The sequence below is a fragment of the Medicago sativa genome, chromosome 5, assembly GCF_051527215.1.
Source record: "Medicago sativa cultivar Bolivia chromosome 5, Bolivia_mono, whole genome shotgun sequence".
Classification (NCBI taxonomy): domain Eukaryota; kingdom Viridiplantae; phylum Streptophyta; class Magnoliopsida; order Fabales; family Fabaceae; genus Medicago; species Medicago sativa.
The window spans coordinates 55,491,194-55,563,282 of NC_140753.1; the positions used below are offsets into that span (position 1 = coordinate 55,491,194).

Sequence of the window (72,089 nt, forward strand, 5' to 3'; positions counted from 1 at the left end):
TACAGCCCTGGTTCCTTGTTGAGGAAGCTGAAGGTAATTTCATTCAGTTATTCATATTTGTCAACTTAGATGCGCATGACCTACAGATTAATAAGGTTATCTTTATTTGTTATAAACAAAATTGTTTCAGTTTGGTAGTCTAAGCAAAAATAAAGACATGGTAGTGATGAATGGTTTAGATTTTGTGGAGTTGGAGGTAACTTCATTCAGTTAATCATCTTTTCCACCTTAGATGTGCATAGTCGACATATTAATAAGTTTATGTTGTCGTAATAGTTGTTGAAGAAAACATGCTCCATATATGAAATATATAGTATGATGCTTACAGAGATAGAGAAAGATTGATTGAATAAGTGTTAGAAATTCTTCAATAAGAATAAAGACATAATTAAATTGAATAAAAACAAGTCTAAAATGTATCCCTTTAATTATGTTATATATATAACAACCAAATCACAATTACTAGTATGATACGTGTATAAGATAGAATATTAAATATGAATTTATATGTATTATTTATATATATATATATATATATATATATATATCAATATTATGTCAATATTATATTATAGTAGTAGTCGTTTTATGCATGTTATTGTAATGTTAAACAATCTTTATGTTTTTCTTCTCTTTTTAAGGTTTAATGTTTTCTACTTTAAACATCTGTTTTTTTTTATAAGCAAGGAATATCCTATGTTTTTTCTATTGGGTTGCAGTTTAGGTTACTCTAGAACTTCAATGATTGTAAATAAAGCTCCTAACAATCTTCGTGGAGAATACAACCTCACTTTCTTTTATAGGAAAGTAAAGTAATTTCATTCAGTTATTTATCTTTGTCAACTTAGATGCGCATGACCTACAGATTAATAAGGTTATGTTGTCTTCATTTGTTGTAAACAAAAATGTTTCAGTTTGGTAGTCTAAGCAAAAATTAAGACATTGTAGTCATGAATGGTTTAGATTTTGTGGAGTTGGAGGTAACTTCATTCAGTTAATCATCTTTTCCACCTTAGATGTGCATAGTCGACATATTAATAAGTTTATGTTGTCGTAATAGTTGTTGAATAAAACATGCTCCATATATGAAATATATAGTATGATGCTTACAGAGATAGAGAAAGATTGATTGAATAAGTGTTAGAAATTCTTCAATAAGAATAAAGACATAATTAAATTGAATAAAAACAAGTCTAAAATGTATCCCTTTAATTATGTTATATATATAACAATCAAATCACAATTACTAGTATGATACGTGTATAAGATAGAATATTAAATATGAATTTATATGTATTATTTATATATATATATATATATATATATATATATATATATATATATATATATATATATTATGTCAATATTATATTATAGTAGTAGTCGTTTTATGCATGTTTATTGTAATGTTAAACAATCTTTATGTTTTTCTTCTCTTTTTAAGGTTTAATGTTTTCTACTTTAAACATCTGTTTTTTTTATAGGCAAGGAATATCCTATGTTTTTTCTATTGGGTTGCAGTTTAGGTTACTCTAGAACTTCAATGATTGTAAATAAAGCTCCAAACAATCTTCGTGGAGAATACAACCTCACTTTCTTTTTTAGGAAAGTAAAGTAATTTCATTCAGTTATTTATCTTTGTCAACTTAGATGCGCATGACCTACAGATTAATAAGGTTATGTTGTCTTCATTTGTTGTAAACAAAAATGTTTCAGTTTGGTAGTCTAAGCAAAAATTAAGACATTGTAGTCATGAATGGTTTAGATTTTGTGGAGTTGGAGGTAACTTCATTCAATTAATCATCTTTTCCACCTTAGATGTGCATGGTCGACATATTAATTAGATTATGTTGTCGTTATAGTTGTTGTAGAAAACATGCTCCAGCTATGAGATACATAGTATGATGCTTTCATAGATAGAGAAAGAGTGTTTGAATAAGTGTTTGTAATTCTTCAATAAGAATAAAGACATAATTATTTTGTTTTTAATCAAGCATTATATGATTTTATATATCGATTGTATTATTGGGGTTTGTTAACCATCATGGAGAACTTTGGTTTAAAAAAAAAATATATCAGTCAATCATCAAAATGTCTAACCTTAACTAAGCCGACTTAGTCACATATTAACAAAAAAAAACGCTTGAAAAAGACTTGCCCACTATTCAGTCAACAAATGTATAACAAGGTGTTGAAACTATTCAGTCAACCAGTCAAAAGTAATGGTTAAAGAAGGCTCTTCATTCTTACTCATCTCCTAGGTTAATGTCTGATCGAGGAGAGTGCATATCGTACTTCAAGTCAAACTTTCCTCTTGGATAGCTTCGCACATCCAAGATCTCATGTTCTTCAATACCTCTACGAATGACTAAAGGATCTTATATAGGCTCCCACGATGTATTTTCCACACCAATTGACTTTATCACCTCATATACAAAGCTAACCTGGCTTAATTAGATTGAATGAAAACAAGTCTAAAAGGTATCCCCTTTAATTATGTTATATATATATATAAGAATTATGTTATATATATAACAATCAAATCATAATTACTAGTATGATACGTGTATAAGATAGAATATTAAACATGAATTTATATGTATTAAATATATATATATATATATATATATATATATATTAATATTATGTCAATATTATATTATAGTAGTAGTAGTTTTATGCATGTTTATTGTTAAACAATCTTTATGCTTTTTCTTCCTATGTTTTTTCAGTCTATGAATTCATTTAAGTTATTTTTCAGTTGATTACTATGCCGGAGGCTAGCGTGAGCGACCAAAACATGTCTCTCACGATGCAAATTGAGTTTTCACCATTAGATATATTAATTATTTATTGTGCGGTTAAGATGATTCACCTGTAACTTGTTTGAACAATAAGTATCTCTTTTTGGTGAATGCTATGGTGAGGCAGGGGTCATGTACTTCACATGTGAGAAATAAAATATAATCGCAAGATATGATCAATGGTTAGCATCTGATGAAATTAATAGTGAGAACACATAATCTTTTCAAACACAATATATCCAAAATTGATTTTCAAATTAAAATAATTTGTTTTCTCTCTTTCTTTCTTCTTTTCATTCAAACATAACACATGAGAGTTTTCTTCTCTTCTCCCATGCCCACCATTGTAGCACCAACTTCCAGCGGTCGTTGCTCCTCCGCCCGACCTCCTTTGTCAACCCTGCCACCACCATTAAAACCTTCTCATTTTCCTCTTCCAAAACCTCTCTTTTCTTTCTAAATTGGTGAGGTTTCAAAAACCCCACCTACCACATTCTCTCTTACTTTCCGGCCACTGTGAGCCACCGTTTGGAAAACTAATCCCACCATCTCCTTCCTTGTGATATCTACAATAAAACCCCTATGTTTGTTTCATAATCGGAGCAACATTGTCGGCGACCACCTTGCCGGAATTCACCTTCTCCGTGCCGGATAAATCTTTCACGCCTAGTTCGAGGGTTTAAAGAAATGTTATTTGGTTCATGATTCTATGTTTGAATTGAGTTTTCAGTGTTAAAATGGTTTAAAGTTATGGTTTTTCACTTCTGGATCACGTGGGTTTTCAACCTGGTCGTTTTGACTCGTCTGGAGGTTGAAGAAGCAGTTTAAAAAAAATTAAAAAAAAAAAAACATTGGCCAAACACAAGTATCGAACCGACGACCAGATAAAAAAAATCCAATTTACACCAACAATACCAAAATTTCTTACTCAAAATAAGCGCATTTAAAGGATATATAATTCTAAAACGAGATGTAAATGGTGAAGAATTAATGCATAATTAACACTCACTATAGTTCCCTAAATAAATTAAGGAAAAGTCTCCTATGTCATAAACATAAATAACTAATAGTGTTTCAACACATACACATTAAAAGATTTTTTTTAGTGATAAAAAATAAAATGATAATAAATTTAATGAATATTTTGAGAAAAAACTTTTTTATGTACTCCCTCCGGTCACTATTATAAGCAAAACTCAACTTTTTAGATACATTGAATAATTAATGTATCTAGTCTTTATTATAGACTGAATACATTAAATTATTCAAATTATCTAAAAAGTGAAGTTTTGCTTATAATAGTGACCAGTGGGAGTATATATGACTAAATACTATTCATTATGTTTGTGTCCATACAAGAATGCCCCATGAATTCAGTATTATACTTTTCTTTTTTACAAAAGAATTCGATAGTATACTTAAGCAATAAAAGTTCAATAGATTAATGTCATTATCATTAAATGCTTGCAATTATACATGTGATATCAAAAATTTATATCAATTTCGATCATGTTGACTAGATTTCTAAAAGCATAGTGTGTCGAATTGACTTATACCAAAAATTCCGATCGTCTGAATTCTAATTCCTACTTTGGTCTTAGTTCAATTAGGTTATATCCAACGGTTGAAATTATTTTTATTTGATACCGTTTGTCGGTTATATCCGTTTTGGTCGTCATAGGAATGTCCTTTCATGTTGACTAGGTTTTTGGATGGACAGTTTGACGGATTGACTTATACCAAAGATTCTGATTGCCGAAATACCAGTTTCTTACTTCGTTCTTAGTTCAATCATGTCACATCTAACGATCAGAATTGTTTTATTTGATACCGTTAGTCAGTTGAATTCGTTTTGGTAGTCGGAAGAATGTCCTTCCATGTTAACTAGATTTCCAAAGAGATAATTTGTCAAATAGACCTGTACCGAAGATTTTGATTGCCGAAATTGCAGTTCATACTTCGTTCTTAGTTCAATTATGTCATATCCAACGGTCAGAATTGTTTTATTCGACACAGTTAGTCAGTTTGGTCGTTGTGGTAGTCGGAAGAATGTTTTTCCATGTTGACTAGGTTTTCGAAGGGATAATTTGTCGAATATACTTGTATTAAATATTCTGATCGCCGAAATTCTAGTTTTTACTTCGTTCATAGTTCAATTAGGTCATATCCAACGGTCAAAATTGTTTTATTTGATACCATTAGTTGGTTAGGTCATGTTTTGGTAGTCTGAAGAATGTCCTTTCATGTTGACTAGGTTTATGAATGGATAGTTTGTCCGATTGACTTATATGAAAGAGTCTGATCGTCGAAATTTCAGTTCCTAATTCGTTCTTTGTTCAATTAGGTCATATCTAACGGTCAGAATATTTTTATTTGATATTGTTAGTCGGTTAGGTCTGTTTTTGTCGTTGGAGGAATGTCCTTCCATGTTGACTAGGTTTATGAAGAGATAGTTTATCCGATTGACTTATACCAAAGATTCCGATCGCCGAAATTCCAGTTCCAATTTTGTTCTTAGTTCAATCATGTCACATCCAACTGTCGGAATTGTTTTATTTGACACTGATAGTCGGTTGGGTCATGTTTTGTTCGTCAGAGAAATGTTCTTCCATGACCCAACCGATTAACGATGTCAAAATAAACAATTTCAACCGTTGAACATGACCTAATTGAACTAAGAATTAAGTAGGAATTGGAATTTTGGCGATCAAAATCTTTCATATAAGTTAATCTGACAACTTTTGCGACAATGTTCTCTCTAATACTCACATAATATTTTTACTTTCTCTCTATTGCTTTCGTTTTTATGTTACTATCTATTTTTCTTTGTAAATTAAGTTCTCACAAATGGTCGTTCAAATAACTAATTATATTTATTGACATGAAATTTTAATCAAAACAGTTAATAGCTGAATGTTTCTTAACTCTTAGATTCATCATCATCGCTATCCAGTCACCTAACAACAACAACTAGCACCATTTTCATCATCAATAATTAATAGAAATTATAAGTTGGAATTTAAGATTTGTTTTTTTTTTTTGACAAAAATGAAATTGAGGAAATTATTTACGTAAAATTAAAAACAATCAAAAGTCACGATTCACAAAAAAAAAAAAAAATCAAACCATGAAGATTCGCAATCGCTTGAACCCAGATTCACATTCACTTGCCCATAATTGTTTTGAACGATTCACATTTCCAGATTCGTAAACTCAGATTTCAAATGAATTCCAAAACTTTGATTCCCAATTCATTGAATCCGACGAAAAAACCAAAGACGGAGTTTTGAATCTGCAATCAATCTTCGAACCATTAACGTACTAAAAAGCTTTTTAAAGGCAGAATCAAATGATGCAATAACTCTTAATTTTTTTTATAGAATAAATAAAATAGTTTGTAATGAACGTTAATATTTTTTTGTTTTGGAAAAGCTACTGGGTAGTTTTGGTGTATGAGAAAGAAAAGATTTCTCATCAAAATTAACGTCGATAGTGGTTTTGATTTTGGAGACGGTTGTGCTACAATTTTTTTTAACAAATAAATTTTTAAGGAAAGTTTCAAATAAAAAATCTGTTTGAATAGTTTATCATAAAATATAATTCTAAGTATTTCATCATTTTATTATAATTTTTTTTTTGGATATTAAAATTTTAAAAAAAATCTCTAAAAAAAAAACTATTCCAAATAGCTTTTCATAAAAATCATTTTTAAAAAGATGTCACTTTGAAAAAATATGTGATTTTTACTAGTGAATATGTAAGATAGTGAATGCCAAAATCTCATTTTTAACTTATGTTAAATAATAACTTCTACTATTTTTGAGTAAATTTCTAAAAAATCTATTTTTAGAAATACAAAGAAAAATCCATTTTTTAATTTGAGTGTAGAGATGTTAATGTTCCTTATGTTTAAGTTGAACTCATATAGACCATAGATCCAATCCAAGGTTAATATTTATTACCTTAACAGTGAAAGTACCTTACCATTACCTTATGTTAGCGGCCACCATAATTGCAGGTAACTTATTGTAAACAAAAAAAAATCAGCTTTAACTTGCAAATGCAGGTAAAATAACCCAAACCTCCGTGAGAGATATATTATGGCCTCTCACGGTAGCACCCGCCGATTACTATAACCTTTGCAAGATAACTTACATCAAAAGGACTCGCACTATATATGTAACCAGCTTAACCACATTCTTTCGATAACTTATACAATAAATGTTTATATCATGTATGATAATTGTTGAGAGTCCACCATTAGATGAAATATGACTTGAAAAAATGTTTATAAATAGAAGACATCCCTCACCTTATTAACCAGTTTGTAACGATGAGTTAGTTTCATCCTAAATTTTAAGATGGTATCAAAATCTATCAAATATCTATTGGGTCGCTTGCTATAATAAGGCCACTCAAGTCACGCTATAGTTGTTCAGTTATAGGTGTTATAGGTGTGAGAGGGTGTGTTGAAAGTCCCATATCATATCAAAAATAGCCTGAAAACATGTTTATAAGTGGGAGGCAAGCATCCCTCGCCTTAGTCGATTTTGTAAGATTGACTTAGATTCAATCCAAATTATTAAGAATAATCAATTATTCAATAAGCATTTAATTAGCCTGAAAATATTTTTGCAATAAGTTTTTGGATCCTTTTACTTATGTGTGTGGATCAATTTGGTTTAAGTTTTTTCACAACTACTTGTAAAAAACAAAAAGTTGAATCCATCTTGCAATAATAATGAGTATTCTAATTAATAGTTTTTAGTATAGATTAAGTTGAAATAATTAATCTCTGCAAGTTGTTTTTCATGATTTAAAAGCTAGATACTTACTTTATTTGAAAAATTCTTAGTTAAAAAGATGCATCCAATCTGCAACCTTATATTTCACATCATTTTTTATCCTTTCCACTAAACATGAATGCTTCTTTTCCACTTAACTTTACCAGCACATCACATTGAATATTCCTTACTTTAAGTAGATAATTATATGATTCTACTTTCATCTAATTCTAAGGGACAAATTAAAGTCTTTTGATATATATGACTTGAAATCAGTTACCAGAGTTATTCCTCATTGAACTGTAACATCAAAAAGAGTACCAACACACAAACTCAAGCAATCTCTTTCTTCTTTACATAGATAATATAGTTAACAAAAACAAATTACTTTCAGCTTTTTATTTACCTTCCTTAGGAACATGGTTATAGTATAAATTCTCGCTTGAGTTCCAAGCTATTGGGAAAAACACAAGTTCCACATTGAAAAGAGATAATGTCTAAAATAGTTTATAAAGAATGACACCATCTAACAACGCGGTTTTGTAAGAATGAGTTAAGCATAATATAAAAATCCAATATTTATATCAGAGTTTATCCATTCGGTTCATCCGCCAAAATATCAACTCACTAACCCAATAGTGTTTGTTTTGTGACACAATATAAAACCAATATAAAGACATAATACAAGCCACTCCTGATAATCTTAAAACACAACAATTTTTATTCTCTCCTAGTGTTGTCTCCCCCTCAAGAGACATCATTAATCAAACACAACAATGGCAACAAAATTTGGTTTTAGTAAAACCTCTAGGAACAAATCGATTAAACAACACTTCCAAGTCTGTTTTTGTTTCAATAGAATGTTTAAGCTCAAGGTGGCTGAACCACCAGAAGAAATCAACAATATTTTTAATAGGTATGCAAAAAATGGTACCATGACCATGGATGAATTGTACTACTTTTTAGTTGATTTTCAAGGAGAAAAGGGTGGTGAAGCTACCCAAAAACATGCTCAAGATGTTTTCCACAGTTTAAAACATCTCAATATATTTCAAAGAAGAGGTCTTCATTTTGATGCCTTCTTTCGTTATCTCTTTGGTGACCTAAATGGCCCCATAGGTGATCAGGTAAATTTTCTGCCAGTTTATCCTTATTATCTATGAAGCACGGATACGAACACATACACGACATGGACAATGACACGACGACACCGCTAATAATTTGAGAAAATCACATAATTCAGTGTAATTATAGGTGACGGTGTCGAGTCGGTGTCGGACACGACACATGTCCGACACCAGGACACACCACACCTAATACGAGGAGTGTCCGTGCTTCATAACTTATTATCATTTTTTTTATATCATTTTATATCTATCTGTTAGTTCAACTGCTAACTTTATCAAATACTACAAATTTATTCGGCTAGTTTATCTACTATAACTAACATGACAGTTGTAAACTCATGTGCTATCAACTAATTTATCAAAATTATACTCCCTCCGGTCCTATTTATAAGCAAAAGTTAGGTCAACAAAACTCGATGTATCTTGACTGAATTTTTAACCAGATACATCAATTTTTGTTGACTCAAGTTTCTCTTATAAATAGGACCGGAGGGAGTATATGACTTTTTACCAAATAGAGCCAAAAACATACATATATCTTTTGGTTCCACTAAATCCTTAACAATTACAATTATATATTTGATTTTTTTATTTCAGGTGCATCAAGATATGAATGCTCCATTGGCTCATTATTTTTTGTACACAGGGCACAACTCCTACTTAACTGGAAATCAATTGAGCAGTGAAAGCAGTACTATCCCAATAATAAAAGCTCTGAAAAAAGGAGTTAGAGTAATTGAGTTGGATTTGTGGCCAAATTCTAGAGAAGATGATGTGGAAGTTCGTCATGGAGGGTATAAGTTTAGTTTTCAACTATGAAGCACAAATACTTTTCGGATAAGGCGTGTCCCCGTGTTAGACACGTGTCGTATCCGACACCGCCGACACGACACCAACACATATAATTACACCAAATTATGCAGTTTTTAAAAAAATTTAGCCGTGTCGACGTGTCAGTGTCCGTTTCGTGTCCGGTATCCGTGCTTCATAGGTTTTCAATAGCATATTAGTTTAAGTCCAATATTGTAGCACATTGTTGATTTCTTGTGCATTCCAACTTTCAGCTTTATATATAAATTAAACTAATTGACTTATTTTTGAGCTGTAGGACTCTGACTTCTTCAGTGAAACTTAGAGATTGTTTGAATGCCATTAGGGACAATGCATTTGATGCCTCAAAGTATCCTGTTATAATAACTTTTGAAGACCATATAACTCCACCTCTTCAACGCAAAGTCGCCAAAGTTTGTAAATTTTTTGCATTAATTATGCCACTATATATCATAGTCTAAAATTAAAGTAACAAATTAATATTTATAATGCAGATGGTGGATGATATATTTAGAGGTATGTTGTTTCGTCCAAATTATTCACATCAAATGAAGAAATTCCCTTCACCAGAATCGTTGAAGGGGAAAATTCTGATTTCAACAAAACCACCGGAGTCTCCTGAAAGTCAAAGCCAAAAGATACAAGAGGAAGAAGTTGAGTTGCTTGAGGACAAAGATGATGGATCTAGAGTCAATGATGAGGTTAAAATAATTTAATTTCACTTTGCTTATGGGCTTGTTTGTTAAGGATTTTTAAAAAAGTGAATTTGATAAATAATTTAGGGATTAATTTTTAGAGATTTTGAAGCAATTTTTAGATTCTCATTTTCCTATAAATATGTACTTCAAAATGTGCTTTTTAATTTAAAAAACAAAGGATTTTTTTTTTTTTTAAAAAGTGTAACAAATGGTCCTATATATATCTTGAATCAGCTGGGGTTTTTGAATAGCTTAATTAATATTTTTTGCAATTAATTAGGATGAATTGGGTGATGAAAGTGAGGAGGAGGATGAGACTCTTGGATATAGAAATTTGATTTCTATACATGCTGGGAAGCCAAAAGGCAGTGTAGAACATTGGTTGATGGAACATGATCAAGTTAGGCGTCTTAGCTTGAGCGAACAAGTTCTTGAAGAAATCGCCAAAACTCATGGGAATGATATTGTCAGGTGATTTTGAATGTGTTTTTTTTTTTTTTTTATCTAGATTCAAAATCTTATTGAACCTCAATTATTTTTAATGTAGTTAATCAACTCATAAGAGTGCAAAACTCTCTTAACAACTACTTTTTTCACTCATAAGACTCTAACCCAAAATACCAATTAAGGTTTCATCATACTTCAAGCTTGTATTGGGTTTCATCATTCCATCCTTGTATAAGTACACTACATCAAAATTTGCTTACCATATATGCAAGAATTGTTTGGCTACTTTTACTATGACTACACATGTTGCTCTATTTTCTGTACCCTATTGTTAATTAATTGTTACAACACGAATATTATTCCATTCCATGCTTTAGATTCACCCAAAGGAATTTGCTTAGAATATATCCAAAGGGTTCACGTGTGGATTCCTCCAATTATGATCCTATGAATGGATGGATGCATGGAGCTCAAATGGTAGCATTTAATATGCAGGTTAGATTTCACTTTCCATTTATTTGACAATTGAGAGAAGAGAAGGGAAAGTATTAATACACTTGAAGAGCATGCTATGCTACTCTTATGAATATATTTCATTTTGTTTTATAATAACTTCCAAAAGGTCAACTTATAATTAAATATAAGAAGTAAATTAGGACAAAAACTAAATAATTACCTAAAACTAAGAATGTAACATGATCAAAAACAACATTAAAACATCCTATTATAACAACTTGCATCCTAAGAAAACTATTTTCATAATCACATATGGCGGAATTTCACACTCATGCATCATCCTAAGACCTTTTCATCCATGCAATTGTTCGTATGTTATGCACTTTGATGTCTGCTTTCCTATTTATTTATAAATTTGGGAATAGAAATAAATAAAGTTTGAGGATTTTTTTGCAGGTCATGTTAACTAGTGTCACTAGGACATTACTTCGCATTTTCCATTTCTTATTTATTAATTGGCAATATTAATTATTATAATTTTGTTTTACTTAAAGGGACATGGGCATTATCTTCAATTTATGGAAGGAATGTTCAAAGCCAATGGTGGATGTGGGTATGTTAAGAAACCTGACATCTTATTGAACAATAATAAGATGTATGATCCTAGAGTATACCGACCAAAGAAAACTCTTCAGGTAAAGGGAATGTGGTTACTTATAATTCAAATTTAGAATTGATACTACAAAAATTATTTTCCATCTTACTTTATATACTGAAGCCAAGTATATCTAATATAAAAAAAAAAAAAAAAATAAAACAGGTTCACGTATACATGGGTGAAGGGTGGCAATCTGAATTTGGCCAAACACACTTTGATTTTTATTCTCCGCCTGATTTTCGTGTACAGGTAATTATACTTTTGATTGTGATTGGAATGATTTAAGGATATGTTTAGATTGATTTATTTAAGATTATTCACTGATTTAAGTACTTATGAGACTATATGATGGAACTTATGAAAATATCTTTTCTTTTTTTTTTTGAAGGAATTATGAAAATATCTTGTTATGATGGAACTTATGAAAATATCTTGTAATATGTTTATAACATATTTTTAGCCTATTTTCGTAAACTCCTCAAGATTGCCTATGAAAATATCTTAGAGCTTATATAGAAAACAATTTAACTTTATTAATTGTTTTTTGTTATAAAAATAACTTATACATTAACGCTTATCATGATAGATTATACTGATTATCCAAACACCACAAATTATTTCAAATATTTATGCAATTGCTGATATTATAACATAATTGTGAAGTCATTGATATAGTTGTGCTAAAATATGTACCGTAAATATATTTGAAATAAATGACACATTGATATAATTAGGGTTGGGAATAGGCCAGGTCGGCCTACAGGGGCCTACGACCTGGCCTGTTTTGGCCTGGCCTGACCTGGCCTAGCATGTTTAGTGGATAGGCCTAGGCTTAGACTTTTTAGAAAGTACACCCTCCGGTCACAAATATAAGCAAAAATTCACTTTTTAGGTTCATTCAATAAATGATGTATGTGGTCTATTTAATAGTCCACATGCATCATTTATTGAATGAACCTAAAAAATGAATTTTTGCTTATATTTGTGACCGGAGGGTGTATGTTTAGTTAAATAGGTCAGACTTAGGCTTTCAGAAAAGTCTGTTAAGCCTAATAGGCCGGCCTATTAATACCTATTTATTAAAAAATGTTTTTTATATTAAAATAATTGCATACATTAAAAATATAAACACATTTTTCTCTATCTATTAGTCCTTTAACATGTTTTGTTGTTATAGGCTTTTAAGTAGGCTTTACTCTAGTTAAAATTTACTTGTAGTGAAATAGGCTTTTAAGTAGGCTTTAAGGCCTGTTTAGCCTATTTAGTAGGTCAAATGAACTATTTGATGACCTTAATATAAAGTATGCCTGAAAGTAGGCTTTCAGGCCAGTCCAGACTTTTAAATAGGTCAGGTCAGACCAAGAAAAACGGCCTATGATAGGTCTAGGCCAGGCTCGAGCTTATAAAAAATTTCATATGTGAGGCTCATGTTTATCAAAGTCTGGCCTGACCTTCCCACCCCTGTATAATTGTGAAGTCATTATTTTGACGTGCCCTACACTTGTTTCTTTCAAGTACAACAAATAAAATAAAAATTTACATTTACTCTACAAAAATTATAGGCTTAATTAATGATTTGGTCCCTTAAGTTATTTGTTGGTTACATTTTGGTCCCATAAGTTATTAACGTTACAATTAAGTTATTACGTTACAATTTGGTCCCTTAACTTATTTTTTGGTTTCGTTTTGGTCCCTTAACTTATTTGTTGGTTTCGTTTTGGTCCCAAACTACTCCCTTAACTCTAATAACTTATGGGACCAAAACGAAACCAACAAATAAGTTAAGGGACCAAAACGAAACCAAAAAATAAGTTAAGGGACCAAATTGTAACGTTAATAACTTATGGGACCAAAATGTAACCAACAAATAACTTAAGGGACCAAATTGTAACGTTAATAACTTATGGGACCAAAATGTAACCAACAAATAACTTAAGGGACCAAATCATTAATTAAGCCAAAATTATACTATGAGTAAACCCCACAAACATGAAAATTGAAGGGAAATGTTATCAACAATTTTGTTGTCTAAAACCGTATTTACTTATGGTAGATATGATTTTGTTTTTTTTTATTAAAATCTAAATCAAATCAATAGCTATCAATAACTACAAATAGTACATTTTAGTTCGGTATTAAATATGTTATCAACTTTTGGATGCTAAGATTCTCTCAAAAAAAAAAAAAAAAAAAAAAAACTTTTGGATGCTAAGATAAAATTCCTCAATTATAACGTGTCAATATTGTGCAGGTTGGTATCCATGGTGTTCCAGTTGATACGGACACCAAAGTAACTAGGACCAAGGAAGATGAGTGGGTCCCAGTTTGGAATGAGGAGCTAAACTTTCCATTAACTTATCCAGAATTGGCCCTATTACACATTAAAGTTATTGAACGTGACTTTTCTGGACAACATGATTTTGCTGGACAAACATGTTTACCTGTATCAGAGCTAAGAGAAGGCATTCGTTGTGTTCGTTTATGTAACCGCAAAGGTGAACTTTATAAGCATGTTAGGCTTTTAATCCAATTTCGATTTTCTAATCACTAGTAGTGCATTTGTTTGTGTTTGTATTATGAAGGATATAAAACACATGTAAATATAAATAATGAGTACAATTTGTCAATGTTTGTTGTACATTCATGAATATGAACTATCTTTAATGACTGAGGTACATAGAAAGAGGTACGTAGAGATGAAGAGACTATGAATAAAAAGTGACAGAGTTTAGATGGTAGAAATTTTTAGCTTTGAGATTTCAAATAAAAATCCTTATAAGTCATTTAAGTATTTTAGTATATATTTTCTTATTAAAAAAATTTATTTTAATATTTAAGCTTCTTTCTTAGAAGTAAATTAAGTTCATTCAAATGTTAAAATAAGGATAGTAAAATCAAATTGATGATGAATTAAAACATTCTACATTCATATTTTGAGATCAGCACTGGGACCAAATACATGTTAAAGATACACATGCAATTTTCATAAGGCAAAAAGACATTAAAAAAATCAAAATCTTAATTCTTTGAAACTAATTTCTTCCATATATGACCAGTGACCAAGAATAATGAAAGAGCAAATTTTTTTAATCTCACCCATTTGCAGGGGGGAAATTGATCGTGTTTGCTCATATCCATGATACATAGGTACAAGTACGATATTGGGTACTAATACGGAATATATCGAATATATCATCCATATATAGAATTAAGTAAAGAATGATTTCTCATCCCTCTTCATTATGTAAACAAAATTGTCATACATGTTTCTCACAAAACTGGTCTTCGAACAAAACTGATCACCAAACCAACGATACCATTACTTTGAACTTTGTTTCAACTGATACAAATATTTCTTCAAAAGACCCACCGTAGCTTCAAGTAAATTGTCTCTTCAAGGTCTCCATCATGTAAGAAAAATGTTTTCATATCCATTTATTCCAACTCAAAATTGTATTGATTGATAATTGATATAAATACCTTTATGGAACAATGATATACCACAAATAAGATAATCTCTTTGTAATCAATCCCCTCAACTTGAGTAAACCATTTGCCACAAGCCTTGTTTGGTTCTTCGATCCTTGAAACACTTTTATTCTTTAAACAATGAGTTTGAACTTTTTCTTCATGAATCGTAGCAAGTCTTTCTTTTTTTTATCATATCCATTTATTAAATACAAATGTTAATCCTTGCGTTAGTATTTTCTCAATTACTAAGATTCAAACCATTGAACCTTTAATTAACTCTTTAACCAAACCTCCTTAATTTTCTTAGCTCAATCAAATTACACATCCCCCTGTAATATCCATGTTTTTGAGTATTACGTCTTATAATTATTAATCATATATATTATATTTTTTAAGAAAATTAAAGTTGACTGAAATGGCATTTTAGTGAAGAAATAATAGCAAAAGACAAAAGGGTGAGTTTCGGGTAAAAATAGGAAGCCCAAAAGGCTCAGGCTAGGGTGGGAGAGCATGATAGGTCTCCCACCGCGAGTGAGTGAATTAAAAAGATTCTAGCCATTGGATTGTGAAACTATATGATTATTAAAGTGCACCAACAACACTGAATACTATTTTATTTCATTCACAAATTTTCTCATTCTCTCTCATCTCTAACCCCATCCTTCTTTCTTTCTAACAGATGTCCAGCGGCCATAAAAACCATCCACCTCTGCCATCTTCAATTCTTCATCCCCATTGCATTCATTTACAGTTTTTTGGTTCCCCCATGTTTTCTTTCTATTCCTTTCCTTTCCTTTTATCTTTGAATTTAAAATTTATGATGACTAAAATTCAGAATATGATATCTTCAATTTCAATTTGAATTAAAAAAAACCTTAAATTTCAAATTTCAACATATTGATGGTGCGGTGCCATGTATAATTCATTCTCGTAGTTTTTTATTTAGATATTTTCTCTTGTTTCATGTTTTTTTTCAATTCCTTCTCCCCCTGTCATTCTTATTTTCTCGAGTACTCTCGTAAATATGATAGTATGAAATGAATGAATGAATGAAACCAGGGTACCAACATATGCTTCAACTCAAATTATAAAAAAACTAGTGATAGACTCGGGTCACTTAATATTGTGGCAATCATATAAAAAATAATTACATGTTAATATAGTTTTTTTTTGAAGGATACATGTTAATATCGTTAAATGTTTAAAAATATTAAACGAAAACTATCAACATTAATATAATGTTTATATTGAATATTTTTTTCCTTATATATAGAAAAATATGTTAAATATTTGAATCGCGTATTTTGTGCATTTTATTTTCATATGTACGTGAAAATAAATTTTTATATATATATATATATGTTTGAGAAAGTCAATAAACTAATTTTTTTTAAAACTCATGATTTTTTTTAGGGAACTCGTGATTATTTTTAAAATATCAAAATTAATGCAATGTTTCTTTCTTTGAGGGAACTCGCGTTAGACATTCATCGGTGTTGTTTTTATTTCATTGTATCACCCGATTGGGTTGGCCTACACTTTGTGCGGATTTACTGAGTTAGGTTTATGTCCCCCCAATTCTTTTTTGTATTTATTTTTTTCTTTTTTTGATAATATATTTATGAGCATCTGACATAGACTGGAATCTGCAAGACATTCCAACTCTATTGGACTGTCTTCTATCCCTTTTTATGTCATTGGACTCTTGCTTATAAAAAAAAATGTAATGTTTCTAGTAAATAACTTTTTATTTTATATTCAAAACACCGTTCAATGTTTGCATCGCACCCGTTGTAGATTTTATGCGTTTTATCTGCAGAAATAAATTTTTATGTAAATATACGAGAAAGTTGATATGATAAAAATGTGGAAACTCATTAGTATTGTCAAATTATAAACATGAATATAGTGCTACTATTGAATAAGTTTTTATTTTATATGCAAAATATCGTTCAATGTTTGACACCTATTGCAGATTTTATGTGCATATGTATGCATAAATAATTTTTTATGTACGTATATGACAAAATCGATATGATAAAATTTTGAAAACTCATGACTATTTTCAAAACATCAACATTAATGTAGTGTTTTTATTAAATAACTTTTTATTTTATATGTAAAACACTGTTCAATGTTTTCACCGCATCCGTTGCAGATTTTATGTGTTTTATCTGCATAATTTTTTTTATCTAAATATATGAGAAAGTTGATATGATAAAATTGTGGAAACTTATTAATGTTGTGAAAATATAAACATTAATAAAGTCTTTCTATTGAATAACTTTTTATTTTATATGCAAAATACAGTTCAATGTTTGCACCTCAACCGTTGCAGATTTTATGTGTTTATATATACATAAATAAATTTTTATGTACATATATGAGAAAATTGATATCATAAAATTTTGAAAGCTCGCGACCATTTTCAAAATATCAACATCAATATAGTGTTTCTATTAAATAACTTTTTATTTTATATTTAAAACACCGATAAATATTTGCATCACACTCGATGATGATTTTATAAGCTTATATATTCAAAAGAAATTTTTTATTTAACGATATGTGATAGTCGATATGATAAAATTTATAAAACTCGCAACTATTTTCAAAATATCAACATCACGGTATTGTTTCTCCAAAATACCGTTAAATATTTACACCGCTGATTGTAGAATTTTTACGCTTATATCTCCAAAATCAAATTTTATGTATACCGATATGAGAAAGCTTATTAGCAGTAAAAGTAGATATTTAAATCAGTTGTGTGGAACTGGAAAAGATAGTTGTACGTAATTATCATGATAATATATTGACTTTTATGAAGGACAATTATGAAATTTTGTTGGATTTTGATTTTTATATATTGTTTTTTAACTAATTTTTTATATATTGATAGTAGATTAAAAAACAGATAATATTCTAAATTTAAAAGTATTCTAAAGACTTATTAATTTTGCATCCAAAAAACAAATATTAGTGGAAATTTGTTATATCAACTTATCTGTGAAGTGCAAGTTAGTATTTTTTTTTTTTTTGTGAGAAAAAATTGGCTACACCTTTTTGTTTTTAATTAAAAAACAAATAATGTTTTAAAAGTATTCTAAATACTTATTAGTTTTGCATACCAGAAAACAAAGATGCGTGGAAATTTGTTATATCCGTGTATAGTTCCATAATATTTGTTTTTAAGTCATTTTTTAAAAAACAAATAAATTGATTACATAGTTATCCGTGAAAATTTGTTAGAGTTGTGATGACATCCATAATTTTTTTTAACATATTAATTAATTTCATAGCTATCCGTGGAAATTTGTTACATTTGTGATGACCATTATCCATGATTAATTTTAAATAAAATTAAAACAATTACAAATTAATTAATTTCATAGTTATCCGAGGAAATTTGTTACAATGATCATTATCCTTAATTAATTTAAAAAAATATTAAAACAATTAAATTAAATTTTGCAAAATGACCATTATGCACATAAAATTAAAGAGATCACGAGTTTTAAAGAGGACGATTATGAAATTTTGCTATACTTCAACTTTCATATAATGTAAGTAGATAATCTACTCAACTATTGTTGTCATTCATTATCATTGCTATTAGGGGTGTTCAAAACCAAACCAACCGAAAAGAAAAACCGCAAACCGAACCAATCCAAATCGAAACAACAAAGAACAGTATATGGTTCAGATGTATTCAGATAATGTTTTTACTCAACCGCATGGTTTGGTTCGGTTTACGGTTTTAATTTTACCAACCAAACCAAACCGCAATATAAGAAAAACACTAATTAAATATATATCACCTATACCAAATACTCGTAGAAATTCAATGGAAACTTTAATAAAATAATTTTTTTCTCTTGTTAATTTTCTTCTTTGCTTTTTCTATAAAATGTATTTATGATGTGCTACTTGAACTTTTAGAGAATGATAAAAAAATTAGTCTTTTGTGTTTTTCACAAAATATGATTACTTTTTCTGCACGTTTTAATTTGGTTTACGTAGTTCAGAACACTATTCGATGAAGAAAAATTGTAATATTGGATGATATTTAAAACATTGCTGAAAATATGTTGTGTTTTAATTTGATTTTAAAGTTCGAAACAAAAAAAAATGTTATCTAAAAAAATCGCATCAACCGATCCAATCCAAACCACATTGACTTGGTTTGAATTTTATTGTAAAAGTCAACCAACCAAACAAAACCACATACTTATTTATTTTGCGGTTCAGATAATTTTTAATCTCAAAACCGAACTAAACCAAATCGCAAACACCCATAATTGCTACTCCCTCCGTCCCTATATGTAACCACCCATTTGATTTTATTTTTGTCCCTAAATGTAAACTCCTTTTCAAATTACTAGATGTATTTATTATTATTTTTTCCTAAACATACCCCTAATTAATACTACTAACTTGTTTTGAAATATGTAAAGTCAAATTCAATACACATACAAACAAAGGACAAAGGACAGTTTGGTAATATTAACACACAAAATAGACACATTAATTATACTAACAACTTTTCTTAAGAAATGTGAAAAAGACAAAGGGGGTTTACATATAGGGACGGAGGGAGTATTTGATAAAAAGGAAACATCAAAGAACAAACAATTTAAACACAAAAAAAAACTAAAAACTGTGAAAGGGGCTTTTTAGATCTAAAAACTTCTATAATATTTCAAAGGAACAAAGATCATGCCAATATGGTTGTGTATCTGTGTGTCTGCTGAGAATAAGGAAAAAAGCAGCTACAAGCGGTGACTCGGTTTAGAGTGGGGTCATAAGTGGTTTGTGAGAGGAAAATCAGGTGTAACAAAGAACACGTACACTATCACAATCCAACGGCTGTGATAGCATTATTTCACTTGCGCACCTGCGAGACATAAATTGCTCGCGCACGCTAGCACGCGCCAGAACAAAAAGGTCCTTGTAGACTCAAAAGTGAGAAAGTGATATCTTTTAACCTATTTGATTAAGTGGGCACGGCATAAGTCCGTTTAAGCTCAACCACCGAGACAGACAGACAGACAAGACAAGCACTAACAAATATTTGATCAAAGAAAATCAATGTAAATCACCTTACTTTTCATTTTCAGGATACAGTTTATGATTGAGTTGGACCCATTAATCTTGAAGATCAATTCTATCATCTCCACTAACATGGATCAATCAACTAAAATGAATGTATTTAATTCATAAAAAAGATTAAATACATTAAGTGTCGTTGACTTACTATTAAGTTTTTTTATTTATTTACAAAATATACGGTTCACACTAATGTAGATATTATCATATTTAAAAAACTATAATAAAAATTATTTAAAATTGAGCAAAACTATTTAAATATAGTATTTTCTTCTACTTCTAAATAAACATATTTAAGTCCTCGTGATCTTAGTTTAATTGGTATAAACATTACATTATATATGCAGGGGTATCTGTTTGAACCCCGAATTCCCCACTTATTCACTTTAAAAAATAAAGAATCTAAAAATAAATAAATAAATAAAATATTGAAAACCTCTCATGTTTTTTTTAGGAAAAACTCATATTTTTGGTGAGTACATATACTCTCACTTACACCCTCCGGTCACTAATATAAGCAAAAATTCCTTTTTTAGATACATTCAATTAATGATGTATGTAACATATAATAAAGACCACATACATCATTAATTAAATGTATCTAAAAAGTTGATTTTTGCTTATATTAGTGACCGGAGGGTGTATTTGTTAAAGTATAACACTACTTATAATTTATTTTTATAGGAAATAAGCTCCATTCATTGAAAAAAGCTTCATCCGTTGAAATGCTAAAATAGCAACAATGCAATCAAAAAGATCATAGGTTGCGACATTTCCCGTCTATATATTAGGAATTTATTAAGATAGTTAAATAGATGCTAAGGGTGCGTATTAAACTTTCAAAAGACATTAATGCAATGGCAAAACAAAATTCAAATCCTAACAACCAAGCTAAATTCTTACTCATATGACCATAAGTCAATAATAAAACGAGATTCACATCCAACTTCGAAAAAAGATATTTGCATTCTCACAAATTGATTATTTGCGATCTCTTATATGGTCAATTCTGCCACATATTGACAACACATTTGTGTAATTGAAAGTACCTTGAATTTAGTGATAGACGCCATAAACCCCCTACTAGAAAAAGAGTACCTTTGAAGTGAGTCCTTCTCAAGCATTTTAGCAAACATGTATAAGGTGCAAACTTGAAGCAAATTAAGTAATACTAAAATCAGAAAAAGAAACATAACAATGAAACAAATAAAACAACCACAAAGACTTTGAATCTCAAATCCGATGAAGATAGAGTATCCCGTGGTGGCTTTCAAGGGGGCCGGTTATATGTCTTTTTCACTTGAGATGATAGCCATAACAACGAGATACAAAGGAGGCAATGGATGATCTGTCAGAGGAACGCTTGAACGAGGCATGGAGGAATTGATATCAATGTCAAAGTACAATGAGGGAAACCACAAACCGGTGGTCATGACACATTTCATGGGAAAGCGAACGACGCTGTAAATGGATGGGTTTCGGGTGAAGGCGATTAAAGCCGGAAGTAATTTGGAGTTGAATGTAATTTGCGGATAAAAGTGATTTATGGGTGTAAATGAGTTGGGATTGACGGTGATTTGGGATGCAAATCGAAATGGAGATGAAGGTAGAAATGTGGCATAGTGATGATGATTGAGAGGCAGAAAAAATCGATGGAGTGGCACGATTTTAAACGGATGAAAAAGACATTATACGTCATTCTCTCTAAACCCTATAAAAGGGTGAGGTGGTTGCGTAAGGAATTTTCTCCTTCAAACCCTAACATTAATTTTTTTTATTTTTTGGACAAAATATAACATTGATGAATTGTCACTATAGCCGGCTCTAGTTTTCTAGTGAGAGAAACTCCAACTTCTCTCTAAACTTTCTTTCTCCTTTGTTCATCGAGGAGGGGTGGTTTTAGGTCATTTTTTGACCTAGAATCACCCCTCTACATCTTTTTTTCCCTTTTCTTTCAATTTAAATAAGTGGTTTTCACATATATTAAGTTTTTTCTTTTGTATTTTTTTTGTGATTTCGTCGTCTAAGTGCGGCGTTGTGTTGTTCGTCGTCTTGTGCGGCGTTTGATTTCGCGTCTTGTCGCGGTGTTTGTTTAGTTCCTATTGAAAGATCGACATCAGTCAATTACAAATTCAACCAATGATTTGGGCATCAACGTTGCAGATCCGGAAGCATGTATTGAAAGATCGACATCAGTCAATTACAAATTCAACCAATGATTTGGGCATCAACGTTGCAGATCCGGAAGCATGTGAATTTCGGTGACTTAGGTTTTATCATATTATTTGTAGGCATTTTGCCGTTTTATGCTATTAACTTGGGTGCTGTGAGTTTGTTCGTAGGTTCACCCTTTACGTTTTTAGCGATGTTTGTATCTGATGTATTCTATCGATTTGAATGAATGAATATCGTTTTGTTTTTGTCAAAAAAAAATATATAACATTGATATTAATGTATATGTTTTTGTTTGGAACAAAATATAATATTAATATTAATATTACTGTATAAAAAATAACCTTATTAATGTAAAATGTTCTCTAAATTTCATTCAACACATATAGTATGACATATCTAGTTTTTAAATTATGTTACAAAAGAATACATGACGAAAGTTGTGAATGACACGTTAGTATATTAGTTAATATTTAGTATTTTATTTTTCATTGTCATGATTTGAACGTTAGATATTTACTTCTTATCTTTTTTAATCTCTTAACTCAACTAAGTGATCTACTCATCTCCAAAGTTAAGTTTAAAGGATTGTAATTCATATTCATAACATGTGTAATACAAAAGGGAATATGATAAAAAGTTACGCAAAACCTTTTTATAAAGAAAAAATTAGAGTGCTGAGACATGACACAAGGTAAACTTGGGAAAATATTTGAGTGACTTTACATTTTAGTGATTTTAGACGAAAGAGAATGATAGATGAGTAATTAAAATAAATTATTTTGATGAAAGAGAATTCTTAATTAGAAGAAAGATAAAGACAAAGTTACTAAAGTCGTCGAACTTAAAATCACCGAGGGTTACACGTAGGGGTGTTCGCGGTTCGGTTTGGATCGGTTTTGAGGTAAAAAATCAACTGATCCAAAATAAAAATCACGTGCGGTTCGGTTCGGTTTGGATGATTACATTAAAAAAATCCGAACCGATCCGATCCAAATATATGCGGTTTAATTTGGATTGGTTTTTGGATATCCAAAGTGCAACATGTAATTTTTTTATTAATATTAATATTACTCATACACCGTAAAATAATAGGTTTGATACAAAATATGACACAAATTTATTAAAAAAGTTAACATTACACAATGAAAATGATTGATTATATTTGAAATAGATGAAGTAGTAATAATATAGTTTAAATTAATGCAATATATAAGATTAAATACCAATAAGAAATATATTAATGCAATATATAATACTAATAAAATAATAAATAAGTATAAAAATTTGTTTTTGCGGTTCGGTTTAGTTCGGTTCGGTTTTGAAAAGGCAATCCGAAATCCGATCCGATCATAGCGGTTTTTCCAAAACAACATCCAAAGACATCCAAAAATATTCGGTTTTTTGCGGTTTTTGGTTTTTTTGGATCGGTTTGCGGTTTTATTTTGGATCGGTTTGGATTTGAACACCCCTAGTTACACGTAAACTTGTCACCCTAAAAAAAATTGTTAAAAATAAAAAACAAACTAATGTAATTATAAAAAATTGTCACACTCAAGAGTGATGGACAATATATTCTACAAAATATACTTGCAAAAGGATGTACATAAAGGCTATGTGGAGTAGTCAGAAAGGGTACTAAAGAAAGGCAATGTAATAGGAAACATAACAGGGAATTCACTCACTTATTTCCCTTCCACATTGAAAGAATCTATACCCACCATCTGTTTGTTTATGAATAGCCAAAGTAAATGGTCCCACACCACTCAAACTAATCATCCATCCTACCATAATATCAACCCCAGAAATAAAACACACACAAATAAATACAAATGTCAAAAAACACATCATAATCTAATCTGCCACATCACCACCATCATTAAAAAGAAGAAAAAATGCATCCCAAAACCAAATTGAATTTCCAACTGTCACTAACTACTCTCCCTCACCGACCAGAACATCTTCGAACGTCTGATCTAAATCAAACAATCTATAAAATAAGTTAATCTTAACTTTTTTCAAATTAAAATTATCAAATTTAAAATCTAAATTATCCGATCTCAATCAAACTATCACCGATCAACTGACTACATGAATGCGTGTAGTTGATGACAAGAGGATACCATCATCACTAAGACCAACCAAAAATAGAGAGTCACTCTTGAGTCTTTTCTCCCTCTTTTCCTCTTGTTGTCATAGCTTGATAAATAATCACTCCAATAATATTCCACACTATGATGAACAAAGTAAAGTAAAACCCAAACTAAATAAACCCTCACACTATTTTATTTCTTCAATCATCATCATCATCTCTTCACTAAAATCCAAACCCCAAAACCTGGTACCTTACATACACATATACATATATCAATATTCAATTCAATACTATAGTATCATATCATATGCCATAATAGAATATATTATTACTATTATTGCTATTATCTACTATAGTATTATTTATTTATTTATTTATTTTATATATGGTTGCCGGCGATGCCGACGCCGGTAAGCTCCGCTCGTCAATTCCTAACCGACGAAGCGGCGCGTGCCCTCGACGACGCAGTATCCGTCGCACGCCGTCGCAGCCACGCACAAACAACCTCCCTCCACACCATCTCCGCCTTACTCTCCCTCCCATCTTCATCCCTCCGTGACGCCATCTGCCGAGCTCGAACCGCCGTTAGATTCCCGTCATTCTCGCACCGTCTCCACCTCCGAGCACTCGAGCTCTCCGTCGGCGTATCCCTCGACCGTCTCCCGTCGTCAAAACCATCTCCGGTAGAAGAACCGCCGGTTTCGAATTCTCTCATGGCAGCGATCAAACGGTCGCAGGCAAATCAACGCCGGTCGCCGGAGAGTTTTCATTTCTATAACCAAAACGGAACGACGTCGTCTTTGTTGAAAGTTGAACTAAAACACTTCGTTTTATCGATTCTTGATGATCCTATAGTGAACCGTGTTTTTTCTGAAGCTGGTTTTCGTAGTTGTGATGTTAAACTCGCTTTACTTCAACCACCGGTTCAATCATCAACCCGGTTTTTATCCTCTCCGCCGGTTTTTCTCTGTAATCTTGAACCGGGTCGAACCGGTTTAACTCCTTTTCCTTTAGGGGTTGATGAGAATTCAAGAAGAATAGCTGAGGTTATAGCAATGAAAGGTAAAAAGATGAATCCTTTGTTGATGGGTGTTTATGCAAAAGATGCTTTTAGGAATTTTGTTGAGTTGTTACAAAAGGGATTAGGTGGTGGTTTGTTTCCACCTGGGATGTCTGGTTTGAGTGTTGTGTGTGTTGAAAAGGAGATTGTTGAGTTTGTTAAGGATGGTGGGAGTGAGGAGAAGATGGGTTTGAGGTTTAAGGAAGTGGGGTGTGAGGTGGAGAAATGTATGGGTGCTGGTGTTGTTGTTGGGTTTGGAGATATTGAGGTTTTGGTTGGGGATGATGTGGATGGTGGAGGTGTTAGGTTTATTGTGTCGGAGTTGGGGAGATTGTTGGAGGTTTATGGTGAGAAGGTTTGGTTGATGGGTGTGGCTGAAACGTCGGAGGCTTATTCGAAGTTTTTGAGGTTGTTTCCGGGTGTGGAAAAGGATTGGGATTTGCATTTGGTTACTGTGACATCTGCTACTCCTTCAATGGAAGGACTCTACTCTAAATCCAGGTTAGTTCTATCTATGAAGCATAGGCTCGGACACCAGACACAACACTGACACGTAGATGCTGATAATAATTTAAGAAGTTGAAAGTGATTAAATGTAATCACATGCGACCATGTACACATGTTAGACACCAGACATATTGAATTGAAGTGTATAGATGTCTATTGGTTGTGGTTTGTACTTGTCCTGATTTTGGTTGAAGTGTATACATAGGTACTATGCAGGCCTCTTGTAGGTTCATATATGCACACATATATCAATATACATTTATAAGAACATTTCAGAATCATCATGTATTTAAGGCAATGCATGTTTGGAATGGTAAGTGAGATCATAGAGAAATTAATGAATATGATTGTGACTTGGTTGTGTTTGTTAATTTGTGCCAAATGTTATGGGTTTTTGCTATTTTTGGTTGCTCTCTGCTGACTTCTGTCTTCCTTATTAATCTTTCCCTCTTGCTTTTTTAGAAGGGTTGTTTGGTAGAAGTGGAATTTTTATGAACACCTACTCAATTCAAACCTCTATTATGTTTTTACTTTTTTTTTTTTTTTTTTATAGTAAAATGAAAGTTAGTCCTTGTAATTTAACGTACTACTTGCTGGCATTGTCAAAGTTGTGATTTTAAGCATAGATTGTTAGAAAGTTTTCTTTTTTCAAACTCTTATTGTGAGCCCAAAAATTCATTCGTCTGTTGTTATATACATACATATTGGCTACGATATACTTTATTTTCGTATACGGTGCTTTTAAGTTACAAGTCTCTCTTACTGTGTGCACTTTAGCTTCTGACTATTGTACCAATTGTATCTCACAGTTCCATGCTCATGATAAACTTACAGTTTGATGGGGTCCTTTGTTCCATTTGGTGGATTCTTTTCTACACCTCCTGAAAGCAAAAGTCCCATTAGCTCTACAAATGTATCATTTACTCGCTGTGACAAATGCAATGAAAAGTATGAACAAGAAGTTGCTGATGCTTTGAAGGTAGATCCTGCTACTCCGGCATCAAATTACTCAACAAGCTTGCCTTGGTTTAAAAAGGTTGTTGATGTGGATACACATGGAGGACTTGATGTGGCAAAGGTTTGTTATGATCGCCAAATCTTAGATATTCTTGTCTTGTGCATACTTGGCATTCACATGCATACACATAATGTGTGCAACATGGTGGGGGCAATTATTGTGCTAATCTACTTCAATATTCATTAATTTGGAAGTGTGTGCAACTGGTTAAAGTAATTTGGCTGCCCTAAAGAGAGAAGTCACTTTAGAGTGTCAAGTAAGTAATTATAGTCATTTATTTGGAAATCAATGGTTGAGATTGTGATCATATGCATGCGTGTTTGACAAACTATGAAGTTTATATGCCAATTATTGATTTTAGAATCAATAGCTAGGTTATTTTACCCTCCTAAGTGACTCATTCACTTTAAAGAAGCCAAATAAGGTAACAAAAACCTTCAATCAATAAAAAGGGTGGAAATTTGATGATTCGCTTGTAAAATCCAAATAAAAGCATAATGTTTCTCTTTTTTATTTTCTCCCTGTGAATATTCTTTTGTTGAGCCTATGGGCTTACAATGATCAAATTTAGATTTATATCAAACATGTGCTATCAAATAATGGACATGGATTAGGCCTTTCTAAAATTTAAAGCTAGATAGCATATTCAACATCCACTAGTATAGTGACCAATATTCGTTTTGGTTATACCATATAAATCTGCAGTTGCTGAAATAACTTTTTTGCTATCAGTATTGGGACACAAGAAAATCATATATTTTCTTTATAACTCTTAAAACAGCTGCAAGTTATTCTAGAATGTTAACCTATAAAATGATTTGGAGTTCTATTTTTCTCACGAAGAACCGTAAGATTTTGTTTCTTGAGTTTATATCTTTATAACTCTTAACATCTGCAGGCAAATGAAGAAAATACAAGCTTGAATGATAAGATATTGGGATTTCAAAAGAAATGGAATGATATTTGTCAACGTCTTCATCAAGCAAGGTCTCATGTCCCATCACTTGAAGTTTTACGGTTTGGTTCAGGTTTTAACGAAAGCAGCAGTAAAGATTCGTCACTTAATGAACTCCAATGTTCTAGACCATTTTCCTACATGCCTAAAGAGTTGCATGGTACTTTTCCATCAAAACATTTACCACCTACTCCAGTACATACTGGTACAGTTAGTGTCAATGTTAGAACTGATCATGTGCCGAAAGTTACAGAGACTCAACAAAATGACATGACGACTCCTTGGCTCGCCCCTTCACGTATGGCCAATATGAGTGTACTGGAAAACAAATCATCTTCATCCCTTATTCCTGTGACCACAGATTTAGGATTGGGAACGTTATATACATCAACACCAATTGCTCACAAGCCAGATACTTCAGAATTTCAAGATAAAATAAAGCATTTTGAGCACTTTCCAGAGTCTACTTCAGCTGATTCTGTTGCTGTCAATGGAAATACATCACACAAGATTGCTAGATCCTCCTTCCCTGCTTCAAACAGGGCAACAAAATTTGATTCAGTAGATTTCAAGTCTCTTAATAAACTTCTCTTTGAAAAGGTTGGCTGGCAGAATCAGGCGATATGTGATATCAACCGAACTCTGTCCCTTCATAAATCCAGTGAAGGGAAGAGCAGAGACTTGCATGGTAGAGCAGACATATGGTTTGCTTTCCTAGGACCAGATAGAATTGGAAAAAAGAAAATTGCTTCGGCACTTGCAGAGACTATATTTGGAAATACAGAAAGCATCATCTCTTTGGATCTCGGCTTCCAAGACGGGCTTTACCCACTGAACTCGATTTTCGAATGCCAAAAGTCATTATGTTATGACTTGTTTATAAGGAAAACAGTTGTGGACTATATTGCTGGGGAGTTGAGTAAAAATCCTCATTCCGTTGTCTTTCTAGAAAATGTAGATAAAGCTGATTTTCTGGTGCAGAGTAGTTTGCTGCAGGCAATAAGAAGAGGTAAATTTCCAGACTCACGTGGAAGGGAAATAAGCATCAACAATGCAATCTTTCTTTTATCCTCGTCTGTCTGTAAAGGTAACGGCTCTTCTACTTTGGTGGAAGGTAACTTGTTTTCTGAAGAAACAATCCTTGAAGCCAAAAGATGTCAAATGCAATTACTACTTGGAGATACATCTGAGGATGCCAAAAGAAGCTTTAGTACAAATGTCAAGATTGTGCGGAGGAAAGGGTTTTCCAAACCATCATTCATGAGTAAAAGAAAACGAGCTGATACTAGTGACTTCAAAGAGGGAGCAGCAAGCAAGATGCAAAAACAGGTTTGCGAGACATCGATGTCCTGTCTGGATTTAAATATGCCTCTAGACGAGGGTGAAGAAGGTATGGACGACAATGACCATGAACTTGATTTTGTAATGGAAAACTCAGACTCCTGGTTTAGTGACTTCTGCGATAAAATGGATGAAAAAGTGGTTTTCAAGCCATTCAATTTTGATGCGCTTGCTGAACAATTACTAAAAAGCATTAGTATACAATTTGAAAAGACATTTGGTTCAGAGTTTCAGTTGGAAATTGATTACGAGGTTATGGCACAGATACTTGCAGCTGCTTGGCTAGCAGACAAGAAAAATGCAGTGGAGGATTGGGTTGAAAGTGTACTTGGCAAAGGCTTCATTGAAGCTCAGCAGAAATTCCACACTGTAACTAAATATGTTGTGAGACTAGTTAATTGTGAGTCTATTTTTGTAGAAGAACCTGATCTTGGACTATGCCTTCCAGCTAGCATTAACTTGAAGTAAATTTTTGCTTACTATTTAGTATTATTGTAATTACTTGTAAAATGTAGCTTTTAGATATAACATATGTTAGTTGCCTAGTTGGTAGCATTGTTCAGATTATCAATCAATGATTTTTTGTTGTGCTGATCATCGTGTTGTAAGTTTTATGATGATAAAAGAATGTGTAGTTTTCTCTGGTATAATACCTAGTTAACATGTCTTTTCTCTGTATATTTCTTTATACGTTATTGTGCTCTAATATATTTGTTTGCAGAGGTTTGCTATTTGAACACGATTATTGGACACCTAACAAGAGTAAGTCTTGGTCACAAAACAAAAATAAAAAATATTTAGGCACACACATAAATAAGAAAAATTAAAAGATAAAAGTAAAAAATGATATGATTAATTTATTTCTTTTCTAATTTTTTCTATTTATGTGTGTTCAAATATTTTTTTTATTTAGAGTTGTGACTAAACAAGAGTTGTTCACCAGGCAAATACAAGAAGGAAAATGGGATGTTCTGTTACAGAGGTGAGTGAAAATATTAATATTAATAAAAAAATTAAAAAAGATATAGAAACCGTATTGTTATACAGTGTGGTTGTTGTGATTTGTGTTCACAAATCATTCCTGTAGTTTGGAAGTGTTATACATTATTGTACCTAAAAAAATATTTACTTATTCCGATAAGTATTATACATTATTGTACCTAAAAAATATTTACTTATTCCGGATGGTTGATATTTGTTCTAGTCCTACATTTTCTTTTTATACTGATATGATGGGATGTGCTTAGAATTAGGGGTGTTCAGAACCAAACCGATCCAAAAAAAAACCGCCAACCGATCCAAAAAAACCGAAAACTGCAAAAAAATTGATTTTTTTTATGTGTTTGGGCCATATAAATTAAAACCGATTGGTTCGGTTCGGTTTTCGGTTTATAACTTAAGAACCGGACCGAACCGAACCGAACCGCATTTATCTATACTCTTCTATTACTCGTATCGGTCCATTACCCTTTTTTAACTTAAATTCTTCATATTCCCCAATTACTAAGACAACTAACCAACTACCAAGTATCAAACACAAAACAACGTGTTTAATTCCTTCTTTTTGATTTACTCACCAATGATATGGCCTTTGTTCCTTAATTGTCGCATGGATAACATTTGTTTTTATCGTACAGGCTACAAAAGTTTCTTTATAATTGCATGATATTTGCTTAATAAATTGCTATAGTATAATTATATGAAAGAAAAAGTTGTTTATGTATACCGAATGTTTGCAGCAACTTATGTAATCTATGGAAAAAAAAAATCCTACAACATATAGAATTAGGAAAGAATTTTCGACAACCTAACATATGAAAGAAAAAAGAAATACTATAAATCGTAACTTTATTTGTGTACAACAAGGAAAAAGCTTCTCTTACTATCACTTATTTACAATTTGGATAACCAAAAACCGATCCAAATTAAACCGCGTTAATTTGAATCGGATCGGTTTTTTTATTTAGCATCAACCGAACCGAGCCGAACCGAACATGTTTCATTTTTTGGATTGGTTCGCTTTTTGCCTCATAACCGAGCCGAACCGCACCGCGAACACCCTTACTTAGAATAGCAGCTTTCCAATTGCTGAACTTAAATAAATCACTCTCACAACAAAATACATATACGATTATAATACCAACTTAAGCTACTTATGAGAGAGATTATTTTTTGGACGAATAGAACTTACTTATCACATAAATCAATCGCTCGATAAGTGGGATGTGCTTTGAGGAGGGTTGTTGGCGATGGGGTAAATACTTTTTTGGACGGATTCTAAGGTGGGTGGTAGCCTTATGTATGCACAAACGTTTATATAATTTATCAGAAAATCGTTTGTTGTCTCTTGTCGATATGTTTTCTTTAAGGTGGGGACGTGGGGGAGAAGCTTGGAATTGACGGATGAGGTTGTTCAGTTGTTAATGAATTTGGAACCGGCTGCTCATTCACCTATTACAATATTATTTGGCATAAAGCAGTTCCTCTAAAAATTTCTTTATTTGTTTGACGTTTTCTCTGCAATCATATTTCAACTAAGGATAACATAATCAGGAGAGGCATCCTTCAACATGATTCTCAGTATTGTGTGAGTGGTTGCGGTTTGAATGAAATGTTAAACATCTTTTTGGGGGTTTAATTATTTCTGAAGTATTTGGTCTCTTCTTCGGCATTAGATTGACATTTGCTCGGTTGATCCGCTTCGGTTATCAGACCACTTCCTTTAGTTAGGTCATACATGTGGATCTTCTAAATCTCTTTGATATTTTTTTTTTCAAGTTAATTTGGTTCTCGTGTGTTTGGATGATTTGGAAATAAATGAATAATATAGTTTTTCGTAATGAGAAAGAATTGTAACAACAACTGTTGGGCAAAATTAAGCTCCTCTTTTTTTGGTGGTTGAAAGCAAAAAACACAATTTTTGTTGTTGATTATTATAATTGGTGGCTTAATCATTTACTTTGTTTGGGTTTTAACGTGTAGCTTTTCTTTTTTAGCTATGTTTTATCTGTTTTGGCAATGTAACTGATTGTTAAACTTTGTGTTCCGTCCTGAAATTTCTTGTGTTGGGTAGAATGATTTGTTCTTAGTAATATATTCAATTTTACTTGTTAAAAAAAAGTTCTATTTATTAATATAAATAATACTCATACGTGATATATAACAAAATATATATTTTTGGAAAGGTATTGAGCTCTTACTTCAGCAACCTTTCTTCGAGTCCTTTGTGCTCTAGAGGTCATCTTTTAGTCGATAAACAAATCTTTTTTTAATTTTTTTTCAATAATTAATGTATTTAAACTATATTTTAAATGAGATACATAATTTTTTTTGTGCTCTAGAGGTCATCTTTTAGTCGACAAACAAATCTTTTTTTATTTTTTTTCAATAATTAATGTATTTAAACTATATTTTAAATGAGATACATAATTTTTTTTTTATAAAAATGACCAAATATAGGTTAAGAAATACCCCTAAAAAAACCTTAAAAAAAGTACCCCTGAAAAAAAATTAAGAAGCGCTTTTAACAAATCATAGGAGGCCATCAAATAGAAATTTGAGATAACTTTAGAAACGACAAACAACAAGGGTATGGGAAGCTCACATATGAGCCAAAAAACTTATCAACGACAAAGATCTTAAAGAAAACACCAATGTCCCCTCTCATCACTCGATAACTTCAAGAATACTTGTCGGACTTTTCTTAAAAAAGTACTATTATTATCTTGATTGAATTCCTCCTCTCCTCCAACATATTAACATATTTCCTCCATTTTTTAATTATAGATTTTTTAGAAAACAACTCTTTTGAAAACAACTTATTATTTAGAAAAAACTTTTTTATTTATCTGTTAATCTCAAATTTTAAGTTTAATTAACTTCTCCCTTAAAAAAAAGAAATTAAGTTCTTTATTATTGATATTTTTTTTAAATTATCCTGGAATTCATCAATTATTATATATTTACCTTGACAAATCACCAAAAAAAAAACTTGAATTCACCAAAAAAAATATATTTACCTTGACAAAAAGAGAGTAAACTCACTATTAACAAGTGAAAATATATTTAAAATTTAAATCTCAATCAAAATTATTTTTTAAGTTTTCTTTTTTGAAATAATTTTCTGTTAAGTTGTATACTATATATTTTTTTACCAATGTATAAAATACCTTTTATTTTTTTTTAAAAAAATTGTATAGTTTTTTATGATAAAAAATCAAATTGTATAAACAAGTTTTTTTTTTTGTCAAAATGACAAACACCACTAAAATTCTTCCTAGAAAAAGAAGAAAACACCAATAATACTCACACACGCAATTACATAATCTTTGATTCAATCATGAATGAAAATGTTCAAGTTAATAATATCAACATAGACAACTTAACTAAATATACGATAAAATTCGTAAAAATTACTCTATCCATCACAATGAGTGGTGAAAAAAATATTATCAGAAAATAAGTGACCCTACTGTCAAAAAAAAAAAATAAGTGACCCTTTTGATATTTAAGACACTATTAATTACCTATCTTTCAATTTAAATAGTTACATCAATACATGATAAACGATAATTTAATAAAAGAGAAATGTTAATAAATAACTTTATACATTGTACAGAGAGATAAAAGAACTAACTTTTGTATAAGAAATCATTATTTATGTAAAGGGTTTTGTTAACGAATGTTATTAGAACACTTTTAAATCATTTCTAATAAAGAAATTATTTTTTAAAAAAATCAATTTTCAATGCAATAAATGTATAAACTTTTATAAAATCTTATCACTTTAATTGTTTAAAGAATACCTAAAGATACTCGTTAATGTATCCCTTATTTATAATGAGTAATTAAGGGTGCGTTTGTTTCAGCTTTAAAAAAAATAGATTTTGAGTTAAAAGAATCTAGAGATTTTTTTTTAGAGATTTTTAAAAAAATCTAAAGCTATTTCTGTTTGTCTACTATCATAAAAATCATTTTTTTTGAGATTTGAAACATTTACACTTGAGTTCCTTGCATTAAGAAAAAAATAGATTTTGGAAAAGCTACTTGAAATAGATTTTCATTTTGAGGCTAAAAATGATTTTTTTAGCAAAATGGATTTTTTAAAAATCTCAAACAAACACAACAAAAACTAAAAAAGTGATTTTTTACTCAAAAAAATCCAAAACAAACAGGCCCTAAATCGCTCATTCTGAGAGGGAGGAGGCAAATGATTTATGGAGTTAGGATACCATAAAGTTGGACAAGATGACAATCCAATGGGAAGAGGTTTTGATAAATACAGAAACTTCTCGAAGGCATAAAATCCAAAATGTGAAAGGCGTGAGCTTCCCAGAATATCAGTATTGGATTTGGATCGCCTTTCCTAGATTACGATTGACACGTGTGTATTCACTATTTGGAGAGAGCCTTTAGACCATTTATAATGGTCACCAACATTAAACACCCTTCAACACCCACTTTTTCAATTCCCAACACTCCACATCATCTTCTCTCTCTTAACTCAACATTCATTCAACTTTAACCTCTCCAATGGTTTTTTTCATTCAACACTCTACCCCACCACCTTTTATTTCTTATTCTTATTTAATTTTATATTTTTGTTTTTATAATTACATAAAATTACAATTATCGATTATAATTAAATTAAAATAAAGAAAAACTGAAAAAAAAATTGAAACTAAAAAGAATTGAAACTAAAAAGTGAAAAAAAATTATTTAAATAATTTATTTTTATTTTTGGGATCCATTTCACTAAAAAGAAGATTAAAATTTCACTTAGTTTGCTAATAGAAAGATATAATAAGAAGAAGATAGTGAAAAACTTGGTATTTTTTTCTGTGTCCAAATGAAATGAACCAAGTCTCTATTTATAGAGAAAAAAAATCTTGAATTTTGATATATATATATATTTTTTTAAATTTTTTTTCAACAAAATAATTGATGTAGAATTATTAAAAAAAATTAAAAACAGACCAGCCAATACAAAACCAACACGCGTCCCCTTATTCCATATTTTCTTTCTTCTCTCTCCGTCCACTGACATTCCACACGCTTCTGTCGGCGTGTTTGTTACACGCTCCATTTCTCACCAACCAAGCTGCGACAGGTGGCACAATGGAGCAGGCTTCAACAACGTTGAATGGATTCAACAACTCTCACCTCCAGCTCATCCCTCAACAACATTCAACACACCATTGGACAGGTTCCACTTGTTGAAAGTCAGATTCAACACCCTCATAGTACATGGTCTTAGATATTGTGCGCAGCCCCGGGCCCACATGTCTTTTTATTTTAAATTTTTATTTTTATTTTATCTCATTTTCTCCCATTTGAGTTTATGTTTTAGTTGCTCCTCTTATTTTAACCGATTATTTTAGAGTTACATACGGTTATTAAGAAAATGATTAATTGAATTGATTTTAATTGTAATTTTTTTTATGAGGCAAAAATGAAACTTTTATATAAACACCAAAAACATCACTACTTCCGCACAAGGTGTGCTAGAAGAAAGTGAGCAAAGTACAACATATGTTCAGTCACAACAGTAGCAATAAAGAGAAGTGATATTTATAAAACTATGATAACTTTTGTGACAATTTTCTCTTTTATAGCTAAATTATATTTTTACTTTATCTTTACATTACTTTAATTTTCGTCTCAATACATGTTTTTCTTTGCAAAATTATGATTGTCTCTAAGTTGTCATATAAAATGTTGTTCAAATAAGTATCTTTTTTTTTTTGGTTACAACAAATAAGTATCTCTTTAATAAAACATCTGAATTAATTATAGTTAACGGATTAGTTAAGTGAAATAAAATTTAATAAATAAATAAAGGTTGCATGTATATTCAAAAATGACAATTATTTTGAGACATAATTTTTTTTATTTTAAAAGTGACAATTAAAATTAGACGAAGGGGGTATTTGTATGCAGTTTGTCACATAACTTACAAAATTGATGCACATCAATATACAATTTAGATATTCAATATTTTTAGTTATTTATTAGAAAAAAATTCTATAAATTTGATATTTTGATTTATTTTTATTTTTAGAAAAGCCAAATTAGACCATCAAAATTAGAATAAGTAGAATCGAACCTCTGACCTTGGGAGGAACACACTCTAAGTCCTAGGCCAAAACGACCAAGACAACCTAAAATGAGTTAATATTTAGAAAATATTCATCGAGACAAATCCAACACTATCTTATATGCAACCATTTGTTTTAATACTCCCTCCGGTCCTATATATAAGAAAAAGTTGACTTTTTAGATTCATTGAATAATTAATGTATTTGGTATAGAATATAGACCAAATACATTATTTATGCAATGAATCAAAAAAGTCAAATATTTCTTATAAATAGGACCAGCGGGAGTATATCCGTAAAAAAAATATGTTATATGAATATTGCACATTATTAAATAAGGTCATTGTGTTTCACCATCTTTATTTTATAATTTTTGTTTGTCGGTCTCTGTTTGTCTTGTGCATGAACTTGAACATTAATAAATTTTGTGATTCAAAAGAAAAAATATCATTGAATATGGTATGGAGGGAGTAGTAAACACCGTCTAAAATTTAAGATTACAAAATTTTGGATTTAAATCCGATTAGACATTGTCAATTGTGTCGGATCTTACAAACTTGATTGTTCATTCTTGTTTTTCGGTTTTATTTATCTACTAATATTACATCAATTTTAAAAAAAGAAAATCCAACGCTCATAAATAATTCATGATAATAATATTCGCCGTAAATTGCTTATCTCTAATCTCTTATCTTTACCGTATCAAATTATGCCAAAATTGACTTAGCTTTTGGAGTACCATTTGCATAAACCTCATCCTGTTTCAATTGAGCCCCTTACAGTAAACAGTGTGCTTAATATCTAGATTAGTTGGTCTTTGGTCCTTTACCAAGTTTAATAAAGAAACTAAAGTCTAAATAAAAAAAGTTATCTTAATTCTTTTACCTTTGATTTCCAAAATTTGTTTGTATTAATAGATTTTTTTTTAAAAAAATATTCCAAGTGGTAATATATTATATTATTCCAAAGTTTCTTTTAAAATTTGATTGTTATAAAGCTATATATACAGAAGTTTCTGTTTAATATAAGGAATTAATTAATATAAAAATATTTTTAACAAAATGACAATTTGACTTTTGAAATAAAAAAGTACTATTATTTTTTCCTATGACTTTCTCTTTGTTGAACAATGACGTATTATATTATTCTTTAATAGAAAAAAAATGGAATTGGTAAATTATATGTATTTGTATATGGAAAAAATTGAATAAATGGAATTGGTAAATTATATGTGTCTAGTGAGTTCCACTTTTTTGACCAAAACCAAAATGTATTAGAAAAGTCTTCCACTCCCTCTTTCTATTTACCTTTGCAACTTTCATTTCTTCATCACAAGAGCAACCAAAAAACTAGTATCTAGTTTCTTTGCTTTGTGTCTTGTCTCATTGTTTTTTAAGGTACACTTTTTTTTTCTTCTTATCTTTCTTGCATGTTGTTTGGTTTCACTTCCTCATAATGATGAACATGTAATATAATGTTTTTTTTCTTGGTTGCTAAGAAAATTTCAGAAAAAAAATGGGTTTTGGTTTGATAGTTAATTGATAGGAAAAAACATGGACCATGTTGATAAATTTTTATTTTTATTTTCGTTTTGTTTCACCAAGGAAACAACATAGGACAGGTTGTTTTTTCATTTTCTGTTTAGTTTCTGTTTGTAACGATTTCTTGTTTCATATCTTACCTGTATTCATGAAAATATTTATAATGATTGGTGTTTAACTATAAATAACTGAAATTGTTATTCATGAAAAAATAAATAACTGAAATAATTAACTTTTTTCAGTTAAAGCATATGATTGTTGTAAATTTCAGGCTGTTCATGATTATGTAAGTTTAAAGGTTTTTTGTTTTGCCAACAATTACATGCATAGACAAAATGGGAAAATTTAGCCCCTTGAGTTGCTTTTATCTGTTTTCACTTTTGTTATGTTAAACTGAGTTTTATGTGGTTTAAATTTGGAAAAAAAATCATTGTTGGTTCATTAGCATCTTCTTGAACCTTTTTCTCTTGTGTGGTTTTTTCAGAAATCTTCATGTGCAGTGATTCTAAGAAAAAAACTTGTCAAAAGGATTTGATCATGGGGTGTGAGTATGTGAATGGGAATAAAGAAGGGCAGTATCACGAGGTTTCTTATTTGCTTGAATTTTCAGCTGCAGATGATGTGGTTGGTTTAAAAAATGCGATTGAAAACGAGGGCTGCGATGTTGATGGGGTTGGTTTGTGGTATGGAAGGAAAGTTGGTTCGAACAAATTAGGTTATGAAGAGAGGACACCTCTCATGGTTGCAGCTATGTATGGAAGCTTGGATGTATCGGCTTATATTCTTGGAACAGGTCGGGTTGATGTTAATCGGTCTAGTGGATCCGATGGTGCTACTGCTCTTCATTGTGCGGTTGTTGGGGGTTCTGCTGCTTCCCCCGAGATTATCAAGATTTTGCTTGATGCATCGGCGGATGCTAGTGCTGTTGATGCCAACGGTAACCGACCAGTTGATTTGATTGTTTCGCTGGCCAATTCTATCTTCAATCCAAGGAAGAGGATGCTACAAGCTCTTTTGGATGGTACAGACGGTGCTGATCAGACATGTCTTCTGTTTCCGGAGACAATTGATGACATTGACGAATATCAAAGGCAAGATGTAAACACGCCTCGTGTTTCAAAAGATTATCCTGTTGATGTCTCTCTTCCAGACATTAAGAATGGGATATATAGTACCGATGAGTTTAGGATGTATACATTCAAAGTGAAGCCTTGTTCAAGGGCTTATTCTCATGATTGGACCGAGTGTCCCTTTGTTCATCCAGGGGAAAATGCAAGGCGACGCGATCCAAGGAAATATCATTATAGCTGTGTCCCTTGTCCTGAGTTTCGGAAAGGATCGTGCAGTAAAGGAGATTCTTGTGACTATGCACACGGTATTTTTGAGTGCTGGCTTCATCCTGCGCAGTATAAGACACGGCTTTGCAAGGATGAAGGTTCATGCATGAGAAGAGTTTGCTTCTTTGCTCACAAGGTTGAGGAGCTTCGCCCCTTGTATGCTTCTACCGGTTCTGCTATTCCATCTCCTAGATCATATTACAGTACTGCTTCTACATTAGAGATGGGTTCAATTAGCCCAATGTCACTTGGTTCTCCATCTGTTTTGATACCACCCTCCTCAACGCCGCCTTTGACTTCATCTGGAGCATCGTCTCCCGTTGCTGCTGCAGCCATGTGGCAGACACCGTCTAATGTTTCGATCCCTACCCTTCAGCTTCCCAAAAGCAGGTTGAAGACTGGAATGACCGCTAGAGATATTAATTCAGATATTGCAATGCTTAGGGTTGAAACTCAGCGGCGAAAGCAGCAACTACTGATGGATGAGATGTCTGGTCTTTCCTCTCCTTCCAACTGGAATCATTCCATGCCTAACAGTCCATCTTTTCCGGTTTCTTCGACCAACCATACGACCGGGGAACTAAATAGGTTTTCGGGGGTGAATCCTACAAACCTTGAAGACATTTTCGGGTCTCTTGATCCATCAATGTTGCATAAATTCCACAGAATTTCACTTGATGCTGCAGGAGCAGCAGGATCTCAGTTACAATCTCCAACTGGAATCCAAATGCGTCCGAATATGAATCAGCATCTGCAACAAAACTATTCTTCAGGCCATTCCACTTCTAGTGTGATTGGATCGCCAACCTATAGGTTTGATCCATCTGGGGAGTTATCCGCGTCGGCTTTGAATGCAAGAGCTGCTGCCTTTTCAAAGCGGAGCCAGAGCTTTATCGAGCGCAGTGTCACAAACCGTCATTCTGAGCTTCATTCTCCTGCTAAGCCTTATGCCTTTTCTAACTGGGGCTCACCCGATGGAAATTTGGATTGGACTTCACACGGAGAAGAACTGAATAAGCTGAGGAAATCATCTTCATTTGGATTTCGAACCACCAGTACTCCTTTAACTCCAGCTGCAGCTAGGGCACAGGAAAATGACTATGAACCAGATGTGTCTTGGGTTAATTCACTTGTGAAGGATGCTACACCGCAAGAATCTCATCAGTTTAGCGTTGAAGATCAGAAAAGGAAACTGCAGCGCCATCTTAACAATGGAACAGATTCGATTCCGGCTTGGTTGGAGCAATTGTACATGGATCAGGAGCAAATAGTGCAGTGAATGCAATTTTAGAAGTTACTCACAGTTAATTCATTTTATGATTTTTTTTGAATCTTACAGAATTTGTTTAGATGACAATTTGTAAAACTGATGGGAAAAATAGTCCCCAAAAGCTATAGAATATACTATAGAAGTTGGGTAGGATGCAAATTTACTGCTCTCAAGGAACTACATATTACCAGAGTAATTGATCACAATTTTTTCTGATATTTTGTCATATTGTCTATTGAGTTGTAAGTTTGAACTTTACATTGACAAATTTACAAAGATGTAGTGAGGTTAATGATCAATATGTTGAGGCTAAAGAGGTAACAATTTTCAGAATGTCAATTCTCAATTTACATATCACACAATTTGGTTTATTTTTGGTCTTAACCATTTGATATTCAAAGAAAGAAATCTTAATAATCCGGAGTTTGACTCAGAAAAAAGATTCTAATAATCTGAAGTTTAATTGAGATAAGTCTGATTAAAAATTGTTTTAGTTCGATTTAAACTCAGATACTCTCAATCGATTCGATTTTAACTTAAGTTTATTGAGCATTTGAACTCAACCACTTAGTTATCAGTTATCACACATCTTAATCTATTTTTTTCTTGATGCTTTGAAGTGATGAACAAGTTATGAAGTCAACTTTGGCGTGTTTGATTTTTCCTGTTTTCCATTCAGTGATTTTAAGGGGGTCCAGTCTAGTTGCAAATTTGGTGAGCTAATGAGGATCTACTTTAATACTGCTGTACTATTTGTGACACTTGTAGCAGCCAAATTAGACTGATTTTTTGATGGATTCTACTAGCATGTTTAGATTTGCATTGACAGACCAGTTTATGGCCATTATTTTTTCCTACTTGTGAGTTTCTCGCACGTTTTATTCGAATTCAAAACTCTAAAATATTTTAATGTGTTTTTAGAGATTTTTATGGGATGTTTATGCCGTTCGAATTTTATAATCCGAACTACATAGAACACGCAAGAAACTCATAAGATGGTAAAAGAAGCAATCCTAGCTTAAGGGTCTGTTTGGTTCAGCTTCTGCCCAGCCAAAAGCAATTCTCTACAGTGCCAAAAGCAATTCTAGCCAAAAACAACGTGTTTGGTTTGGCTTTTCAGAATTGCTTTTATCCTCCAAAAGCAATTCTCCATGAAGCTACAAATCCTAGCTTTTAGCTTTTCTAGAATCAATTATAAACAGTAAATATTATATTTTATTATTACAACTTATTATTTTCCTTTATTGCCCTTTATCAATTCTCCTTCTTTATCAATTCTCCTTTAGCTATGTCTATTTTAGTAATTATACATTCAAAAGCAATTCTACATAATTGTATCCAAACATAAATCAGTTTGTTTAATCAATTCTACATAATTGTATCCAAACATAAATCAATTCTGTCAGAATCAATTCTGTCAGAATCAATTATATTCAAAGCTGAACCAAACACACACTAAGGGTGTGTTTGGTTGTGAGAAGAAAGTAAGAAGAGAGAAATAGGTGAGAGAGAGTGTGGGAAGAGAGAAAGATGTGAGAAATAGAGTAGATTTGATGAATTGTTTGATATAAGAGAAAGAAGAGAGAGAAAGGAGAGAAAGAAGTATGTCTGATATTTAAAATGACAAAAATATCCTTATACCATATACACATATATGTATCATTTTTATTTTATTTTTATTAAATTAAGGTCAAATAAATTCACATTCCACTGATAAAAAAATAAAATTCACATTCCACTATAAAAAAGAAAATAATTTATTCCAAAAAAAATAAATTACGTCAATTAACAATTGCAAATATTAATGACAACTAAAGTGAAATACTATAATGTAATACATCCTTTTTTATCCAAATATATATCATATGAGATGGGAAAATAAAAAAATCTTGCAAACTATCACAGTTCATTACGCAATGCTGGAACAACAAGCAACCCCAACGTGTAAACAATATAATAAAAACCACAAATTGTAAAAAAAGAAAAACACAAGTTAATAAAGCAACACATGGGTATTTCTGGAAAAAGATAAACTAAGTCCACTTCTCTCCTCTTTCTCGGCACTTTAGCGAAGAAACAAAAAGTGGGTGGGGTCCATACATTTTGGGTCTCTCTTCCCTCTTTCTCTTCAAACCAAACATGATGAGTTTGCAATCTCTCTTCTAACTCTCTCTTCCCTATCTCTCTCCTCCCTATCTCTCTTCTACCAAACACACCATAAATGTGATTTTATTGAGTTACATGAGATATAGACATGCAAGGCACTATAAATGTGTAGACATGTAGTATAAGTTTATATAATTCCCAAACATGTAAAAAGTTACTATTGGTTATTGTTTTGTTGAAGCTTAAGCAAATAAAATCATTCAAAATTTGTTTAAAGATAGACAAAGATTTTATTTGCATTTCTTAGTCTTATCTTGTTTTTATTCTTGAGCTTGTAGAATCAGCATAGTTTCATTTCCTGTTAGCATTATCTTGTATTTTTTAAAGTTTACATTCATTTGAGCACTAAGAAAAAGCTTTTTACAAAGCTTTTGTCGTACTCTAATTGGCTTTTATCGCAATTGGCTTCTTTCATCAACCTTTTTCTTGGATGACATAATGAAACTTATAGTTCAGGTCTCTTGACATAATTTTGGTCCACACATTTAAATTTGTTTAATATTCAGGAACACTAGAGTTAGAAGACAAATGAGTTACGCTTCTAAGACTCTCATGTTTGATTTTATTTAAAACCGAATAAAAATTTAGAAAATAAATCTTTTTTTTTTGCTCAAAAAAAAAAATTTCTTAAACATATAGATTCTCTTATTTCTTTCTTTCCAAATACTTCAACAACATTCCATCCCGAGAGCTTGAAAAATAATGTGACACTTCTTCTAACCCTCAAAAGATTACTAAATGTTGGAGGTGTCACGGAACCTGATAAAGTAAAACACATGAAATACCTAATCACACCCTTCCAAAAAATTCACATTCAACAAAATTATGTTGCGCACTCTCATCCTTCCCACAACTACCAACACAAGTAATTGAACCCGGATTAATAATGTCACGCATAGTCATATTTTTTTCTTATTAGAAGTCTATTTTTATGTAAACGTCAAATGAAAATTGACACCTTCAAAAGAACTATTTTAGAGAGACTTTCAAATATTCGACTGGATCGCGAGTCAACAATTGATAAACACCTTTAACTGGATAATCATCTCCAAATCCAATTTTCAAGAACATCATATTTGAAAAAAATATTTACTAACAAACCACTACACTCCGCTACCCACTCCTTTTCCCATGCGAGACCACGCCTCCGCTTCCACCTCCACCCACCCCATGCACCTCCAACCCCAACCTACCCATATCTGCCACCTAAACACCTTTGTCTATATGAGTGGTTGGTGGTTGGTAATGGGGTGTGTACCTTGTTTTGGAATAATCATTGGTTGGACAAGATATGTTTAGAGAGTGGTATATTTATAGACAAAGGTACACTTAAATATACCACTCTCTAAGCACACCCTCTCCAACAAATAATTATTCCAAAACAAGGTACACACCCCATTACCAACCACTCATAAACACAAAATCATAAGATATTGTTTGAAAGTTTAAATTTGCAAATATCATTAAACCCGCTTAACTACTCATGTTTGTTCTGTTAATCTATTTTTTTCCTTGTTAGCAAACAGTTAGGAATTAGTTAGTTTTATTAGGTTAGTTATTTCTGTTTTAGCATTCATTTCTTTTATTCTTCCCTTCACATGTAAAATGATCCGTTGTAATTGACATATTCAGTTCATTTTTTCTCTATTGAATGTTCATATCAATATAAATATAGTGTAACACAACTCGTAGACAATTGAGTTTCTTAAACATATGATTAGATTTTTTTGGTTACATAAACATATGATTAGATGTTATTAGATGTTTGATTTTTGACTGATACATATAATTGAACATATGTTGTTTGAAAATATCAACTCCTAAAATAAATTTCAATATTTTTTTGATTAATTGAGGGGTTAGTTCCTGACCCAATTACAAATATAAAGGTTTAACTAATGGCTTAAACTAAGATATTTTTTTGTTTTTTTTTTGTTTGAAGCAACGATAGTTTTTAGTTTGTTTATAGCTTATTCTCTTTCTATTTGGTATTATATTTTTTAGAAATCATTTAAGTAGTTTTTCTAAGATAAATAAATAAAATAGACACCATCTAAAGAATTTTCAGCATTAAACTCGGTAGTTACCTATAAAAGCAAATATTTCTACCATTTAAGCCAACATCCATGGTTTTGGCTGATTCAGCCTAGTATATTTACTTGATTTTAATGTTCTCCACCTATGAAGTTTTTACCCTCAAGGCGTTTAACAATCTAAACTTTGTTTGGATTTGGATTACGTCATTACTTGCGGTTTTTTATTTTTTTTATTTTTTCAAATATAGTTTGAGTTTTTTCCACACTAGGGCCCCCCTTGTGTAGAAAATCAGAGGTAACTTCAATATTTTATTAGTGGATGCAACATTTGTCCCTTTGTTATCAACAATTCTCTGCATGGATACTTTCAACCATCTTTATAATTTTTATTAGAGAAATGCTAACATGTATTTTAGAGGTATTTGTTTAAAAGTTTAAAATAAAAAATTTATTAAAAAATAGAATATTCAACACGTTAAAACTTTAAAACACAATTTTTTTTAATAAAACTTATCATTTTTTTAATCCTTAACCGTTAACACGACATTTTTTATTATTACTCCCTCCGTCCTTATATTTAAGCCCCCTTTGCTTTTTTCACATTTTTTAAGAAAAATTATCAGAGTAATTAATGTGTCTGTTTTATGTGTTAATATTACCAAATTGTCTTTTGTTTGTATGTGTATTAAATTTGACTATTCATATTTCAAGACAAGTTAGTAGTATTAATTAGAGGTATACTCCCTCTGATCACTATTATAAGCAAATTTCTACTTTTTAGATTCATTTAATAAATGATGTATGTGGTCTATATCATAGACCACATACATCATTTATTGAATGAACCTAAAAAGTTAAAATTTGCTTATAATAGTGACCGGAGGGAGTATTTAGGAAAAAAATAATAAATGCATCTAGTAACTTGAAAAGGGGTTTATATTTAGGGACAAAAATAAAGTCAAATAAGTGCTTACATATAGGGACGGAGGAAGTAGTATATTATAGAAAAAGAGTACATAGACTATGAATTTCTTTTTTAGAGATGTAGACTATGTACTTTTTTCATTAACGGTGTAAAGGTGTTGTTTGGATTGATTTGCAACAAAAAAAGCTTGAACCAATGAAATCTTTATTGGTTTGATTTGGTTCGGTTTTTATTATTTTTTAATAATAGAACCGAACTAAAATAACATATTTGGTTCAGCTTAGATCGGTTCGGTTGATCGGTTTGTTTCAAAATACAATTTAAAAAAAAACATATTCTCCAAAATTTGTACTCCCTCCGGTCACTATTATAAGCAAATTTTGACTTTTTAGGTTCATTCAATAAAAGATGTATATGGTCTATATTGTAGGCCACATACATCATTTATTGAATGAATCTAAAAAGTAGAAATTTGCTTATAATAGTGACCGGATGGAGTATTTCATGTATACAACACACCTAGGGATGGGAATAAGTTAGGCCGAGCTAGACTTTGCAAGGCCCAAGTCTGGCCTGTCAAAATTTTTTAAGGCCTAAGCCTGGCCTGCGGCCTGTCATATGCTTACTTTTTAGGCATGAGTCTGGCCTTTTGAAAGCCTGATTAGGCCTGCTAGCCTGTTTAAAAGCCTATTTCATATGAACATCTTTAAATAAGTAATGTGATCTAAGGTTAAACAGATTAACGAGCTAATAGATCAAAGATATTAAACTCTATTTTGATATTTAACATGAAATTTTAGAGAACTTTACTATATAGTATATCATATTTCAATTCTAATTTATAATAGCACAATTATATATGCTAAAAAATAATGTAAACTAATAAGCGTAAATTACTTTAAAGGTTGACAAATTTATAATTTAATTCAAAGTGAAGTATATAATATAATAATCAATCAGGGAAACACTGTTTAGTACAGGAGAAAACCAACGAAATCAAACGAATTACACTACCCCACCCCATGATTTCCACTAAAAGCTAATATTATATAATTTTGATTTTAAAATTAAAAAAACTGTAAAGGCATGCTCTTCTCTGTTGTCAAATTTCTTTGCTTCTGCATCCGTACTAAATAGCAAAGTTGAATCAATAATATTATTCATATTTACCTAAGTAGGCCGGCCTAATAGGCCTAAAAGGCTTTTCTAATAGCCTATGACCTGACCTTTTAAGCTAAATAGACTTTTAAAAAAGCCTAAGTCTTCCTTGTTTAGGAAAAAAGTCTGGTCTGATCTGATCTGTCGTAGACTAGGCTATAGGCCTCTGTAGGCCGGTCTGACCTATTCCCATTCCTAAACACACCCAAAAATTTCATGAAACTTTGTATTTTATTTTTTGTTTTTCATGTTCTTTGATTTTCAAACAACTTTTCATCTCAAATATTTCATACATATCCTTTCATTCATCAAACACAACTTCATCACAATCAAGTATTTCAATCATCCATAATAATTCATACATCCATCATTTATCAAACACAAATTCGAAAACACATCCAAAAATTAAAATTTACTCATAACAACACTACATGCAAACTAAAATTTAAACATCCTAAAATTAAGTTCGTCAAATTAAAAAAAAAAGTCCAAACTAAAATTTCAATTTCAACTTGAATCGACATATTCCAATTCACAATCCTAACTTTACTTAAGTGTGTGTATGAGGTGAAAGGGGAATGATATTAGTAAACTGAGGGGGTGAGGTAAGCATCAGTTCGGTTCATCAATTATTTGAGTTTCAAAAATCAAAATCCGAGAACTAAAACAAACTAGAATGATTTAGGTCGATTTAGTTCGGTTTTAAACCAAACCAAACAAGATCGGGTATTTTTTATGTTTGGATTTTCGGTTTCGTTGATTCTGTTCAAACCACTTACATCCCTAACTTTTATTAGTACTTTGTTATACAAAAAATGATGTGAAGTAACATTATTATATTATCGAGCTAGTAACAAAAAAAAAACCTGTTGTCGTTTATGAAAACTCCAAAAAAAAAAAATAGTGGCAACCAACAAATGAAATGTGATTTGAGCAGGGATTTACGGAACATGCTTCTAAAAAAGAGGTCTAATATCTCAAATCAATATTATTAGCGGACGCCACAAGTCATAAATATTTTACTTGTTGATGTCCCGCGAATACTATAATCTCAAGCTGGTGATTTTATTCCTAATGGTAATAATAAATTGTTGGTTAGTATCCAAACCACCCTGAATTAACCAAGCATAGTGAAAAGCAATTGTTGTCAATGAGTAAAGCTTTGTGATTCTCAATTATTACAAATTAGTAACTACTCATTTATATAAGTCAGGAGAATGCTGATAGACGCCGGATAGCCAAGTCAAACTATCTACTGCTTGTAGACCTAAAATAAGATAAATTTTGGTAAGGTAAAAGAATACTATAACACTAGTAATCTGAAGGTAAAGAATTAACTAGAATTTCTAAGAACATGAACATGAAGCAAAGAAACAATTAATTAGAGGTACCGGGGAACCGAAAACCAAGCATTAAACATGTACATTAATCTCTTCACACAAAAGTACATTAATCAAATGAGTGTCAATGAAAGCTATGATGTACAAGTCAAATGACATTACAATCTTTTAGTGACAATAAAAGTGCTATGACAATATATGCGAGGCCTAAGACCATCGAAAATCCAAGCCAAATTCCAAAGAATACAAATGGTAAACATTGCACACACAAGTCCAACTATAGAAATAAAATGCGAAAGCTTCATTTGATCATCATCCCTAAATAGAACATAAATAGCCTGCACAACAAGGAATCAACAAGATTCAGAAAGTTAGGTCATGCCTAATATATACTTATATATATTTTATCATGCTCCTGCGAAGCCCAAATAACATGCAAAGCTAGCAACATATCATGCACCAGTAAGAATAAGATAGATCATGTAATATATACTTATTATAATCATATCTTTTATCAAGCCCCTATGAAGCCTATAACCTAATAAAAATTTTTATTGATAAAGCTTAAAATGTAGATACTTCTAATTCTAAAGTTGGGACTCCACTTGTGTAACATAGTGGATTTCTATGTTATATAACATTATCCAATCAGTGTGTGAGACGTGGATTTTGTCCTCTTAACCTTTTAAATCGGCTAAATAGAAAAGCGTTTTTAAAAGACTTTTGTCTTTTCTGAAAAAATAAAATTTTTATTTTTATTTTTAGTTTCATTTTTACCCCCTAGGATTGTATTACTGGCTCTGATACCAGGTTGTGGCAGGGTCGCCAGCGGAATTTTCTCGAACTTGGTTTAACATTTGTTCGATTTTATTCAAACCTTGAAATGGTTTTAAGAGTGTTTTAGCTCTTTCTCTTTGTATAATTGTAAGATTTTCTAAATCTTCTGTTTCTTTTAAGAAATCGTCAATATACTCTATATGATATTTTACTAAATCTTGAGCACAAAAAAGAATTTGTTTTAACACAATTCTTTCATTATAAAAGTTTATATCAAAAATTATCTTTTCTAATCTCTTTTTAAAGAGTTCTACTTCTGTCTTAAGATCTAATCCGGGCATTATTGATTAGTCGTGGAGTTTTCCAAATTTTTGGCCTCTTTTAAAAGTGATTCGATTTGTGTTAGAGCTTGAAAAGGTTCTAAAAGAATTTTCGCTCTTGTTTTTTGAATCTCGGTGAGATTATTTTCTTGAATTTCTTCTAATAGATTTTCAATTAAATCTATGTGAACCATTGTTATAGTTTGAGCCTTATAACAAATTTGTTTGAATACTATTAAATCATAATACCATTCAATATCACTGACTATGGTTTTTAGTCTCTCTTTTAAAATTTCTAATTCTGTTTTAATTGTTAATCCAGGCATTATATGTTTGAACTTTCTAGAATTTTTTCTAAAGATTGTTCAAATTCAACTAGTTTTTGGGATGGCCATAACAGAGTTGTGGCTCTTTCTTTTTGCATAATAGAAACATTTTCTGTTTCTTTTAATTCTTCTATTACTTCATCTACATATGAAATTTGTAGAATCATTAAATCGTGGATTCCCCAAATTGTGTTCTTCATTTCTATTCTAAAGAAATTTTCTTCTATTTTGTTAACTAGGGCATCTAGTTTTTTTCTAAATAATTTTAGTTCATTTTTTATTGTTATTCCTGGCATTATAATTTTTTATTAATTTTTAAAAGTTCAGTTTTTATTTCTGATAAATTTTTATCAAACTTTATACTGTCTAATGAAGTTCTTGGTGGTAGGAACCTTGGTTCACTAGTATTTTCCTCTTGCTCTAAGAGAGGTGTTCTTTCTATTGTCATAATAGACTTTGATCTTTTTAGTGGTTTTAGAATTGGTGATTCTAGTTTTACTAATGGTGCAAATAGTTCATCTATTTGTATTTTTTCTCTTCCACTAAACTCTACACTATAATGAGAGTTACTTAGTGCATAATTCATCTTATAACTTATACTAAAAGGATGATTTCCTGGTCTCATAAGTTTTTGGTCTTTGAGTTTATAATGTATTACTAAAGATCTATTTAGATCTATATCATTTAGACTTAAGCCTATTTGTAAATTTATATCGAATTTTATTTTTCCACCTTTTAGATTTCCTTCACCTTTAGTTATTAGTGAATGTTTTTTGTTCAATCTAGCATCTTCTATAAGAAGTTCTAGTTCTGAATTTATTCCTTTCATAAAAGTACTTTTTATGATTATTTGGATAGTCGATATATGAATATATCCTATCTTCTGTCTTTTTTCTAACGATAAGTGTTTTAACCTTTCGTTTATTTGTTCTTCATCAATCATAGATATTACAACAGATCCATCTGTTGATTCCATTGGTATAGGAACTTCTCCTATCATCATTCCATATTTTAGAATATTTTCTCTAGATAGTTTTTCTTTTATTAAAGAAAAAATACTTTTTTGTTTGAAGTTTTCTTCTGGTTTTAAGGTAAAATCTACCTTTTCTATATGATCTATCAATACATCTGCCATAAAACCAGATGAATTTTCTTTTATCATACTATATTCCATTATGAAATGTAAAAATTATAAAGCATTTAAAATATTTAAAATCATACCTGACTTTGTCTTGGATTTTTGATAATTCTGATCTTTCGATCCTTTGGATTTGAAATAATCTTTCGATTATTGATATTGAGAATTAAAATCTTTTGATTTGGTTATGACAATCTTAAATCCTGCGAAGCCCTTTCCCACAATGTTTCTCATAAACTAAGGTACTTACTTCATTGATTTAAGTTGTAATTTACAAGTGAGCATCAAGGCTCTTATTTATAGGCAGATGAGACTCACAAGTTGGTCACATGTCTCTGTCTTGCCAGCTAAAAAGAAAAACAAACAAAACACGCAAAGGAAAAAGTAAAAGCATTATCACATAAGGTGATAAGATTTTCAACTAAATGGACCCCATCTGACTCAGATGATAAGGTTCCATTATTACAACTTTTTTCCTACGGCCACCTACATGACGCGTGGTTAAGCTTTTTCTTTTGCCTTGTCCGTGATTGTCGGTACTTTGTCTTCTTCTACCGACACTTTCTTTTTTGCACACCATTTACAGATATGCCCTTTGTATTTCGAGAAGTGTTGACAACACTCGTGTTGAACTTTATCTGGGACTTTGTCAAGAGCATTCTCAAATCTTGAGAATAGTTCTTCATAAAAAAGTGTTTGCTTGAGGTGTTCCTCTGAAACCTTCTTTTTTGAATCACAAACCATGAGACAGGTTTCTGTAGTGTAGAGGACCTTATAATTAATAATGGTAGAACCATATCTAATAAGGTTATCATAAAAACGTTTCATTTGATAAATGAACGAATCTACTGTCCATCCAACACCTTCTGAATTTGGAGGTAGATAAGTTTTATTTGAGATTCCTATTTTAATGACTGTTCTTGGTTTTACAGCCATAAAATTATTTTCTTCAAAAAACCATGGATAGGTTTGTTCGAACTGGAGATAAATTTCCCTTCCTTTAGCAAGGAAATCATTAAATCTTTTTGCTGTATCACCAATCTCTTTTGGAAGATCAGCAAGTTCTTGGAATCTTCGACCTTCTCCTTCTTCAAGATACACAGTCTTAAGCATTCCGTAGTCATAAAATTCTTTAATCAATTCCTTGGATATTCCTGGAACTGTATTAGCTTTTACCCCATGTGTAGTATTGACTGGATAAAAACATTCAAGAGCTAACTCTTCTTTGAAGTTGGCTAGCCATCTCCACTTTCCCATGAAATCATCAAGGGTTTTTGGCTTATTTTTTTTCCTTCTGGAGGTTTATTATGGATCCCACTGAGATCTTTTTCTTTGACTCCATTTTTGATGGTTGGCCAATTTCTTTAGCAATGGTCATTTCTTTATAGGAGGCTTTGTAAGCTTCTTTTGCCTTTTCCATTGTTGGATAAGCTTTGTGTCTGACATTTTTGCCATTAATGTGAAGGCTTGCAATTACCCAATTGTTGTAAATTCCTTTCATTGGACCATCAAAGATGACATACACCTTCTTTTCTGGTTGTGGATCGACAACATCGCTTGGTTGGTCTGAACCATTTTTTGACTCTTCATCTTCTTGTTCGACTTTGTCAGCCCATGACTTTTTTGTATCTTCTTCTGGCATAGAGCCTGCTGAAGATGTTGATGAAAAACTTTGTTGTTCATTCAAAGTCTTTTTTGTTGGTTCTTCTGTTGTTGTTGAAGTTTCAACATTTATGATCTTGGTTAGGCTTTCGATCATTTTAATCATCTCCCCCCTCTCCGAAGAGAGTTGTTTTAGCTTTTGGCTATGAATTTCAATCTGTTCATCTTTTTGCTTCAAGCTATTGTAGAGAACTTTTAGAGCTTGCTCCATTCTCTTGTCAGAGTATCTGCAAAACAATTGTTTTCTGATTTTATTAGTTGAATATAAGGATAGAATTGTTGGATGCGCATTTGCCATCTAACAAGTCTTCCTTGTTTATGATCAACTTTTAAATTGTAGCGCCAAAATCCGCTAGCATAAGTTGAATCAGTTCGTAATAAAAATCTTGATGGAATTAAATCCATTCTCCATTTTTCTAAAACATTTAAACAAGAAAGAGTTTCTTTCTCATTGATATGATATCTTGTTTCAGCATCTTTAAAAGAGCCTGAAACATACTTGCATAAAACAAGATCTTTATCCTTAATTCGGATGTTATTACTTGAATAATCAAGTTTTGAATCAGTTGAAACTGATGTTTTATCTGATCGCCCATTAGGGATATCTGATTTTAACTGTGGGGTTGCGTCCACAGTGGTATAGGATTGTTGTGGGGTTTCATCCTCAACATATCCATTGAGATTTAATCCCAATCTTTGTTTACCATTAGGTAGAGCTCTCATAACTCCAGCCCATGTAAACTGATTTGCATCAACATTTACAACCAAAAAATCATTTTCTGTTGGGTTGTATAGTTGCGGTAAAACTTTTAATTTTTCTTTTAAAGATTTTACAGCCTCAGTATCTTTTTGTGTCCATGACCATGGCACTTTTTCAGATATCTTCTTCTGTAAAATTTTTCTATCATTTGCTAAGTCTTGAAGAAATCCTTCATTAGCAATATAATTTAAACATCCCAAAAATCTTTGGATTTGTTTTCTATCCACTAATTGGTCAGGAAAAAGTAAAATCTTTTCTTGAACATGTGGTGATAAATCGAGTTTTCCTCCTTCTCTTATGATAAGACCAAGAAATTCGATTTCTTGTTTCAAAAGTATTGACTTTTTTCTGGATAGAACAATTCCTCTATCTTTTATTCTGTTTAAAACAGTCATAACATCTTTAACATGTTGTTCTTTACTTCCTTTAGTAAAAATTAATATGTCATCGATATATACAAAACAAATATGATCAAGACCCTTAAGAGTATTGTCCATAAATCTTTGATATATTGATGGTGCTTGTTTTAAACCAAATGGTAAAACATTCCATTCAAAATGTCCTTCTGGACAACTGAAAGCTGTTAAAGGTTTTGTTTCTTCTGATAACCTTAACTGCCAGTATCCAGATTTTGCATCTAAAGATGAAAACCAATTACATCCTCTTATTTTTTCAAAAATGTAATCTTTTCTTGGTAACTTATATGAGTCACTTACAGTTGCCTCATTAAGTTTTTTATAATTAATTACCATTCGAGCTTTTCCTCTTTTTATCTCATTGTGTTTTCTGACATAAAAAGCTGGTGCTGAGTGTGGACTAATAGAAGGACTTATTAATCCTTTCTCTAATAGTTCTGCTATTTCTTTTTTAAATTCTTCCTTATCTTCTCCTGAGTAAGGGATCTTGTATAAGGCTTTGACTTCCTTTTTAGGATCTTTAAGTTTTACAACAATTAAATCTTGTATTTTGTTTACTATAGTATCCAATGGATTTTCAGAACAAACTTGATCTAGATGATGTTCTAGATTTTGTTCAGTTGTTAAGTAAAACTTTCTTTTATCCCACATACATCTAAGTATGTTAAGATTTTCTGAAATTGCCTTTAAAATTTCATTTTTTGTTATAATGTTCGTTGTAACAAATTCACTTTCTTTTGGATTATTGATATCAAACCAATTTAATGTTATGGTATCAGTTTTTTGAATAAAAGGATTATATAACTTTAAAAAGTTATTTCCTATTATCAGATCTATTCCAGAATCATGTTCATAGATTGATTTTACATAGAAGTATCTATGTTCAATTTTTATAAAAACATGTTTTAGAACAAACCAGATTTGGTGTTTTTTCTTATCAGCAAAGATAATTTCTTTTGGTTTTTGTAGTCTAATCCATCCTTCCTTAATTATGGATCTCCTACCAAAACATAAAGTGGCACCGGTATCAATATAACCCATGATTTTCTTTTTGTTTAGTGTTACCTGGATAAATGTTGCATTAGGGTTTCCATTTTTTAAAATTTTTCTACTCATTCTTCAATTTCTTCTTCAGTAGTATATTCAAAAATACTACTCTCATCAGAATCTATATCTGATTCTATTGGTTCGAAACCTACTTCCCAAATTAATTTCAAGGTTTCTTTTTTAGAATCTTTCTTTTTAGGACATTCATTTGCATAATGTCCTTCTTCATTACACAACCAACATGTGCATGTTTTCTTTCCTCTAGGACATGAATTCTTTTTAGGATATTTTTTATTTCTCCTAAAGTATTTTTGTTTATTAAATTTTTTAGGAAATTTCTTTTTTCTTTTATATTCAGAACGATCTATTTTCCTAAAAACTTTTTTCTTTTTCTTTCTTCTAGGTTTATTACATCCGTAGTTTCCTACTTTGTCTCGAATTTTATCACAACAAACGTTTATTTTTGCTTCTCTTTTAGCAGTTTTTTCCATGCATTTTTCGGATACCCATTTTCTTAATGCAGTTATCCTTGTTCCTAGAGTATCGTCTAATCCTACGACTACTTCTAAATGTTCTTGGATTACTTTTTCCATTATTGTTCCAACAGATGATGGAAGTTTATTATAAAACAAACCTAAAAGATTATACTGTATTCTCTTTTGTGGAGATATTGCATAATAATATTTGCTAAACTCACATATAAATGGTTCAACATAACACATATCACAGATTCTTAGATTAAAGATTCTATGAATGTTTGTACTTTCTAGGTCTGATTCTGCTTCTGGCGCATCAAAACCTACAAATTCTTTTTTTAGAATTGAATAAACATAATTTATTACTTCCTCAGTTGTTGATGGAAGTTCCGAGTCTGATTTTTCAGATATAAAGCTCCAAGCATTTCCTATAGTTTTTGTTTTTAAATAGTTAAAAATGCTTTTTGGACTTAGTTTCCCTAGTGTGGGATCTAGTTGGATTGTTACCATGTGATTATGATACCAACTTCTTAGTTCTTTTTTAGCATCATCACTACAATCGAGATTTAGAATATCTTCATCCTTGTGACGATTTATAGTAGGTATATATTTAGATGATATATTTTTAAATTTTCTTTCATCCATTTTATCTTGAATAATTTGTTGATCGATAAAATCTTCTTTACCCTCTCGACGTCCTCTTTTACGTCCTTGTTCTGATGATTCTGGTTGCTCATTAGTTTTCACAAGTCCTACTTGTGGTTCTTCTTCCATACTGAAAGAACTTTCTGATCCGAAGTCGTAGACAAATTTGTTTTCATCATCAGATTCTTCTGTTATTTGATTTTTTCTATTAATGTCTAAAGAAGCCATTAATGTTTGTAATTCATTTAGCTGATTAGCTATTTCTTCTTCTGTTTCGTCCATTTTTAGGGTAATGGCGCGAAGAAGTTAATTTCTTTTTCTGATTTTTCTATTTTTTCTGAAATTTCTACCATATCTCCCCCTTCTTTTTTGACAAAAGTTTGTAATTCTTCTAGGGTTAGACATTTATCTCTTATTGGTAAGAGTTTTAATAGATCGATTAGATCATCTATTTTAACACAAAGTTTTTCATCTAACAATTTTTGGTTTTCTTCTAAGTTAGATAATTTTTCATTGAGTTTTTCTTCAAATTCTTTTAGTAGAAATTCTACTATTTTATCCAACTGTTCCTGAAGTACTGTTAGGTTTTCAAAAATATCTTGTATATTTTCACTTACACCTTTACTAGCCATGTATAAATTTTTGTACTCTAAGGCTTAAAAGATTTGCAAAATTTTCATATTCCCAGTATGTGGAATAATTATTTTCAATTATTAGAAACCAATATGCTGTTTCCCTTAACCAATTAATTTGGTTTCTCATTCTAATTATATTATTATAATTAGGTACTAATATAAATGGTTGAGGTATTATTTTTCCAAATGGATTTATAAGACCTTCCATAGACTATATTATTTTATTTTGCCTTGGACTTTTTAAGCCGGTTTTTATAAGAACTGATTTTAAAAGATTTTCGACATGTGTCAAAATTTTACTGGCCAATGGTACAATGGTACCCAACTACTATGGTACGTAAGTGTTTTCCCTAAAGTTGGAGTTGAAATTTAAGACTGATACTGAAACACTAATTAAGAAGTTGTTAAAGCTTCACCAACAGCCATATTATTTGGAGGGTAAGAAAAACCAGAAATACGTAACACTCAATTTGATTTCATACAAAATCTTCATCTTGCATGAAAGATAACATATTGAACAATGGTAAAAACATAAAAAGCCTACTATCAATATTGAACTAAATCATTTCCTAAGTAGTTTTTTTTCCCATCCCATTTCCCTTTCCCTCCTTCACAATGCCGGCAGCAACAGCAATCAATATGGCAGTTCCCAAGCACCAAAACCAACTTGGTGAAGAAGCGTGTGGTGGATCACCCTCGGCACAATCAGGCAGTGGAACATCAGCACCACCGAGAATTTTTGGTGCAGGAGTGAGAGGTGCATGAAGAGTCTTGACTTTAACTTTGAGAGACTTGAAGTTGCGTTTCAAAGGAAAAGAAACAGAGGAAGGCTTCTTCAATTGAAAATTGTTCACATTGCTAAAATTAATTGCTAGTGCATTGCTAGAAGAAACAGAGTGATGCATTGCAACTGTTGATGTGAGAGTGAGAGAATAAAATATTCTGATGGTTCTTGGTGGTGAAGAATCACTTTAAATAGGTTCTTGGTGATGCGAAGGTTTTATTAGTAATTTAGTAGTATTTTATTATTTCGTTTCGTTTTATTTCGGTCTAGAACTTTCTTTTATTATTTTGTTTCGTTTTATTTCAGTCTAGAACTTTCTTTTATTATTTCGTTTCATTTTATTTCGGCCCACGGGTTTGTTATTTCTTTTCCTATTTAAACAGAACATTATGTAGCCTAAGAAGCAACTTTTTGATTCAATAAAAATTATTCGAGATTTTCTCTCAATTCTGGTGGATTCTGAAAACCCTTATTTTGAGAGGTTTGTCGCTTGCAACCTGTCACTTTATCTTTTAGATTTAGCGCTTGCTAACCTACGCTTCCGTCCTGTGTCATATGGTTAAGATGGATTGAGATAGATTGGCATAGATTGGCATAGATTGAGATAGATTGAGATAGTTTAGGGTAGTTTAAAATAGTTTAGCATAGTTTGAGATAGATTGGGATGAATTAATATATTTTGAGATAGTTTGAAATAGTTTAGGGTAGTTTAAAATAGTTTGAGATATAGTTTGGGATAGTTTAAGATAGTTTGAGATGGTTCGTAACTTTTGAGGATATTTCAATAGTTTTAAATATTTTTTTTTTTGAAGGAAGTTTTGAATATTGTATCACATGTTTTTAAAGGTTAAATATGTTTTTAATTCCTATAAATATATCAATTTTTAGTTTTACTCCATCTAAAATTTTAATTCAACTTATAGTCGGTATAAAATTTTCAATCATTACTTTTGATCCCTATTTTTAAGTAATTTTTGTATTTTTTTATGAAATTGACCAGAAATGTATAGAATATTGTAAAAATCACTCCAAATTTTTTAATTTTTTTTTATTAAAACGTAAATTAAATATGAATTTTTTACCATAAAAAATATAAAAATTCATGTTTTGGTAATAAAATCTTTTTTTTTTGGAGAGATCCTTATAATATTATAAATTTTTCTGCAAAATTTTATTCAAAAATATAAATTCTACATATGGGACCAAAATCGAAAATGAAATTTTTTTGGAGGACTAAAAGTTGAAGAAATTTTTTAAAGGTACTAAAATAAAAAATTGACATATTTATAGGGACTAAAAGCATATTTAACCTTATTTTTAATTGAGAAATATAGAAAAATATTTTAAGCTGCCTTTCTTTAATTGTGTCCCATAGTTTGACTTAGTTTTGTAGACATGTTTTTAATTCCAATTTTTTGTAACCGCCTTTCTTTTGATATTTCTTGAATGTTGCTATTATTAAGGCTTCGTTCTTGCTTGACTCAACAATAACGTTTTGCCTAATAATGCCTATACAAAGTTTATGATGCACGTACATAAATGTGACACGAGAAGTTTAAGGACGACAATAGGTACAAACAATGTTTTCCCAATTAGAGAGAAGAACATAAGATATTAAAAGGAGAAGATTAGAAGAAACATAGCATTAGAGATGAGAGAAACAAAGTAGAACTCACCGAAGGTATTGCTGGAGGCAATTGGTGATGCTGGTGTTGAGATTGAGGCAATGGTGGTAATGATTCAAAGAGGGAATAATTATCGATCGGTAGTGACGAGAAATCCTATTTTTTGGGAGTTAGAAGAGGCAATATGTTTTTGATTTTTTTTAGGGAAGCAATATGTTTTTGATAGTGTTATCGGTCTTTATGTATTTTTATTTCTTATTCTTTTATTATTCCTTTTTTTTTAAAGGAAATATGTAAGACAGAAATCATAGAGTAAAAAAAGAAAAATCATGCATACGTATCACGCGAAAGTATCGGTTTATTCAGTCATATCGAAGTAAGTTAGCCGTATCCGACACGTATCGGTCATTTTTTTGCAAAAAAATAAATAAATATTAATGGCCCGATACTTCTTTGATACATGTATCTGGACGAATCGGGACGTATCAATCTCAGATACGCGTCAGACACGATTCTTCACCATTTTAAGAGTATCGGAGCTTCACAAATCTATGTTCGAAATGAGGATTTTAGTGATCAATATTGTGATATGGTAACAATAATTTGAGGCGTATATAATTTTGTAACATTTTGTTGTTTATGATATTTTGATGCAGAGACGCATGATTTTGGTGAATGAATATGAGCTTCAACAGAATTCAGTTTCGTCCTTTAACTTATGCTCAATTTCATTTCAGTCCTTTGTTTTAAATTAAATGGTCACTTTGATCCCTTACTTTGTGTCAAAAGTTCTATTTTTTGGTACTTACATTTTCTATAAAGTAAAATTTGGTCCCCAATCCGAAATAGTCATAGATGATTATGACAGTATAACTGGATCAAAACTAACTCAAACCATAACATAATATAACCTGGTCAAAATAGTATATCATTAATAATAGGTTAAAAAGTGATTCACAACCAAGACATAATATAATTCAAAGTACATTAACCAAATATGTTCATAACCAACACATTAACCAAATAGAAAAATAATATGAATCTGACTACATAAAATACAAAACGGAACATTACAAAATCTATCCAAAAAAAAACATGACCCTATATGGAACAATAATAAGTCTCCTATATAGAGCATGACCCTTGTTCTAAATTCCTTTTCTTCTTTGGCCTTCCCAGCATCTTCTTAATGGGAGGTGGCTGCACATCAGTATATTGTGTCCGCACCCACAAATTTGAGCCATTACATGGACACACTAAAGGTAGGTAAACTGCTTCATAACATGCCTTCTTGTAGCATGCCGGTATCAAAAGACTTAATCAAATTAGTGAGTCACAATAATCATGTAGATAAGTTTGTGGTTAGTGTTTCTGCCAATGAATTTTTAATTTTATAAAAGTCGTATATCCACGAAAGTATAAGAAAAGTAATTACTTAGAGGGATAATATATAAATATAGTGTAATTATAATTACTAATTACATTTGATCAAAATCAATAAATATTTCTACAATGTTTGATATTCAATTAATCTAAAATTTAGCAAAAATATGACTGAAAATTCATAAAGAAATAAGAAAATCAAGAATCTCTAAATTGGATTAACATAGATCAATTAACGTTTCGATGAATGTTAGATTCACCGCAAGCATAGATGAAGCTCACCGTGGGGCCCGATGAAATGTTTCCCAGGGTTAGAGCAGCCTCAACACTCAACGAACATTAACCAAGTACTTACAAATTTATCACACACCAAATAGGTTCTCACGTTAGTGACGAAAGCTGACAAACGATCTTCCAGATGTGAGTCAACTTCTTACCAATTGAGTCAATCTTTATTGACATTAACTTACGGTTTTAGATAGATTAATGTTGCAGATAACAATGATTTTATTTGCATTTGCAGTTTAAACGTGTTTGTTTTCTTATCATCTTTATATTCTTGATCATGATCTTGTAGTGAGAATATAAATATAATTTCATTTCCTGTTAGCATTATCTTGTATTTTTCAAAGTCTACATTAATTGGAGAAATAAGAAAAAGCTTTTTATAAAACTTGTGTCGTATTCTAATTGGCTTTTATCGCACTTGGCTTTCATCAACCCTTTTTCTTGGAATAACATGATAAAACCATTGTGCTATAGTTTAGATCTCTTGACATAATTTTGGTCCACACAATGAAATTTGTTGACAAAGCCAAACTAGCTATTTGAAATTGACAACATCGAATATAACTTCAGACCTTGAAAAAACACATTTCAAACCCCAAACTAGCATTATTAAACCAACTTAAGTGAGTTAGAAATGTGTGCTATTATTATCAAATTATACTTTATGTATAGATATATTCAATATATTCAGTGTTTAGCCTTCATATTTCAAGTATTAATTATGGACATATGTGAAAAAAATAATAAATGAATTTAAAATTTTGTGGATGATTTTATATTTAGGGATAAAAAAAAATTATGTAAATGTTCTTATAATTAGAGGAACAATATTTAGAAACAATAAAGTTCCAAGCCAATTGAGTTAGGCTGCCTCTTTAAAAATAATAATAAGGGAGATACCCACTCCTTTTTTTTTTTTTTTTTAAGAAAGTTACGCTACTGCTATAACTCTTATGTTTGAATCCATTTAGATTTTATTTAAAACCGAATAAAAAATTTAATAATAAAATAACTTTATTTAAAATAAACAAAGAAAAATTAATTCTTTCAACGAAAAAAAATAAAGTTAGATCTATTCTTAGAAATTTGCAGAAACTTTTTTTCTTAAAAACCTAAGTATTTACTTGATTTAATATTCTCCACCTATGAAGTTTTTTACCCTCAATGAGTTTAACAATCTAAACTTTGGATTTGGATTCTTTGTCATTTTGCTATCGTTTTTTCTCCAATGTATTATGTAGCTTGAGTTTTTTCCACATAAGGTACCTCTTGAGATTGAAATGGTCTTATGTGATGTGTGAAATTCATTGTATATTAAGATGAACTTTGTTATTTCAGCCTAGCGTCGATACTTTCAACCATCTTTATATTTTTTAGTATAGTACATTATAAATAAAAAGAATACATAGACTATGTATTTTTATTAGTACTTTGTTATAAACAAATTAATGTTGTCGTTTAGGACAAACTCCAAAAAATAGTTGCAACAAACAAATGAAATGTGATTTGAGGGATTTAATTAGTATTAGTATTACTATAGATAACATTTACATCTAATACAAGTGATTAAAGAGAAAGGGATGTAAGAACATAAAGACTGCTAAAATTGAAAAAACAATGAAAGGAAGAATTAAAATGTTTTATTCTTTACTAATTTACTTGTTTTACATATTCTAAATGTGCAATACTCTCATGAGATTACAAACAACTACTAACAAATTGATCTATAACTTCATCTAACAATTCATCTAAAATTTCTAACTCAAAATCAGCACTTATATTTTCTAAATCATTTTGTTTCCTCTTTACTTCATGCAATTCACTTGATCCAACCAATTCATCATCAACTAGCTTGCAAATTTTAATCCAAATATCTACACACTCATTGTTATGCCTCTCTTTTTTCTTTGACCCTTCATTCAAATTGTTCTCAATTTCCTTAACTTTCATCTCTTCTTCATTTATTAAGTTACTATCAGAATGTAGAATAAATAGCTTGTCATTTTCAAGCACTGGTGACAATTTTCTTCTCCAACTCATATCAACATCACAAAGATCTTCCTCTGCAACATGTTTATATATGTAATTAGTTAGCAAATTTAAAACATGGAAAAAGGAAAATTAAGCTACACTATGTATCTAAATTTCTAAAGCTAATTGTGTGTTTTATTTTGTTTGTATTTAGATTAAAATGAGACAAACAATTAGGCCATGTTTGGATAAACAGTTTAACTTATTTCATTATGACTTATCCCATAAGTGCTTATGTATTACACTATTTCCAAAAAATGAAGATAAAATTAAGTCATATTTTCATTTAAGTTATAAGACGTTTTCATAAGCTATCCTCAAAAGCTAGTAGAAATAATCTAAAACCAACTTATTATGATTTATGAGCATGTCAATTGCTTTTTCCTTGTATGTAAATATGAAGTACGAACACTCCTCGGATTAGGCGTCGTGTCCGACACCGACACATATAATTACACTGAATTATGTGATTTTCTCAAATTATTACCGGTGTCGACGTGTTAGTGTCCGTGTCGTGTCCACATCCGTGCTTCATATTGTAAACTCAAATAAACATATCCAAACATGCATTAAATTTGAGGCAAGAAAACACATTAAAAGTTAAGCTAAGATTGAAGAAACAAACCTGTTCCAGAAACATCACACTCAAAATCAAAGACAGAAACAGGACTATAATCTTCTGAACTACATTCACTTTCAACCTTCTCTTCAACACAACATGTTTTTTCTTTCTTTCTCTTCTTCACTTTCTCACCATTTCCATCTTCCTTAAACAAACTCTTCTCAAAATGAAATTCACCATCATCATTCACCTTTTCTCTCTTGTTTTTCTTCTTCAATTCAACACAACCCTTTTCTTTTCTTCTCCCTCTAGACTTCAATTTTCTACTCTCACTTCCACTTTCAAAGCTAAACACCAAAAAGTTCTCATTTTCAAGCAAATGAAAAGCTTGTGGCACATAGTTCAATGACTTGCAATGTGTAAGTGAACTTGGTTTTGATTCAGAAACTTTCTGTTCTTCCATTGAATCCAATCCCATTAACCTTGCAACTACACCAGAAGAAGAAGAAGAAATTATAGTTCTAGTACTACTAGTAGTGTTAGTCTTCAATTTTTGAACTTTTTCACTTACAATGAACTTTGAATGAAATTCTCTAATCCTATGAAAAATGGTTGTAAAACACCCTGAAGCAACAGTTTTTGAGCAGCAAAATGTTGAGTCAAAGCTAAAGTTTGATGAAGATGATGGTGATGATGATGATGATGAATAAGATAATGTTAAGAGCTTCATGTTTATATGATTTAGTAGAAGAAAAGAAAGAAACTAAAATGGTTCTTTTTCTTTATACTTTTGGATTTTGAAATTCACCAATGATAAAAAGTAATGGAAGAATCTAAAGTATATGAATATAAAGATTTGAATTTTGGTATAATGAAGAGAAGGGTCGCGGGATTTTTATTTGAATATGTGAGAAAAAGAAAGTGTAAAGATTAGAATGGAATATAGTGTACTATGCTTTTGGTTATTGAAATGTGACAAGTCATTTTTTTGTTATGAATTTGTCTTTTTATTTCCTTGTTTGGACCAAACAAAAGACATGTCTCGGGGCACGTTAAGAGGACACTTTTTTACTCTGCCTCCTTTGAAGTTCAAATGGTTGGAATTTGGAAAGAAAAAGAATCAATGAGAATGTGATTTTTTATTTTTTTTACTTTATTGATTTTGATGATAGATTAGAAAGAAAGTGAGGATTGGATCAGATTATTGTATGGTCTAAGCTAGGCAGTGATTGTATAGTTTATTTTGTAGTTTTGTGTAGAGGGAGAGACATTTGACAGATTGTGTTTTGTTTTTGTATAATGTCAGTGGTGTGATCAAATTCTTTTGGGGTGTGATGTTAAAGATACTGTCTTTTGGTTGTGTTTGTTCCAACATAGTCCCTATTATTTTGTGGGATTGAGGATTAGTAATTTGATATTGAAGTGAGACATTTGAAGGGAAAAAAAATACTATGCACTTATAGTTGAATTGAAGTTGGTTTGATAAAATGATTGAAAAGGATATCCACCCCATTCCTTTTTATAGGCTAAGGAATAATTTTAGGTTTAATCTTCAATTTATGAGATACAAGAATTTTCAACTCTTCATGATGAAAATTATTAAATTTAATACACTTTTTGTTCCTCCTATTTTCATGATTCATGATTTTAACTCCTTGTTTTCAAATTCCAAAAGTATAGTGCTCCATATTTGAAAATTTTAGAATTTCTCTCCAACCTTAAATTGAGGTATTTTATAGGCAAATGTTAGTTTATTAATATATTGTTAGAGGGGATATAGTTAGTTTATTAGTATATTGTTGGAGGGGACAAAGAAATGTTAATAGTCATTAATCGAATTTAGGATCACATTCTTAAACTCTTTCATTGTCTCAATTCATTAATAGTGTGTTTGGTTTAGAAGAGAAGTTGTGAAGAGAGAAATAGGTAAGAGAGAGTATCAAAAGAGAGAAAAAGATGAGAAATAGAGTAGATTTTATTGGTTGTTTGGTATAAGAGAAAGATAAAAGAAATAGAGAAGAGAGAAGTGTTGATGATATCGAGAAGTACGAAAATACCCTTGAGATAAAAAAATCTCACATAAAATGATTTAATTAATTACTATATCATTTGATTTAATTATGAGTAGTTTAAATAATTAGAATAATTAAACTAATTGATATATTACTTAATGAATAAATAAATTGTTAATTAAAATAAATAATTTAATTATTTTTGTTATAAATTAATTTGACTAATTTAATATTATAATTTATCAGATAACCTCAACAACTTTCCTTTCCTGAAAATGAAATCCACGAGTAAAAATGTATAAACTACTCATCTCTAATTTAATTAATTAATTGATCACTCACAGGCACAGCATACAATCTGTCGTTCTACAGTACTTCCTCATCTCCATTACGGAAAATATTAATTGAAAAACTGAGATTGAATGTGATGATAATACTAGGTAGGAAACAAGGGTATAGTGGGAATAACATCCAAAAATTGCTTCTCTTCCCTGTTTCTTCGCACATGAGAGAAGAAGAAAAAATAGGTGGGACCCATAGTACTTTTATCTGTCTCCCCTATTTCTCTTCTGCACCAAACGATAGAAAAACCATTCTTCTCTCCTACTTCTCTCCCCTCTACTTCTCTCTTCCCTATTTCATGCCTACCAAACAGAGTGTAACAACTAGACTACACTTTTGGAAACAATCTATTTTTGTTGATGTATCAAGTTAAATAAGAGTTGACAAGTCATAAGGCAATGTGCCAATACATATGTAAATTTAATATTATTTTACTTTTGATATCTGTAAATTAGTGTTTAAAAAAACTTACTACCTCCGTCCCAATTTAATTGGCACAATTTTGTTTTTCACACATATTAAGAAAAATGTATAAATAAAGGGGAAAGTGGAATATATTGTATTGAGAATGATAAAAGTAGTATTATTTAGTGTTATATTGTATTGGGAATGATGAAAGTTGTATTGAAAATTGAAATGGGTCAGTTATTTTGAGACATTTTTTTTTAGAAAATGGGTCAGTTATTCCGGGACGGAGGGAGTAATAGAAAAGAAATGTAAAACCCTAAAATATTGTATTTTCCCAAAATATGCATTGTCATTTGTCACATCACATTATTATTTTGTAAAAAAAAAAATTGTCACATTATTCGATGACTTGTGAGCTTATTATTCATCAATACACATACCAAAAAGAAACTCAAAATTCAATGGTGGAAATTTAAAAAAATAAAAATAAAAATGGGAGATCAAAGAGGGTGACGATGACAATCAACACACTTTAATCAGCTTTACTTTAATCATACGAGTTCTCCTTCTCAAACCCTAGCCATCACCCTTTCCTTTTCTTCTTCTTGTTAGAGGGGTGATTTAGGGTCAATTTTGACCCAAAAATCACCCCTCCAAATTGTTTTTCCTCCTATCCTAATTGAATAAGTGATTTCACATATTTTCTGTTTTCTTTCGTTTGTTTTTGTGATTTCGTCGTCTTTGTACGACTCTGTTTGTTTTGATTTCCCGTCTTTGTGCGGTATGTTTTTGATTTCCGTCTTAGTGCGGTGTTTATTTGATTCAGGTTGAAAGATTAGCTTTGAGTAAGTGCAGATCCGATCAATGACAATGGCTTTGGCTCGTCAACGTTGCACATCCGGAGACATGAGTATTCCGGAGACTTGAACGTAGTCATATTAGTCATATTTGTAGGCATGGATACTTTGCCGTTTTATGCTATTAACATGTATATTGTGAGTTTGTTCACAGATTCATCCTTTTTGTTTTTAGCGAATTTGGATTTGTATTGTATCGATGTATTCTATCAATTTGAATGAATGAATATCGTTTATTTTTGTCAAAAAAAAATCAACACACTTCATCCTCTTCTTCATAAGAGGCTGATTTTCGGTTCTATCAAATAGCTTGAACGTAAACATATTAAAACAATGAAAAGAAGACAAAAATTAGCAACTTTGTGCTTATTTCATATTATATATGCTAACACTAACCAGTAAATGAGAAGAAAAAATGAAAAGTTTAACCACAAAGATTTGATAAAATGTACACTAACCTCTTGTGTAGTTGTGAAAAACGTCTCTAATTTGAAGAATTCGATGAAATTTGCTGAAAATTGAAACAATGAGAAGATATTTGGATTTGGTTTGTTGTTGTTGTTGTTGAGGGGAAGTTGTTGAGCAGTACATATATAATGGTACAGCTCTAAACATGCCTTCTGAAGCATATTTTCCATGTTTCAGATTGTTTAATTCAAATGGAAAAAAAACTAAAATGTGAATGGCATGAGAGAAGGAGAAAGGATGGAAAAAGAACTAGTACGTACTTCGCAATTATGGAATTAAAATCTCTTTTATTACACAATAATAATGTGTTAAGGCTCAATGACACATAGACTTTTTTTTATGGTTGTTCAATAGACTCTTTAAAATTGCTCACTTGACTAAAAAAGCTAATCAGGAGTTGTGTCTCGATCGGAATTCACACACAAAAACAGTCGATCGGGGATCACGAATTGATCGGAAGAGAAATTGAAGGGCCTATTGAACAACTTTCATATTTTTATGAGTATTACTTTTCCCACCCTATGGCCTTCCTCGCGCGCCCTATTTTTTTCCAATTTTACCCCTAGTCCGGATTTCGTAATCCGGAATGCATTGTTAGTAATTTTCAGATGTCCCCGGATTTTAAAATCCGGACTAGTATTTTAGCAGAACTTTTGCAATTTTAAGCTCTACAATTCGTAAAATAAAATGCGAATAAAATAAAAAACATAAATAAAAAGCCACAAACATAAAAACAACTCATTTTATTAATATATGAACAATACATTACAATAATTTTCAAGCTTTTTAAGCTTATTACATAACATCCTAAATCTATTTCTAATCTCCTAAGAGCCTAATTCTAATCTCCTAAGTGCCAAACCACTGGTATGTGATGAGACATACCAGTAGTTTGCCTATTGGAGGAAAACCGGAGGAGGAGGGAAGAGGAGGGCGGGAAGAAGAAACAAATGCCCCTGAGGGAGGTGGGGGGTGCTCAGACTTACGCCCCAACAGGCGAAGCTAATAACCACACTGACCCACATGACCCTCAGATGAACCTCCCTTCGTTGCAGCGCGGTTCCATCCTCATTGACCGTTCATACAAACCCTGAAAGTTTTCAACGAGGCCCTTATCTATGAAAGGCCAACGATGGAAAACCATGGCTGTAGAAGGAAGAAGAGGAGGAGAGGGATGGTGTGAGAAATGGTGGGGTTTGGAAGGGTATTTATAGGGAGGGGTGGGTAAAAAATGGTTGGGAAACCATTAATGCAGTCAAAAAACGTGGTAAAACACGTTTTTTTGACTTGACCACCGACAAATGCGTGTGGTGCAGACCACCGGCCATGACACTGAAGCGTTCCAGAATATACAATCCAGAATGCACCTTTGAATTCCGGAATATATTTTCCGGATTAGTGCGATTATGGTGCTCTTATGGTGAACGAGGGGAACGTTTGCACTTCTTTGTAGGGCTAAGGACATTCCGGAATGTATAATCCGGAATGCTTCAGCATTGGATTCTTTTGAAAGAGTGCCATCAATTAGTGGTTGGACGGTTACAACTACTAACACGTTTTCATTGACTGTATTAATGACCTAGGACTTGTTTAAGGCTATAAATAGGCTTCCATCTTCAACAAATACATTCATTCTTCACTTCACCTCTTTCCTTCCATTTTCTTCAAATTTTTTAAGTATTGTAGGAGTGTCGGTGGTGTCATGGTCATTGTTGACCGTTCCTATGAACCCTGCAATAGCATTTCAGCTTGTGTGGGGTTCATATAACGGTCAACAGAGACCCTTGACATCAAAGAAGACACAAAATATTCATATCGTCTTTGTTCGGATTTTATAATCCGGAAACACTAACAATCTGGTCCGGAAAACATAATCCGGACCAGGGGTATTTTTGAAATTTTTGCAGGGCGCGCGAGAAGGCCATAGGATGGGAAAAGTAACACTATTTTTATTCTTTTCTTTTCTATTAATTGGTGTGGGCTTCCATGTGAGTAGAGATCCGCCAAACAGTTCTCTATTTCACAATTTAAGTGGAGCAATTTGTTATCGTTATCATTCCAACAAGGGCAAGTGTCTCTGAGGCGCTTAATTGTTAAGAAAAAAAAATTAAATTCTACCTAAGAAATTGTGTATTTGTTTTTTAAAAGTTGAAAAAAAAACTCTTTTCAATATAAAATTTTATCTCCAATCAACACATGTTCTCCAACATCAATTATAACATCACACCTTAGATAAACTGCCAAATCACATGCCAAGTTACTTAGAACCACCATTCAAAAAAGAAAGGTTACTTCAAACTTGAATCAGTCTCTTGTCCTAGTGAACTACTGAACTTGATGTCGGTGATTGCTTACAAATGCATTTGCTATTTTGAAACAAAAAATTCTACACTCAATTAATTAAGGGTTAATTATGTTTTTGGTCCCTACAAAATTGCGACCTTGTAAGTTTAGTCCTTACTTAATTTTAATAACATTTTTAATCCCTACAAAAAATTTCTGCACTCAATATTAGTCCTTACTCAATCCAAATTTGTTTAATTTATGCTTAAACTCTTAAGTTTTTCAACAATTTTTTACAGGCGTGTTAAGAACGTTATTAAAAGGTCCTCCAAAAAAAATATCGCAAATATTTGATTTCTAAGTCCATATTTTTGTTACTTATATCTTAAACTTTTGTCGTTTTAAAAAATTCATATTTAATTTATTTCATGTTAAAAAATTATAAATTTTAGTAAATGAACCTTTCATAGTGTTCTAAACTTGTATAAAAAGAATCGTTAAAAAATTTAAGAGTTTAAGGATAATTAAACAAAATTTATTTTAGCAGGGACTAAAATTATAAGTAATTTTTTTTTTGTAGGGATTAAAAATGCTATTAAAATTAAGTAAGGACTAAACTTACAAGATCACAATTTTGTAGGGACCAAAAACATAATTAACCCATTAATTAATTTGGACTGCTTTCAATCAAGTCATTTTTTACACAATTACTTGTTCATCAGGCAAACACCAATTGTCATACCAATTCGCCCTCAATAATATGCTCAAATTTCAAAACTCTGTTTTGGTTGAAAATGAAATCTTAACCGATCAAAATATAAGCCATCTCTGTATTGTGGATTAGTTTTACACTATATAAAAATTGATTTTGACAATTAATAATTATTTAGAGGTTATTTTTTTATATTAAAAAATTTACAGCTATTTTGTGTTAGATTATTACAATGAAAACCATTTTTTGAAAGAAATTATCTTCTGCACATGATTGGAACTCTCGATGAATTCATTTTGTAAGAATTATGGTAGCGGAAGAAGAAAAAAAACTGTCAACTAAATTTAGATCTGTTGGTAGAAATATTACATAATATATAAAGGGGTCGAGGTTCAAATCTCAAACGTCCCACTTATACGAGATTCAAATTTCAAACACCTCACTTATATTTAAGTTAGATGACTTCTAGTCACTACCAAAAAAAAAAAAAAGACTCATGGAAAAAATAGCAAAAAGTCTATGATCATCTTAATTGAAAGAAAGGTAGGTTTCCTTCAAAATTGATTAATATTATTCACCATTTTATTACATCCACTCTCATGAAATTTTGTTGAATGGGAACAAGACTGGCAATTTCTCTCCTACAAAAGGAATTCGCCAAGGAGACCCATTGTCCCTCAAATAGATCAAATGTTTGATAAATGTTGAAGACTTAATGCACACCAAGTGGAAAGAGAAGTAATGTGAGTTTTTTTTTTCGTTACAATGAAGTAATGTGAGTTTGAAACAACATCAAATGTCATGTCCCATAAACTTTTATCATATGAACTAATTTACAACAAAAAATTTATACTTTTCTATTAACATCATATTATTTGTCTAATTGATGTGATAAATTAAATTTCTTTCATGTCCTATGACTATCTTGACTATTAAAATTATTACAACCATTTTAACATTATCAACCTGGCCAACCAAAACCAAAACCATTATACTACGTATGCAATTTTTACACTTTACACCACAAGAGTAAAAAAAGAAGGGGAAGAGGTAGTGGTTAGAAATGAAACAAATCACTTCAGCATTTTGATTTAAATTGAACATGTGAATGCTCAGTACAAGGGAGTGGTAAGAAAACATAACAGATGAAACTGACAATTCAATATTTATTACAATTATTTCATTTATTTCAAATATATTATTCCATTAAGAGTAACTACATAACATTGTCTCCAAAAAGCAAAATTAAAAATAAAAATCCAAATATTTTTGTCTCTAAGTAGCAACTGAATTTACCAAGCAGTGACACCCATTCTTTTTATAAAGTAGACAAAAAGTCATGTGCCTAGCAAACATAAACCACAACTACAAAATGAACCACAACTCCAAAATATAACCGTAGATTTTATAGATATTTTTTTAGAGGCTAGCATTGAATTGGAGAACCAAAAAAGTGACTTATTCATTGTGCTTCTTGTGGAGCTGAGGATCAGTTTGATAAAAGACAACATCTCCAGTGTCACTTACGAAGTGATCTTGTTTCATACTTTGTAGTAAGTATTTAATTAGATGAAATGGAAGTGGTGATGATTTTTCTGGTTCACGGTAATAGTCTCCAAAAATTGGTTTTGCTGCTTTAGTCTGCAAAGGAAAAAGATTGCAATCAATGTTAACACCACATCTAATGTAAGAAACGACCATTAACCCTCAGACACTAGTTAAAGAACTA

The 72,089-nt window shown here is 31.0% G+C and overlaps 5 protein-coding genes across 6 annotated transcripts in view; 3 read left to right on the forward strand and 2 right to left on the reverse strand.

Annotated features, from left to right (window-relative positions):
* Nucleotides 1-8,278: 8,278 nt before the first annotated feature.
* Nucleotides 8,279-14,440, forward strand: LOC146923216 (phosphoinositide phospholipase C 1-like). Its single transcript, XM_085715909.1, has 9 exons — nucleotides 8,279-8,715; nucleotides 9,313-9,509; nucleotides 9,824-9,959; nucleotides 10,041-10,247; nucleotides 10,525-10,715; nucleotides 11,069-11,186; nucleotides 11,702-11,842; nucleotides 11,968-12,054; nucleotides 14,057-14,440. Exons 1-9 carry the CDS (start codon nucleotides 8,365-8,367, stop codon nucleotides 14,354-14,356), a joined length of 1,728 nt encoding a protein of 575 aa, XP_085572035.1. The 5' UTR covers nucleotides 8,279-8,364; the 3' UTR covers nucleotides 14,357-14,440.
* Nucleotides 14,441-24,791: 10,351 nt separating this feature from the next.
* Nucleotides 24,792-30,183, forward strand: LOC146923217 (protein SMAX1-LIKE 6-like). Its single transcript, XM_085715916.1, has 3 exons — nucleotides 24,792-26,213; nucleotides 27,054-27,297; nucleotides 28,136-30,183. The coding sequence occupies exons 1-3, from the start codon at nucleotides 25,051-25,053 to the stop codon at nucleotides 29,999-30,001; spliced, it is 3,273 nt and encodes a 1,090-aa protein (XP_085572042.1). The 5' UTR covers nucleotides 24,792-25,050; the 3' UTR covers nucleotides 30,002-30,183.
* A 7,752-nt stretch (nucleotides 30,184-37,935) lies between these two features.
* Nucleotides 37,936-40,996, forward strand: LOC146923218 (zinc finger CCCH domain-containing protein 66-like). Of its 2 annotated transcripts, none has more exons than XM_085715918.1 (2): nucleotides 37,936-38,027; nucleotides 38,656-40,996. In XM_085715918.1, the coding sequence occupies exon 2, from the start codon at nucleotides 38,664-38,666 to the stop codon at nucleotides 40,785-40,787; it is 2,124 nt and encodes a 707-aa protein (XP_085572044.1). In that variant the 5' UTR covers nucleotides 37,936-38,027; nucleotides 38,656-38,663; the 3' UTR covers nucleotides 40,788-40,996. The 2 variants fall into 2 exon arrangements, with proteins under 2 accessions (XP_085572044.1, XP_085572045.1); XM_085715919.1 differs by lacking the exon at nucleotides 37,936-38,027 and adding an exon at nucleotides 38,098-38,251.
* A 21,219-nt stretch (nucleotides 40,997-62,215) lies between these two features.
* On the reverse strand, nucleotides 62,216-64,115 carry LOC146923219 (uncharacterized). The gene is made up of 2 exons (XM_085715920.1): nucleotides 63,342-64,115; nucleotides 62,216-62,748 (listed from the first exon to the last, which is right to left on the reverse strand). The coding sequence occupies exons 1-2, from the start codon at nucleotides 64,006-64,008 to the stop codon at nucleotides 62,384-62,386; spliced, it is 1,032 nt and encodes a 343-aa protein (XP_085572046.1). The 5' UTR covers nucleotides 64,009-64,115; the 3' UTR covers nucleotides 62,216-62,383.
* A 7,391-nt stretch (nucleotides 64,116-71,506) lies between these two features.
* The window catches only part of LOC146923220 (omega-3 fatty acid desaturase, endoplasmic reticulum-like), a 2,448-nt gene continuing 1,865 nt past the window's right edge, over nucleotides 71,507-72,089 (reverse strand). The window contains exon 8 of the mRNA XM_085715910.1: nucleotides 71,507-72,001. Coding sequence (XP_085572036.1) covers nucleotides 71,819-72,001 — 183 coding nt within the window. The 3' untranslated portion in view covers nucleotides 71,507-71,818. The remainder of the gene's footprint in view (nucleotides 72,002-72,089) is intronic.

Excerpts from the sequence above, each read along its gene's own strand:
- LOC146923216 (XM_085715909.1), top strand. The coding sequence starts at position 8,365 with ATGGCAACAAAATTTGGTTTTAGTAAAACCTCTAGGAACAAATCGATT. Across the intron at positions 8,716-9,312 it reads ATGGCCCCATAGGTGATCAG|GTGCATCAAGATATGAATGC; the intron begins GTAAATTTTCTG and ends TTTTTATTTCAG. Across the intron at positions 10,248-10,524 it reads GATCTAGAGTCAATGATGAG|GATGAATTGGGTGATGAAAG; the intron begins GTTAAAATAATT and ends GCAATTAATTAG.
- LOC146923217 (XM_085715916.1), top strand. The coding sequence starts at position 25,051 with ATGCCGACGCCGGTAAGCTCCGCTCGTCAATTCCTAACCGACGAAGCG. Across the intron at positions 26,214-27,053 it reads GGACTCTACTCTAAATCCAG|TTTGATGGGGTCCTTTGTTC; the intron begins GTTAGTTCTATC and ends ATAAACTTACAG. Across the intron at positions 27,298-28,135 it reads GAGGACTTGATGTGGCAAAG|GCAAATGAAGAAAATACAAG; the intron begins GTTTGTTATGAT and ends TAACATCTGCAG.
- LOC146923218 (XM_085715919.1), top strand. The coding sequence starts at position 38,191 with ATGTTGATAAATTTTTATTTTTATTTTCGTTTTGTTTCACCAAGGAAA. Across the intron at positions 38,252-38,655 it reads AAGGAAACAACATAGGACAG|AAATCTTCATGTGCAGTGAT; the intron begins GTTGTTTTTTCA and ends TGGTTTTTTCAG.
- LOC146923219 (XM_085715920.1), bottom strand. The coding sequence starts at position 64,008 with ATGAAGCTCTTAACATTATCTTATTCATCATCATCATCATCACCATCA. Across the intron at positions 62,749-63,341 it reads GTGTGATGTTTCTGGAACAG|AGGAAGATCTTTGTGATGTT; the intron begins GTTTGTTTCTTC and ends AACATGTTGCAG.